The sequence below is a fragment of the Urocampus carinirostris genome, chromosome 7, assembly GCF_059441175.1.
Source record: "Urocampus carinirostris isolate Australia breed hairy pipefish chromosome 7, RoL_Ucar_1.0, whole genome shotgun sequence".
Taxonomy (NCBI): domain Eukaryota; kingdom Metazoa; phylum Chordata; class Actinopteri; order Syngnathiformes; family Syngnathidae; genus Urocampus; species Urocampus carinirostris.
The window spans coordinates 20,945,426-21,017,355 of record NC_142355.1 but is presented as its reverse complement, the minus strand read 5'-3'; the positions used below and the strand labels follow the sequence as shown (position 1 = coordinate 21,017,355).

Sequence of the window (71,930 nt, the reverse complement as noted above, 5' to 3'; positions counted from 1 at the left end):
TGGAAATTTGGGGTGAAAACGAAGAACTGAGAATGAGCAACGCTTGGACTGAGTACCAAAAGAGCAAGACTGAAATATATTAACTAAACAAAAAAAAACTAGATAATAATTTAAAACATTGATATTGAATCAGGAAGGAGCGTTCTCCTCTCAAGCCCTGATGCTGTGGAACGCTCTCTCCTCTGAGATAAGATTTGCAACCTCAGTGTTTGAATCTAGACTGAAGACACACTATGTTCTATGTCTTATCTTGTTGTAAACAATGTTGACTATGTTGTTATCAATAACAATAAAAGGGAACTTAATTCAAAACACATAATAAAAAAAGGATAAATAACTGGTTATGGATTTTAAATACTTTGTTAAATTCTCATTTAAATTTAAAAAAGGCATTGAAGTGGTTTAAAAAATGCTGTTGGACAAGAAAGTGGAACAGATGAAGCAAAATTGCAGAGAAATAAAAATGCAAATTACAAAAGCCAAGTTCATTCTTCTTTAGTGTTAGGAGCAAAGTGGCTGGTTATGATGAGAAATAGCTTGCAGCAGCTGCACTAAACAGCATATTGTTTTTTCAATAAGTACATATTTTAGCTTTTAATGGAGAAGACAATGGCAGTGACAATAAAATGAGGGTAGTATGGAAATGATGATGATGGTGCAGTATCTAGTTCCTCTGATAAAATATCAAAAACATTCTCAGAATAAAAATATATTATCTTGAAGACGGTAATATTGCACAGTTAAAGAAATATTATCTAACGACATTTGAAAAACAATATTTTTCGATGTCTTATATATATAAATAAGGGGATAACATAGAGTATGTTAAAATAAGAAATATCATTGGTAATATGGGCAACATTTTTACCATTGGGGTAAAATTACATATTTGCTGTTGAGTACAAAATATGCAGGATTGCAGTGTATTCAAAGTCAGAATTCCGTTTCGCAAAGTCAAAAAAATGATCAAACAATGTCAAGACATGTGAAGTGAATACTGTGTTTTAAGTCAATCACATAAATATTGTATCTGACTGATACTGGTAGAATGTGAGGTTAGGGAGGGGGGCGTTAGCTTGCATTTGCTCCTAAAATGTTGCTGTGACAAGTAAGAGGTGGTACATGCAAGGGCAGTCTGAATTTGGCCAGCCAGAAGGCAACAGGGTAGATCCTAACAAGAAGAACTGGACCAAAACCCTGGCCGGTCCTGCCCAAGTCTCAGCTCAACAAGCAGCCAGAGAACCTTGCCAAGTCAGCAGCCAAACTTGATCAAGCTAGCGGCCAAACCGGTAGGACAAAGCCAGCGACCTCAGAGAAGCCTCAAGCCACCAGCAGTCAACCCCTCCTTCAACACTTTGCATCCTGTTGTCCTCATCCCAACCGGCTCTTAAGCCTACACGGATTCCTTGTCGCTCTACAGCCGAGGACATAAAGACTGGTCCGTCATTGTCATTAAAGCAGAACTTCGCAGAACATATGTTGTTGCTAGGTACTGATGTGACGTAGAAGAGGGTACTATATCAAAATACAATAACGTAATTATCAAGCCAGCGTTGTTGTCTATTCAAATGGTGCCAGTTTAAGTTCTTAAATTTTAGTTGTCTTTGTTTTAGTTTCTTATTATTGATTTGTGTTCAATTCAAGTCTCTTCAGTAGATGATCAGTAAAATAAAAGTCCATAAATCCAAGAGCCTGTGTGTGTCTTGAATAAATTATACTAACTAATAACTCAACAAAACAGTAAAAAGAATTCACCTATAGTGTGTGTAGCCACCCTTCAGAATAACTATGCAAGGTTTTTCATGCGTTTTCCTAACATAATGGTCTAAAAACGTATAAGGTGCTCCAAAAACATGAGACGAGTTTTGAAAAGAATAAACTCGGCTCTTTGATTCATCCATATTTGCTACAGGACTATAAATCGCTCTAGTGTAGAAGTCGTAATTGACCAAATCATACTGAAATGGGTATTAGTCTCATCTATTTTATGCAAAGAAAAAGAAAAACGTTTTAGGCAAGAAGAAAAGATTGCTTGTATTGACAAAGACTCGTTTGTATTTGGTGGAAATAGAAATTGTAGTTTCCGGCAAAAAACATAGACAAGAAGCACACGTACATAATACTAGGAAATATTCTTAAATCTTTTTTTTTTTTATGAGCTCTGGCACAACAACATTTATGTTGTAGATTAAGGAAAAGGTTTACCCGAACGACTGGTTCAAAGAGTAACAAGCAAGGGAAAATGATTATTTATATTCATCTTATTATTAGTTATGGAGCACGTTTAATCGTATTTTATTTTTCTACAAAAATGTGTCACAAAACCAGTCTGGGGACATAGAATATTTTCTTTCCCGGGTAAAAGGTGCTGCAGAAAGTTCAACATTTCTTCTGCGGTTTGACGCAAAGTGTCAAGTAGACAATCAATTCACATGACTGGAGTGTGATGAGTTTGAAATGGATGACATTCTAAATTTGAAAACGTAGCTTTGGGCGTTGCCGTAAGATAATAGGAAGTTTAAGGAGGGTGGATACTCACTGTACGCTCATCAGTCTTTTCCTCAGGCGTAGTTGAAGCCTCCAAGTTATGCGGCGGTTATTTGTCGTTTTGACACTTCGACAGCTGCTCGTCTTCATATACACAACAGTGCACAATTTGATCCTTAACACTTTGACGCAAAGCCTACTGTATCAACCTGATGGCGGTAAATCAGCAATAAGTGCGTAGGCCGAGGGTTCAAATCCAGCTACTGTAGCCTCCCTGTGCGGAGTTTGCATGTTCTCCCCGTGCCTGTGTGGGTTTCCTCCAAGGACTCCATGTATCTATGTGATCTGTGACTGGCTGGCAACTAATTTAAGGTGTCTCCTGCCCATTGCCCAGATAGCTGGGATGGGCTCCGGCACCCAAGTGAGGATAACCAGCACAGAACATGGAAGGATGGGGAATTTCTTCACATTAAAATAGTGTGGGAAAAACAATTCGACAAGCTAAAAATTGTCTTCAATTTATTTGCAATATTGTAATACTGAAAATTATTTTTAAAAAATGCAGAAAACATAAATTCATGATAATCTAGCTACTGATATTTTCTGACACGGTACATGCCATAATAATGAATGCTTGATAATTTCCCAAGTAAAAGCAAATCACTGGATTCATCGACTTCCAAAAGAATGTTTATTAGAGAGATTCTCCAAAGTAAAAAAAAAAATTGTATTTTTTGGTTTTAAAATAATTAATTTATTATTTAATTTAAAGAACCTACTGGCGCTGATCAGCTCTAAGACATTTCATAAATATATACCTAATTTTGCACAAAACATCTTGGTAGCAGCGGTTAGCAAAATTTTTTAACAAGGTAATCTTTAATCATGGAACATTTAATGTTGAGAATTTGTTTTATTTTAAGTCAATAAACAACAAACTAAATTAATTAATTTGCAAATACAAATTCTTTGGTAATATTAAGGAACTCTTGGGTGGAAAAAAACGAAAATCACCTAATTGTGACAAATACATTTTAGTATTAAAATTCCACACAATTTCTCAATTTAACATAAAGATATTTATCTTTATCACGAAAAATGAATTTTAGAAAAAGAAGAGGATAGGAATGAGTGCAGAGGTGTTGTGAAAGGATAGTGGGATGTTTGGACGTGTTCTAAGGAATGGGCTGGGCACCTGTATGATACGGCAGGGGTAAACCAGTGAAAGTTGTCAGGCCCTGCGGTTGGACAGAAGAGTGTGTTGTGTCACCCTGACCCGAGTGACATGGCCGCTTTCTTGTGTCCCGTTTCACATGGAGGGACGAAAGCATGACCAACTTAGGTGCCGAGGTGCCTAACTTGTTTGGGTGTTTGGGCATTTGGGTTGGCCATAGTCCCCCAAAAAATTTCTGTGTGTTTTTTGCTACGTTTTCCATTTTTTTTTAATTTTCTCTGTTTTTGTATGTGTTTTACTTGCAGTCGGTCAACCCTCTCGAAGGATAGATAGATAGATAGAATATTTGTACCCAAAAAATACAAAATTAAAATTAAAATAGCACCTGCATGTATGTGCTGGTAAACATTAAGGAATTTGGAAGAAGAAAAAAACGTGAATAATTACTTAATAAGACCAATACATTTTAGCACTTTAAAGAAAATGTGTATTTTATCATGGAAAAGAAGTGTTGTTCAATGAATAGTTGATATTGATTAGATTAAACTGAATTTTTAATCAAAAAAGTATCTGAAAAATTGATTATTGAACAGTTGTTGATTATGTTTTGGATATAACTATTGATTATTCAAGCAGTTGTTGCACTTCTAGTTAGGAAATTCACTATGACGAAGAAAAATATGGAGTGGATCATTCTTCACAAATAAACGAAAACCAAGCATATGCATACCTGTCAACCTCCACGGCTCCATGCCCGTACAAACTGTCGTATTTTCCCGTACAAAATACAAAATAATCATACACCTTTTTTTTCTCGGAATGATGCATGATGGGGAATCCCCAGGTGGCAGACGTACTTGTCTTAAAATGTATATAAAACGTACTTTGTACGGCAAAACCGTACAGGTTGACAGGTATGCATATGTCTTAAAATACCTAACTTATTCAATGACGGGCGTTTCTCTCAAAAGCCAATTTTTGCCTTTTTTACCCATTTTTGAAGGCCTACAGAAAATTTAGTTCTGTAGCTTTTTAGGCATATATTATATATCAAAAGAAAAGATAAACCCCCATCTTTCATTAGAAAAGGATGTTTCTAACTTTTACCATTGTTTCGTAAACAACAGTTGAATATTGCTAAGTTTCTTGAAAACACTCGTTTTCAAGAAAACTGAGAAAAAACGTCTTTTTGTCAAAGCATGCATTTCACTCAGAACATTTAATTGAGTCCTTGGTTTCTATTAACACAAGGTACCTTTGCCTAAAAAATGTCATTGCAAGAACACTGAACATATGCATTAACGATGCAAGAACTTCGCAAGAGATTTTCAGCGCACGATGTATTCCAGTGACATGATCACTTGGGGGCACACACTCTCAATCGTTGGATAGAGGAAGCAAAGCAAGAAAAAGAGGAAGTAGGGTCTTCCCGATGTGTGGACAAAAATCTCATCAACGCCATTCTTGCCATCTAGTGCTGATTTATCGTACCGAATTCATTCCCAGAGGCTTGATACTAACTGATCATCAGTGCAAAAGCATTTAGAAAAGTTCTTTAAAATAGAACATAAACAACAACTATTTTTACATTTCGGTACTCAGGGGCAATGTATTTATATGTTACGGCACTGAACGAGTTAAACGCCAATACTATGGCCTTTACATACACAGCATAACTAAATTCTTAAGGGAACATGTTACAACGCTCAAGGTCAACAATGTTTTGGTTGCTATCGCAATGTCAACAAATCGCAAGTCGCTCTTTATACGTCAGTACCACACACAAATACAGAAGCTCGTCATTGACGCCGCCGTGTCACAATATGCCTTGAAACTGAATTCACACGCTCAGGTGTTGCGCGTTCACACTTGTTCTTTACAAGCAAACAACGAATGTGGCGTGTGCATGGCAAGACTCTCTGTGCCAATGTTGACATTGTGCTGGCCTCACTCCAGAATCACACCCATGCCGACAGCAATCAGGAAACTTCACACAACATTACAAGAGAAGGAAAAACATAATCAAGTTAAAAACAAGCTGCATTTACATAAAGTAGACCCTCAGGATATGGCGTCCCCACCTTAAGTTATTTTAACTCTTCGGTGTGGAATAAAGTGTGCCGTTCGCGGACAAAACAGCTCTATGATCCGGCTCTTTGAAGTAAACTACAAGAGCCAACTCCATTCGAAACATTATCTTGTTCTCTCTCTCTCTCTCTCTCTCTCGTTCTTTTGCTCCTCTTTTTTCCTCTACCTCTATATTTGTCACTTGATCCCTCTCTTTCACTCTCTCTCTTGTTATCTTTCTCTCTTTGTTTCTTTGTTTCTCTTTCTCTCAATCTTTTCCTTTTTCTTTCCCTCTCTTTTGCTCTTTATTTTGTGCTTTCTCTTTCTTCTTTTTCTCTTTATTTTGGGCCTTCCCTTTATTCTTTTTCTCTCTATTTTGTGCTTTCTTTCTCTCTTTTCTTTTCACTTTCTCTCTCCCTCTTTGTCTCGTATTCTCTCCCTTCTTATTGCATTCTCTCTTTTTCTCCCTCTCTCTCCCCTCTCTCTCTCTCTCACTCTCTCTCTGTCTCTCGAAGGTGCTCGTGACAGGTCAATATAGTTGCTGTCATCTCAGTGAGGTTTGCCTATTGTAAATAATTTAAAAGTTTCAATGAGGCAAAGGTTTACTGTACATTGAAACAATAAAGGATATAAAATATAATATAAGAAAACATTTTTAAAATTAATTAATTTGTTGTATTATGTTTTATTATCATTGGTAGCCAATCAGAATGCAGGACATAATGTGCGATACAAATCCATGAAATTGAGAAACCAAAAAAAGTAAGGCATTTTATAGGGAGGGGTTACTGTACTGTATTTTTGGACTGATTTTTTTTTCTCTATGGGTCCCAAGGCTTGGAGTGATGCTAATGGGAGATGTAAAAAAAATGATAACCATGGAAAGGAAGCTTTGATTATTAAGAAATAGTGCCTATTCACGCTTGGCTGCATGGCCATAAGTGACAGTCATGACTGTTCAAAATGAAAGGAGGCTATTGTGGCTAGGAAATCTAAAGGCATGGCTATCCTCACAAGTAGAGGTTTTAAAATCAATTTGATTCGTTGTCTCAACTACCTCAGCTTCCGCCCGCTACTCGACTTGACCAGTTCATGTCATGTCACACCAAAGGTAAATACAATTTCATTGTTTTCCTTTACATGTATATTTCTTATAACATTATTTAATCATATGCACGTATATTATACCGAAGTAGTACTTACTGTATACAATTTTGTTGTTTTAATGTTTTTATTTGGGGTACCAGGGTGTCAGAACTAAAACACTTACATTTAAGCCTACATCGCAGTAAGCCGACTTCCTAAAACTGCTTTAAAATAGTCACATACTAGAAAGAATCCGTAACCAGAATTTTCATAAAATATACTGTTAAATAAGATGAAAACCAAACATTTTTATACCATTTACCTTTCAGCAGTGGTTCAATGGCATGACATTCGTACACTGTTTTCATATTTTGAAATCATTACCTTATTCTGCTCGAACGTTGTTGTCAGTTTTCCACTTTACCTTACACTTCCCACTAACTTTCTTGGGACCCATTAAGATTGGCAAGAAGGCAATAAAACACACAAAATCACAATGGAATTAGATGTGATCCGTGTCAAACTAAATGAGATTGTGTCGATTTACCGGACAGAAGTCCAATTTGGGGAGGTGATCGCACGGCTATGCTAGCCTTACATATAAGTCGACAATAATAACAATAATTCTCATTGGTGTTCATGGTGACAAATGACTGCTATGTGGTGTGTGTTTTCCGTCATATCAGTATCTTTGAACCTGCTGCCCTATGGGGTCTGCCTCCAGGCAGCAGGACCACCATTCTTGAGTGTCCTGATCTTGGCATTAAAAACACAAGGTACGGGAGCTTGAGCCAGATACCTCCAGGATCAAAACTCCCACTTGTCTACCCTAACTAAGAAATGTGCACTAATGTCCGTTTTGTGTTCTTATTAAAAGTTATCTCTATGTGATTGTATCTCCATTTATTTAGTTTTCGTTTTGTTTTCACTATCATCGCCGATATATGTATTCACCTCATTGGTTTGTTTATAAATATACACCAGATTGTAATGACTTCATTTGATTCAATGTGGAATTTTTACTCTCTCAAAGATCCAACACTCAAATCATGAAAATAAGCAGCCCTAAAGATATGTGAAGCTCCGAGAATTTAAATGATGTCAGTTTAACCATAACCCATTTCTCCGGGGGACGCTTTGAATTATGTTTCTGATTAAAGGACTGTAAAAGTGTTTGTGTCAGAAAAGAAACCACATCTTGAGTCTAACGACTAATGTTTTTAGTCTTGTTAAACATTCAACTCAAAGCGATTGTCGCCACCAAAACCGCATGCTCAATCGCCTTGTAGAATTTGTATAAACAGTCCTGAAAAGTCCATTAAGAAAATATAAGCAAGCACATCTGTTTCATCAATCAAACGCCGCAAAGCTTAAAAAGGCGATAATTGTGTTCCTCTCATTTAAGTGAGCAATGACGACCTCGGCATCACGAGTTCACTTTTCATGTGTTGAGCCGCCACCGAGCAGGACGAGCCCCGGTCAACCGCAAGGCCCATTTTTAATGCACGCTCGATAAACTAAACACTGCCTGGGTTTCATCTGTGGGAAGACAAAAATATCAACTTGCTGGCTGTACTCCTCTTGGTTGTTTTATTAGCCTATTTGTCAACTCAGCAGAGGCAAATAAAAAAGGGTTTCTTTGACGACGATGTAGTTTTGGATTCGTTTCACTTTTCGTCTCTGACTCATGCTGCGTAAATTTTAGGGTGTTTTTTGTTAGCTTATCAATATATATCACTGCGTATCGTCATAACTGTGTGAGTTCTCAAGATTCAATCTGCAACCTCAGTGGAACTGTTTAAATCCAGGCCTAAAAACACTTATATTCTATAGTCAAGTCAAGTCAAGTCATTTTTATTTGTATAGCCCTTAATCACAAAGAGTCTCAAAGGGCTTCACAGGTTATTACACATAAGAAGTGTAGGTTATTCATATGCTATAGAGTAGAAGTGAGTTTTAAGCTTAGATTTAAACATTTCCACTGAGGTTGCAGATCAAATCTCAGGGGGAAGAGCATTCCACAACACCGGTGCCCGGATGGAGAACGCTCTCGAACCTGCGGAACACTTCTTGGCTCTTGGGATCACCAGAAGACCGGCTCTCTCAGGACGAAGGCTTCGGACCGGAACATAGGGGGAAATCAGATCTGAAAGATATGAGGGGGAAAGTCCATGTATGATTTTGTATAATACTAAGAGAACCTTGAAATCACATCTTAGGCTAACAGGGAGCCAATGCAGGTTAGCCAAAATTGGGGTGATGTGATCAGACTTTTTTGTCCTAGTTAAAAGCCTCGCTGCGGAATTTTGTACCAGCTGAAGACTCTTGAGTCTGGTCATTGGAAGACCGGAGAGTAGTGCATTACAGTAATCGAGACGGGAGGTAACAAACCATGAATTATAATCTCCGCATCCGACTGAGACAGTATAGGACGAATTTTAGCAATGTTACGAAGATGGAAGAAAGCGGTTCTGGTAATTTTCTTCACATGTGTTTTAAAGGACAGATCGGGGTCAAATGTGACACCTAAATTTTTAAGTGAGTCACTCTGTGTGATGTGACATTTGTCAATGTTCACAGCAGTTTTAGAGATTAAGTCGCGGCATTTAGATGGACCAATAACTAACATTTCGGTCTTTTCAGAGTTAAGACGCAAGAAATTGATTGATATATATATATATATATATATATATATATATATATATATATATATATATAGCTTATGAATGACCTATATTTCATGTTGATGATGTCTGTGTATTGTTTGTTAATGCGACATCCATTGCTACCTGGTCCTCCTTTTATTTTATATTATACTTCAATTCTTTTATTTATTATTTTTTGTTGTTGTTTGTCAATGCAACATCCAATGCAGCCTGGTCATCCTGGAAGAGGGATTACCTCATGTGCGGTCCCTTCTCAAGGATTCCTCATTTTGCTCTGTTGAGGTTCTTGTTTTTTTTTTCTTTTCCCTCATGTAGGTTTTAGATCAAAGGATGGTATAATCTGTGGTTACAATCATATGTGGTCTGCGCAGCCCTTTGAGACTCCTTGTGATTAAGGGCGTCACAAATAAACATGACTTGACTTAAGTGGTGTTCTGATTTACTGTTAGGAAGGAGGCTTGCATCTTATCAAACCACCTGCAGGATTCAGTCTGAAAGGACAGATGTGAAACCAGTGCGTTGGGAATTTTCCACTAACTTCTGTGTTCTTCCCTATTGGTATATAGGTGATTTTCAGCCATTATAAAGCGCACATGTGAAACCGTTACAGCAGTGTTCTGAATGCACAAGCCCAGAATATTCGGTTTTATTCATTTTATTGTAATAAAAATCTCAAATTGCTCACTCCAGCGCTTTTTTTTACTCGTCTTGTCTCACAACCCCATATTTTTATTTGATTACGTGGAGGACGAAATAGTTGGTCCTCCTTCAGAATCAAGTCACGGTATCAGTACTCTGTACCATTATCAATGGCCCACTAGTGAATGTTACATCATAAAGAACTATAAATGAGGAATTACAAAAACGTTCTTTAGTTTCTGGCAATTTAATAGAAAATACAGTACTGAAATGTATGAGTCGTTCTTCAAAATGACTAGTGATTTTTTTGGTAGAATTATTATTATTATTATTATTTTTTATGAAAGCGCAAATGGTATCAGTACTTTGTATGTGTAATGATAATTTTGTACTTTTACAAAGAGGCAAAATGAAAACATGTATTGGGACACCTGTCCACTTAAGTTAGAATTGGAAGAAAACAAATTGTAGTTAATACCATTTTAGCTAAAAATAATAATAATAGTAATAGTAAAAAAAATAAAAATTTAAAACTTTTCAAGTATTTTTTCTTGTCTAGCCGGATATAATTGTATTGATGTATTTTCATTTTGTGTTATTTATTAATTATAACATTTATTAAATTATTCTACAAATTATTTTAATAAAAATGTAAATCATTTAAAAATAAGAAAATTAGCAAAAATTATGTTATGCCAGATAGCATTTAATTTCCTATTTTCAATCATTGTTGTTTTCATTTTACTAGTAAATATGTTGAAAGAATAGAGAAATAAGAAATATGTCAAAGATTAACTTCATTTTTTGAGTAATAATGAAAAAAAACTTATTACTTACTAATTATATGTTGAGTCATGTGGCATACAATTCTGAAAATCTCATGGATTTTTTTTCTTTTTCAATTTTACGACAAAACTGGAGTAGAAATCTATGGAAATTAGAGGTACACTATATTGTAACAAGTATTTTCCTGTAAAATAAGAAAGAAAGACACCAAATCAATATCATCATCCTTCAGTGGAACATTTCTTATTTATTTATTTTTAAGATTTTCAGTGCCACGCTATTTTTGACCTGTAAGTACAAATGTCTATTTTGTTTGTTAGTGCATCTTTAGGATTGCAAACCTTATCAAAACTACTAGATCATAATACTAGATCATAGTGAGGTGAACACAACAAAAATTACATTAAAAACAATTATGTAGGATTGTACAATTGGAGGCTTTTCGCCTCTTTTATCACACATTTTTGCATCATTTTAAGTTCAAAGTCAAGAATTAAAGTTATTATCTTGAGAAATGTATGTTTGTCTTCTTCTTTTAAACCTTCTCCGCCAATTCTCTGCGGCCTATGTGAGCTAAATTGCCTTGCGAATAAGTGTCAGATCTTAAAATCAATAGTAAAATCTACACGACTCTAGTAGGGAAATAATACGGCTGCTAATGTGGCCCCATTTGCTCGTTAAAAGTATGGATGTTATTAACCTTATTACAAGCAAGTCATTTCATGGATTACATCACATTATTAAACCTGGCTATTTAAGGCTCACATCTGAGGAACTTTTAGGACTTGGCGAGACTGTGATTGGCATCTTGTTAGGAGTTTGACCTACGTGCGCACGGAAACAACTCGAAACAATGATAAGAAGCCGTTAAATTTAACGATTTGAAGCTTTGGTGTAGAACCCATGCTATTAGAAAAAGGGAACAAAAGCTACTGGACTAGTTCTAGGTTTGATGACCGGTAAGATTAAAAGAGGAAAGACCAGAGTCAAAATGAATTTGAACCATAGCCTGCGATTTAATGATCCCGTTTTATTTCTTTAATAGTTTAATGACCAGGCATCTACTCTAACTTCGGCTGACAAACCTAATATTAGTCGCAAAATGTATTTTTATGTGACCTGATAGGATTGTAGAATCAACCCAGAATTTAAACTCATACACTAATACACTTCAAATTTCAATAACAGTTTAAATGAATGACAAGAAGCTTCGTCAAATAAGCAAAGAAAACACAACTTTGATAGTCTCCAATTTAGGGACACCCAAAACATGGGTATCTGCTATATGCACATGCTAGTTTGTCAAAGTTCAAAAGGCCACCGTCAAGAATAAAGGAAAAATCCAATTCCTACCGTGACCTTGATGTGGAGCTCTATAATGAACAAGATCCTCGTTGGATTCCTGGTCTGGTTAGCTCCATGCTCAGAAATGCAAGATTTGTAATCGTCTAAGGAATTATGCAATGTAGTTTTTTAACTTACAAAAACAAAATTTGGGCTGTTTTTATTATCGTTATGAAGTAATTCAAGGGGGAGAAGTTCAATTATTCAAATCTCATGAGGTTTCTAGGCAAAAGGATTGGTATAGAACAGGGGTCGGGAACCTATGGCTCGCGAGCCATATATGGCTCTTTCTATGAATATCTGTGGCTCAGAGACAAATTTGATTGCATGCAAAATTTCTCCATCTTGTTCAAAACTTGAATTGTCTATCCTATTCAGGTTCACGCAAAGCCAAACCAAAGCTAAATAACATGGAATTACTTCGCAGTATATATAGGGCACGTTTTTCACTACAATTTATAGTCAAGGTGTCACACAAAAAAGGGGGGGGGGAAAAAAACTCGTTTTGGCTGTACAACGCTAAAGAATCCTTTATATAAAAGTTCACTATACAATCTGTGTTCAGTGTTCAGATACCTTATGATGAATCCACAGAACTGTAAATACGCCAAAACACCGGAAGAGAACTTAGTCATTTGATTGGGTGAGTGAGAGGAATGGGTGGAGCTATGCAAAAAGTGCAAGCACTCCCTCCCATCTCTCGCCCTACGCCGTCTGCGCCAAAAGTGAGCTCATCAGGCTCCCTATTTGCAGAATGTTGTGACGTTTTTACACAATAACTGCTTGCATCTGGTTTTGAAACCAATATGTATGAAAAAAGGGTCAAAAGGAGTTTAACCGATCTTGAGTAATTGCAAGAAAGAGACAAGTTTAAAGTGGTATGTTTGTTGATTTTGGGACAGGGGCTCTGGCATTATTCTCTTTTCATAATTTTTATCAAATCATCAAAAATAAATGTGCTGAAGACTAAGCTTTTGTCTGGGGCGCAGGTTTAGCAATTTAGTAAATTTGTCTCATAATATATGGTGTGGCTCTTTCCCAAAATAAAATTAATATTTTTTGATTTTATGGCTCTTTGAGTCAAAAAGGTTCCCGACCCCTGGTATAGAATAAGCATGCATCAAACCTATCTTGTATGTATGTACTGGCATCCGATCGATACCAAAAATCCCGTTATCTCCCACACCGACTGCTAATGGTTCCTGCTATGATGTCTATGATGGTCTTTATAACAAAACTTTATTAAAACAGTGAATATCTGCAGCTTTTTAGAAATTGTTGTTCTGGCTCACGTGCACACGGAGACGACCAAAAACAATAAATGGAAGCCGTGGAAATGAACAATTTAATGGCTGAGCTATTAGCAGGGCTTGGGTTGGCAATGTTAAAGATGGATCGCTTATCAGACTTTAATTGCTGGCACAGCAGCATTAGTGCTGAGCTGAAGCGAGGAGAAGAACAATACGGCACATTAGTGGGCCAGCCAGCACATGCCAGAAACTGCTCCAGACTCCTAATTAGCATTCATTAACAGTAAGGGAAGGAGCGATTATGCTCTTTAAGTAGTGCATTAGCTCATGCTGCTGTGTCAGCAGAATCGAATGGAGAGATTTGGCCGCCACATAAGGGAGATGACTTTGTGCTGACTGCGAGGCGATCGAGGCAGTTTGCGATGACCTTAAAATACGACGGCGTGCTTTGTTTACGCGGTTTATCACCGCTAACAAGGCCTGAGGCAGAGTCGCGCGGGGCCAGTTTCTGCAGCAATCAAAGGGAATTTACCTTAGTTGTCGCATTAGTGCTAGTGTGTATAAAAGTCGACACACCCATTTTCAAAGGCAAGGTTAATTAGATCAAATTGGATCCTTTTAAAACTTGTTTCAACATTAATTTGATTTACAGCCTTTATGGCGCAATCATGCCGTTCAAACATAATTTGGGGTTTTTATGGCGATTTATTTTCTTTTAATGCCACCAAAGGAACACCAACTGCCAAGGAAGGTTTTTGATGTATCATACTTAAAGATAAGCAGTGTACGAAAACTCAAAGTTCAGCTAGCTAGCCAAAAAGAAACAACAAAAAACATGTCAAGTTAAGCCCAGGAGAAGATTATTTCTGGGCAAAGCTAAATAGCTAAAAAAAAAAAAGGGGGGGGGGGTCAGGTCAGTTAATCGGTAGATAGGTAGTTAAGTAGGTTGGTGGGCAGAAATAGCAAGCTAGAAGAATGGATTAATGGAAGGATGAAAGACTTAGGATGGACGGTCGGCCGGAAGATGGACTAATAGGAAGGAGGAAATAGCTAGCTACAGTAGAAGGATGCACAGATGAAGGTTGGGCAAACAGATGGACAAATGGATAGAATATTAGATAACTAGTGTAAGGGAAATTGTAGTTTATATCCAGGTGCTGTTTGTATTCTTGCAACAATTGTATCCTCTTGGGGCCCACTAACTATTAATCAAGATGGCCTTCACTTTGGTGCTGGGATGTCAGGGGGAAGCACTTAGAATTGTATCCTCATGGGGCCCGCTAACTATTAATCGAAATGGCCTTCGCTTTGGTGCTGGGAAGTACGGGGAAGAGTTTGCCTCCCTTTGCTATTACCTTGAATTCTTAGTGACGCAATGTGCCTTTTATGTTACAAAGTTTCACTTTCCTTATTGCTTATTCATTATGCTCATAAGCCATCTCGTGACCAGGGTTACTCACTCCATTTAAACATGTGATTTCTGTCCAAACCAATCAGATTTGTTTGTTATGTATTTATGTGACCTCGCTTAAGCCAATTACGCATGTTGTTCTAAGCCTGAATTTTACAATAAAGGAGTCTCTAGCCATAGGGCAAGCGTGGATCCTTCCTGAGCCGATCTTGGAAGCAGATCTTAGAGGCATGTGCCTCTGATGAAAGGGCTATCAAAAACCTAATTTCTGACTCAGAGTGTGTTCTTTTCTTCATCCTAATACAATCTCCATCAATGGATGGTCAAAAGGACTCAGGATGGATGGATGGATGGATGAAGAGACAGATGGACGGATAGAATACTTAATAGCTAGCCATGTAACAAGAGATATACATATGAATGGATAGCTAGATGGATGGACAGACAGATGAAAGTACTCAGGATGGGTGCATTGATGACGGACAGACAGATGGACAGATAGATGGAATACTAGATAACTAGCCAGGTTACAAGACAACTAGATATGAACAGTTAGCTAGTAAGCTCAATAGATAGTTGGATTACTCGATAGCAAGCCTGCATATGAGAGCTGAATAAGAAGCTATCTAGCTGGCGAGCTGGATGCATGGATGGATGGAAGTATTTTTTTATGCCTCATGAAAACGGGAAGTTGCACATGAACAGTATATTAGAGAAGAAAATATTACCTTGATAAATATCACCATAAGTCACGAGAAGATAAACGTTGTCAACATGAAATCTACAAGCTGGCTCTTTGAGCGACGGGAGCCACAGAGTGACCACAAGGACACAATTACTTCCTCATGAAGCTTAACGGAGGGAAGAAAAGAGAAAAAACTGTCAAGAAGGAAGTTACAGAGGCAAACGTAAACAGGAATTGTCTAGCTTTCATTTTTATTATCTTTGTTGTTGTTACCGGAGCAGGCAGTCAAGGTTCACTAAAAGGGTGCCCTTAGCTGCCTTTGCTTTCTCTTTTTTTTTTGCTCTCACACACACTCTTACATTTTTAGCTCACAGCAACCATGTGTGCTCTGCTAATATTGACTCTGCTGAGTTACACTGCCTCTATTGAGTCAAACACACAAGTGTTTGGCTAGAATTAGAACATCATTGAGATAACAGCCGAGGAGCTGCCCAGGCCGAGGTGCTAATGGAAAGCAAAACGGGAGAGGCAGACACTAAGTCACTGTTTCATTGTTTCCGCAATTAATTGATTTTAGTTAGTTTTTTTTAAGTGCTCTTAAATGCTTTAATCGAGTTGTGGTTTCAATTGTTATTTTCCACAACCAGAGAAAACAATTTAAAAACAAATTCCACTGGCATTGTGCAGAGACATTTAATGGTAATGACAGTTAATTCAAAAGAGACGAGGAGGTAGCTAAGTAGTATGGTGATAGAGGACAAATTATGCTACATAGCTTCTAAGGATGTAACAAAAATGGCAATATTGTGAAATAGTGTTGTCAAAATTGCCCCAATATCACATTATAAAGTAGCACGGCTTTAAGAAAATAGGAAATCCTAATTCTGGATTTCTAGAACCCTTTTCTGGCTAGTTTAAGATGGAGGTTATTTTCATCTAGGACTGTTTGGTCACCGCAATGGTTAAGATCCCAAAACGCAATCATACCAGCAAGTACTCCTCATCAAATAGATCATAAACTAAATTTCTCTTGTTATGACTGAAAAAAAGCATTGAGAACAATATGGTTGCATAAAATTGGTGCCTTTTAGCCAATAGGATCACATCTTATTGCTGTTAAGTGAAGGCGAAGGACATTCTGATGTCTCGCCGCGTGTTCTTTTCTGAGACCCGACAGAGTATTTGGACTTCAAAAAATATAGGTGGATACCAGGTGTCCACGGACACTACATTGGGGACCTCTGGTCTAAGCCGTCCAATTTTTAAATTTTATTTTAACCTTACTAAAAATGATTTTATAAAGTCAACAGTCCAAGTAGAAAGAGTAATGATACAAAAACTCATTACCCTAACGATTAATTTCTGCACCTAAACATACTGATTGTCAGCAAAAACAGGTTGAAGGAAACTATAAAACCGGTAGTTGTGTTTCTGTGGTAAAAAACACTGAACAGTAGAAATCACCAACATGTGTATAAAAGCATAATTAATCTCATTGCTTGTGAAATTCTTATCTTGCTCACAACAGCTACGACGTTAACTGCCCCGGCCTAACACTAAACAAACAAAGAGAAAGCTCGTTTTTGCATATTTCCTCCCAGCAGGGGGCGGGTGTGGAGTTTATGGCGTTGCTTATAAATTTTCCACCAAAGCTTCTTTTCCTTTCTGTTTTGCTGCTGCTAATTGCGCCTGCAGTTGGTTTTCCTTTGACACTCGTCAGATTTTATAGGCTTGGCTCCTCCGGTGGGCTGTTTTGAAAAGTCCCAACTTCCTCATTTGAAAGCATAAATGTACAACATGAACTCGCCTTCCCTTTGGTTGGTTCAAGGGAAATGTTGTGGCTTGTGCTACTGCTGTGAAACGAAATACAAAGACCCCTCGCTGCTTTACGCTTCGGTTATTGCTGGTTCACACCTTTGAATTGAATTCATTTTGTCTTTTTTGTCATTGATATAATTGTATTGTGCATTGTGTCCTGGTAGACAGCACACCGCAGTGACAGTTAGGAAGGCCGCTCTGTGTTGGGTGGGTGTGAATGTCTGTGTGTGCCACTCTGAATGGCTGGTGTAAGCTGTCAGTCAAACATTGAACAGGCGCTCACTCTGTAAACAAACTCTGAAGCATAGCAACCGTTGGCTTTTAGCAGCTCAGTACATTGAAAATAAATTCCCCAGTGGGTGCTTTGTGGGATTATTATCAGGTTCCAGAAGCAACTCATGCGCCGTCTGGGAAAAGGCAAGAGCGGTGCTGCTGGTGCACACAGCTGCTAAAGGCTAGGCTAACAACTCTTTGAAGCTACCGCTCAGAACCCTGTATCTTGCCAACGCAAGGTCCATTAGCCATGTAATGGATGACTTGGAATAACAACTCGTGGGAAACCGCTACATTCAGGAAGGTTTTAATTCAACCATCACAGAGATCTGTCTCCATTCAAGGACACCTGATGCTAGTGTGCAGCCAGCCGGCTACTCTCTAAATTGCTTTCTTACACTGAAAGGAGAAGCCCTCTAATTGTATTTTACTTTTGTATAATGACAATAAAATTATTAGTTTGACTACAGGTATGCGTTGTGTGGTATTATTTGTAGATTTATAATTGTTAGTTTGTGACTGTCAGTAATGATGTAACGTCAAGGTATGTTGAACCCTTTCGGGGCTTTAATGAAGGGGTGAAGCTACTTTGCGGATTTTCACTTTGGTTCTGGTTCGCATTAACCGTGAAAACTGACGCATCTCTGTATAGAAAAACCAAATGAACAGAAGATTTGAATGCAAAGTTGTCACCCTCCAGATATGGACCATACCTTTTGCTTTGGTTATGTTGCGATCTGGTGGTGGACTCATATGCAAGCAGGAAGCAAGGTTGGCATGCTAGAAAAAAAAAGATCTTTAGTAACAAAACCCAGGTATAAATTAACAAACCCAAAAAATTTATTAACAAAAAAATGAGACACAAAAACTAAGCCATGATTGACCATAAAAACGAGATGACCTGACACCGGAGACTGTCAGGTACCGGCAATACAAAGACTAGGGATGATTGGAATCAGGTGTGGTAAGAATGGACACAGGTGTGCGCAGTTCCACCACAGCCCCCGATCGGCTGGCGTGCCAGATCCTGACAGCATATGTTTACTGTATATACAAATAATTGTCTGAATCACATTTGAGTCTAGGTTTTGGATCATTCCGAATAATCAGCTTACATGACTGCATAGACCTGTGAAGGACCCCAACCCTCTTAATAAAACTGTTAGCAGTCCGATTAAGTGCGTATTCGGATTACTGTAATGAGTTAACTGGGCTGTCGGTGAATTACTTAGTAAAATCCCCAAAAAAGAAATTCGGGAGGTAGGGGGGTTCTTAGCTTTGCCTTTTTTAGTCATTCCGGGTTGATAAGTATGGATTTATCCTGTCGAGCGAACCCTCCGAGGCAGGAAATGACCACATTTGAAAGGGCAACTGAGGAAGTGAAGGGCACAGTAAAAAGGATGGTGGCAGCACAGCTGTCTTTGCAGTTTAGGTGCTTTTAGTTTTATTCCTGCAGGCGCCCAGAATGTTTTGAATGGCCCTAGGTTATGTATTCACCGGGTCATGTAAGTTAAATGAGCCACGCGTGGTGTAAATAGAAAAGAGGCAGTAAGAGGGAGAGACAAGGATGCAAATGCAGTCTGCCGAGCTGTCGGGAGGGTTGACAAAGACGTGTCAGCATTTTCCCACATTTGACTTGCAAATAAACCTCAACTGACTGCAAAGGCCAGCCACCTTGTTTATTTAGTCAAAAATTCTATAAGCAGTAACTCTTAAAAGCCGAAGGATTTGCATATTTTTCCAAACACTTTTTGTTTCTGAAACTTTTTAATGCAAAAATAGGAAAAGCAATAATGTGATGGCGTCAATTGTCTCCAATGAGATTATGTTGTTATGAATGCATGATTTATTGCTGTCGAAGACCTGTATTCTCATTGAGAAAGATGGGCATATCAAACGGAATGAAAATGGTCGTTATGACAACCTCAGTTTGAGTAAAATGGTCAAATATAAAAGGAATTTCATTAGGGTAATCTTTTTTAATCCGAGACTACAATTATCCAAGAAGGTAATTTATAATAGCTGCTCTGCTTTGTTCTTTGAAAAATACACCACAAATCGTATAGAGTCATTGACGCCACCATCTAATACCATTAGTAGATACTTCCCTTCCTCCTGCAAACAGATATATTTTAGGCAATACCTGTCAAGACCAGAACAGAGACAGGACCCACTTGTGTACGTTTCTCTCAGTTTTATTGGGAAGAAGGGAAAGGATTGCACACACGATCCGCAGATCGCTGGTCGCAGGGAGTGGTATTTCCGTGGCGAGCAATGGCGGTGTCGGGAGCGGAAAAAACAGGTCAGTAGCCGGGACAGGAGAGCAAAAAAAGTGGTCGAAATCAGAAAATGGGTCGAAGCCAGGAAACAAACGGGGGCCCAAACAGGAGTGAGTCAGGGTCGAAAAGCTTGCCTAGCGTAAACTGAGGTTCGCAGACGGACTGACAACAGGTGACAGAAAGACGGGGGTTTACATAGTGACAAGGAGCCAAACAGAGTCCGAGGCAGTTGGCGCCAATACCTTTATAGTCACACATATTTTCTTTAGTATTCCCTTTGTTTAATGTAAATTATCAGGTTCATGATTCTTAAGTAATATTGGTATTGGCTGTTATCATGAGTACTGATACCTGGTATTGATTGATTGATAAAAAAATTCTGTGTGTCTTACTTTATACCTTGAAACCTAGGAGAATTGAAATAAATTGCTACTGAAATGTGTGACCAAACATTTGTAGAGTCTATGTGCAGAGTATGAGTCATGTTACAGTGGTTTGTAATATGACAAACAGTGTTACCTTGTTATATTGCCCCTGGGGTTTTGCTGGATTTCATTTCTACACAGAATTGTATTCATTGTGGGTTTTCTTGCTATTTTGTTGGTTTTGATGGTTTAGTTTTTTTTATTTGTTTTATTTCTTGGATAAAATGGTTTGCCAAAAATCGAGACATTAAACAAAAGTACTCAAAACACACAGGTTTTCGAGTTCCTTATTGTGGTTGTGTTCGGAAATACGCTCTGGGCTTAGTTGGCTTGCAAACTCGGAAAGTTGTTCAAATATGTTTTTTTTTTCGGAGTGTAGTGGTACCTCTACTTGCAATTGTTTCTACAGAAGAACATTTCAGGTTACGAAGTACCTTAATGGGAAAATGTTGCTTCTAATTACAAAGGAGTTTTAGGATATAATCTGAACAAACTGGTTATTGCTTAAACGCTGCCTTGCAACCCAGTGTGCATGCATGCTCCAAGTATGCTCTTTGTGTCACCGTCACAGTTCAAAGTTCCTTGATGACGAGGAGGAGGAGTGATAACTGGGAGGAAGACGCAGCCATCATCCAATCAGCCCAAATTAAAGACATTTTGGCAAAACTCAAGTCAAAAGCTGGCAAAAGCAGAAGTTATTGGATCCGTTTTTCAAGAAACTTGAGGTAAAAAGGTAAATTAATATTTTTATTATTTACCTTATTCTTTGTTTGCTTACATTTATGTGCCTCACATTTTATATTTATCGTGCAGTGATCCAATTTTACAAGTACTTGTTCGGTGTTCTGATGCTCCATTATAATTTGTTAAAAAAATATCATAATGCACTTTTGTGAAGCTCCGAACGGATGAGTGAATTTACATTCAAAATGTGTCTCTACTTACAAAGTTTTTAGGTTACAAAGCTACTCCTCGAACTAATTAAATACGTAAGTAGAGGTAGACACAACAAGTAAGCTGATGCCGATGCTTTTAGATAATCATGTGACTTGAGCAATTTCTGAATTTCTGCATGCCACAAATGAAATGTCTGTTTAATAACTACGTCAAAGTATCCGTTATCAATTAGGGTTTTCTATTATATTATAGCTAGAGTCAGACTAACACACACATACATATATACATATGTATACATACATATATATATACATCATGGATGTGTAAGTTTCTGCGTCTTTTTATTTTACTTTAAACGGTTTTTAAATGGTTTGTTCCAGCAAAGTGGCAGTGTCAAGTTTATTTTATTTTTTTGACTACACAAAAGCCCCCCAAACATCCCATAAAAGGTCTTCCTTTCACTTCGACCTTGATGGCAATCGAGTACTTTCCTTTTAAAATCAAAACGCTTTTGCAAGCTATCTCGACACCACATGTAACCCATCAAATTTCAATCGGAACTCGTTTGTGTTCTCAGCGAGGAATGTTGGTTGTAGCTGCTTCTATAGTGTTGCAGCCAATTTGATCTTAAATATTTGAAGTGGCACACAATCAAGCAGTCGGATGAAGAATGGGGACGGGGGTGCAGGGGGCAGGGAGGGAGCTGGCAGAGCGCACGTTTGTCTGCTTATAGTACTGAAAAAGAAAGGAAGGAGTGCCGTTGCCTGTCTCCATTTGAATACACTCGGTTCCTGTTCAAACAGCGAGGATGCTAGCAAACAAGCTTATTGGAAGGGCTTGTGTGTGGACCGTGTTAGCTCAGCAAATCCAGCTCCACAAACACGCTTCAAAGGATTCCTCCATTTTCGTGCAGTGCTTCACGCGTGCATTGATCAGGCAGCGGCCTGGGAAAAACATATTCGCTCTGGTTCTAGCTCAAACCGAGAAGATGATTGCTGAAATGAGCTGTCTGGAAATTGATTCTAAACTTATATTCCACGAATATATTATTCATGAATATCGTGTTGTAGGGTGATGCCCCTGCTACTGGGAAAGCATAACTACCGATTTGATGCTACAGATTAAATGCTTCAAACACGCGATAGACCATCTCTGCCTATTTATTTCATTCGCTATTGTCATTTTCCACAACAAACCCACCGCCTTTTTCTAAATCCCATGAAAAAAATCCATCCCATTACAAATCTCGTCCTGTTGAAATGTTTTATTATTGCCTTAAGTTTTAAGAAATTGAATTGTGTTTTATCAATCAATGTGTGTTAGATTTTGACCAAATTAGTCATTCATCGTCAAATTAGTGAACGGAATTAATAAATGCAAGTGTAGCTCTTTTAAAATGATGAGACTGATCGTCGGACATTTGACATCCTTTGGTAATTGCCTGACATTATTCAAAATTTCTATAATTATATTCGGGATTTTTTCACGTGGTGATTTGTATCAGTAGTATTTATCCTTGGAAAAGAACAACCTTTGTGTTCCTCATAAGACAATTGTGTTTATTTAATACATTTAATAAATGTGTTTAGAAAAGGCTAAAGAAAATTGAACTTTATTCGAGAAGTAAATATATGTCATAAATTTTATTTTTTTATCTGAGCTGGTGCTTAAAAAATTATAGCGAAATGATATTACTTCTGGTGTTCCCGTGCAACATCCAGTGTGCTCAATGTAAACAAGAAACACGCTCTGGTTGGCTGGATGGTTATAATAATAATAATGATAACAATAATAATAATTAATACACATTTTACTTCAAAGCTCTTTTTAGGACACCAAAAGCCGCTGTACACAAGTCAAGTCAAGTCATGTTTATTTGTATAGCCCTTAATCACAAAGAGTCTCGAAGGGCTGCACAGACCACAGATTATTGCAAACCGCAGACTATTATTACACCATCACCTGATCCAAAACCTACATGAGGGCAAGGAAAAACTAAAAAAATGAAGAAACCTTGAGAAAGGACCGCACATGAAGTCATCCCCCTTCCAGGATGACCAGGATGCAATGGATGTTGCCATAACAAATTATAAACAAATATTCTCACCATAAAATATAGGTTATTCATATGCTATAGAATAGAAGTGTGTTTTAAGCCTAAATTTAAACATATCCACTGAGGTTGCAGATCGAATCTCAGGGGGGAGAGCATTCCACAGCACCGGGGCCCGAATGGAGAACGCTCTCGAACCTGCGGATATCTTCTTGGCTCTTGGGATAACTAGTAAACCAGCATTTTTATAGCGAAGTCTCCAGTCCGGAACATAGGGGGAAATTAAATCCCTATTAATAAAGTAATAAATACCAAACAAAACAAAGAACAGTTAAAAAAAGGGTTGGTATAAATATGAATAGGAAAGTCTAAAAAGAAGGGTTTTGAGTCCGGATTTGAATGTGGACACGGTGGTCAGGTGGTAATGACCTCCAGAGCTGGGGGGCAGAGCTTTTAGCCTAGATGGAAGGTGGAGGAGTATCTAAGGGTGCAGGATGATGCGGGAATGTAAAGGAGGTTGGAGAGGTAGGGAGGCAAGCGCAAGGTTATGGTTGGCCTTGTCGGTGTGCAGAAGGATTTCGTAGGTGATTCTTTGGGTGATCGAGAGCCAGAGGAGTTGCTGAAGGACAGGGGGATGAGATGGAAAGGGCAGCAGGGTTATGATCCAGTAGAGGTTATGGATGGACTTTTGAGGTAGATTGTAGAGGAGACAGTTGCAGTAGTCAAGGCATGAGGTGACAAGGCTATGGACGAGGATGGCGGTGGTGTGGAAGGTGAGGGAGGGGCGTAGACAGTTGATGGAGTACAGGTGAAAATAAGCAGACCAAGTCATGTTATCTATATGAGAGTTGAAGGAAAGTGTTCTGTCAAGGATGACACCCAGCTCTTGACCTGAAGGGAGGGAAAACTAAGGAACTGTCAATGGCAAGAGAGAAAGTGTCAACTTTAGAGAGGGCGGATTCGGTGGCAATGAAAACTAATTCAGTTTTATTGTTGTTTAATTTTAAGAAAATTGACAGTTTTATTTCAGATAGGCAGGGGGCAAGGTAGGGTGGTGGGAGTGTAGAGTTGGGTTTGAGAAGGACTTGAGTTGTATGAACACGAAAGAGTCAAATCTGTACCCATCCACCTTGAACTATTAAGGAGGCAATGCCGTAAGTTGTGCCAAGTGTTTCTTTGGTGTTTAGGTAGCTATATTATGTAGTAGTGTGGAGCGATGAAAAGTTTATGCACTTTATTTAACAAATATACTGTAATTGCTTATGTTGTCAGTACACTTTATTGTATTTTTTGCAGATTTAATCAGGAGAACAGAATGAGAAGAGTCCCTAAAATGTTATTGTCAATGTCCTCCAGACTGGGCAGAGTGTAGCCAATTATTTTTTTGGGCTCCGCTGATGACTTTCTGTATGGTTGTTCTGTCTGCTATTGTACTCCCAGCATACCAAACCCTGACACCGTATGCAGGAATGCTCTCAACTGTGGCTTCTAATGGAATCCAAAATAATTTTTGTATCTTTTCATTATTGTAGTTTTCTACATTTAATGAAGTTCACTGATATGTGGATATTTTATATTGATAACTATTAAAACTTCCATCCCTCTCGGTGATCTACAACAGTGCTCCTCTCTCATGCTAAAACAATACGTTACAATAGTTTCTTTGCCAGCTGTTCTAATGTTTTCCTTAAACTGGCTTCACAGGCAGTTTTAGCCTCCAGTCATTTTTTTTCGCTACATTCTAATCTGTCATTGCCAACCAGGAAGCCGGATCCAGATTTAGGTGGTGTTTGGATGTAAATGCTCAATGGTCATTTAACAAGTGGATAAACACAGCGTGAAAATAACACTGTCAGTGAATTAGGCGACATTCTGGAGTCGGCATTCAGTGTTTTCACTCCGCTCCCGTTTGCCAGAACCGTAATTGGATGCTGTAATCTCAGCCACTCGCATACCTGCTCTCGTGCGATAAAAAGGTACTGCCTTATTAGACCCACCGCTTTTAACATCTTGGCCACGTTTAATGAATTAAGTAACAACTCCTTAATGCACCGCCAATTATTGCCGACCAATTACAAGTGCAATGTGCAAAGTAGCGGATAAAGGCAGCAGTCTGGAACACCTTTATTTTAAAAAGATGAGCCGCTAATGTGTGTATTCAAAGCCCGAGCCTGACTTACACACCACACAGTTAATATCGTTTTAGACTGAATGCATGACGTGGTTTCATCTTGTAGGCAGAGTGGAAATAAAATGTCTACACTGCCTTGTTTTAATACCAGACTTTTTCATACCGTGAGCCAATTTCATTACATTTTCATTCACCCAGAAATAATGGTGATTTGAAAACTAAAAATTGGAAGGAAATATATATATATATATATATATATATATATATATATATACATATATATACATAAGGGCAGCACGACGGCAGTGGTTAGCGCGTGTGCGGCACAGTTCTAAGGTCTTGGGAACCTCCCGTGTGGGTTCAAATCCAGCTACCGGACTTACTGTGTGGAGTTTGTATGTTCTCCCCGTGCTTGCGTGGATTACCCCCGGGCACCCATGCACATTCCAAAGACATGCATTTCAGGTGGATTGCCCGGTCCAAATCGTCCCTACGTGTGAATGAACGAGCGAGTTGTCTGTCCCTGTGTGCCCTGCGATTGGCTGCCAACCAGTTCAGGGTGTCCCCTGCCCACTGATTGTTGGGATGGGCTCCAGCACCCCCGCGACCCTACTGAGGATAAGCGGTGCAGCTAATGAAATGAGATGAGATATATGTACTTTATATATATATAAATACACACACGCACACACGCGCACACACACACACAAACACACACACACACACACAGAGCTCGGTAGCCTTGGGGGTAGGGCGCTCGCTCCAAGACTGGAAGTTTGCTGGTTCAAGCTTCGGCCGAGTCATACCTAAGACTTACAACATTGGTACTCGTTCCCTGCTTGGTGCTCGGCATTAGGTGTTGGAATTGGGGGGTTTGGTCACCTAATGACTCCCAACACATCAGTTGGGTTGAGCGAGGGGGCTGGGAATCCCCTCCTCTGTATCAATCTCCCAGAAAGAGTCAGGAATGTGTTCTTGACTCTAACCACCTCCCACTGGGAAGATATATATATATATATATATATATATATATATATATATATATATATATAGAGTCAAGAACAAATTCACATTTCTGACTCTTTCTGGGAGATTGATACAGAGGAGGGGATTCCCAGCCCCCTCGCTCAGCCCAACTGATGTGTTGGTCATCATTAAGTGACCAAAACCTCCAATTCCAGACAACGAATACCAATGTTATAAGTCTTAGGTATGACTCAGCCAATTCTTGAACCTGCAACCTCTCAGTCTCGGGTTGGGGGCCCTACCCCAAAGACCACCGAGCTGGTACTGGAAATGTAAATTTACAAAGAAAAAAAAACATTAAAACCTGGCTATAATAAAGGGGATTAAAAAAGACCATTTTCTTTTACAAATAGGCACATAATTTGTAGAAACCAAAGATAAGATAATAATAAGATGATAGCAAGCTATAACTGAATGGGCGAATGGTAGACAGCTAACAAAGTAGTTACCACAAAACCCTGGATTTTGACCAGGGGTGTGTAAACTTTGATTCAGCTGCAGATGTTTTTTTTTGCTCATTCAGTCTTCTATGCTTTGTGGGAAAGAAGCTGACACGACGCGATAAAGTCAACTTCTGTCACACGGAGACATGATTTAGTCATCATCCATTGGGCAGCTTCGTACAAACGTGTGTGCAGCCTCCCCCCTCGTTTCGTCAGCAGACTCCTTTCAGGGCCGCTTAAATCATCTGCCAAGTGCACGCAAAGCTGCAGCTTTAACTGGATGACATCAAGCACTTGTGATTTTTTTTCTTCCCCCTCCTTCCGAGGGACCCATTGCGGTTACAATGAAAGCGAGTCGACGGAAATCCGTCATGGCACACTGTCACCGCAGGAAGGACACCGCCAGCTAAAAGTGCAGCCAGTGTACACTCGGCTGACAACTGCCAGCACTTAGTCGACTGCTGAGAACAAAGAGGGCGAGAGCTGGGAGAAAATAGCCTGCTAAAATTTGCTGCTTTGTGATAGCGGCTTCCAACGTTTCCACCAGGAAACTCACTGTTGCATTCAAAGGTCATCTCATTCAGAGCAGAAACATATATTCTAATCCAATGGCGGCCAAGAAAACATTGGAATATTGCGACATTATACTCATCAATACAATTTTTAACAAGAATGAATATGTGCCATTAGAGTATCACCGGCATTGAGCCGTGCAACCGTTTTTAGGTGACATTTCCCTTTTTGACAAATCCTTCACCTAAACTCAGGGTGACATACTGATAGCTTTTAAAAGATTATAATCCTGGCCAAACTTGTTCGAGTTTTAAGAGAGTAGAATGTCTTTCTGGAGTCAGCAAAACAAAAATGCTGAATCGTCCTTTTTTGGGCAGTTTTCACATTTGGGGTAACCTGTCTGCCTGCCTGTAAAATATGGTGTTGACATTTAATTTTATTCTGGCCTGGGAGAGTGGAATGTCGTTCTGAAAAAAACAAGCATGCTAAGGTGACTTTTTTGGGTATTCTTTCACATTTAAGTCAAAAGATCCAAACGTGTGCAATAAATTGTGTTAAAATTGAATATTGTTCTGTCAGTGAAAAGTGAAATCCTTTTTTGGGGGAAAAACTGCTTAATCAGCAATACCAAAAGTTTTCAGGGTGGAGTATATTCACCTCTAGCGAACAACATATATACAGTACTGTACATACTTAGATCCCACACAAAAACATCATTACCACCTTTGCGTTATTGGCAGGTGAAAAAAAAGTTTGGCCCTAACATATGACCATTTCATTGCTGTGGATTGTGCTCGCCCTTTTGATATTTCCTCGTTGCCCAGAAGGGGGCAGTAGAATATTGTCATGCAGACCCAAGCAAGTAATGGGCACTGCCTGTTATAATGGGCATAAAAGGTTCAAATGCGGAAGTTGACCGTTTTTAATAGGGTAAAGGGAAGTGACAATAGGCTCTCCGTAGAGGAAGTTGAATCCAAGTTTGCAGTCAAATTGGCTGACCATCACTTTTATGTTAGGAGGTCGAGCTGCGACAAAGACAAAACGTTACAGGTTGTGGAAAAATCTTTACACTTGGCATGTTGTCTGGCAAGCATTGATAAAATTTAGGATAACAAAGAGTGCCACGATGATAAAATTTACCAAAGCAATTAACATATCTCTTTGATTGCTCTGATGACTGGACTGAAGTCTGGGAAACATCGTCAATCTTTATCTTGAAATCATCCTTTATCAAAATCATTTTCGAAAATCTTATTTTGTGGGATTTAGATCAAATATTTGTCACGGCTGTTTATGCTTTCTGAAAAATTTGCGTGTTACACATAGCGTCGACTCAATTTTGAGACAAAATACCATTCATCCTGTGTAGTAATCTTCAAAAAAGCGTTAGCATGCTCAAAGTCAGAGGAGTGTGAGTTGAGGAAATGGCAAAAAAGAATTCCAAGGACACCTTAAGGTTGGCTGAATGATGACAACCGCCTGTCAGTGAGTCCTCATCTCCTGAAAAATTCATCTGGCAAACATCCACACTTTTGATGCTATTCGCAAACATGCCTCTAATGGACTTTTATTGGCGTGGTTTCTCATTTCTGCCATTGATAGAAAGTATCAACATGACTTTGAGTGCGGTTGAAGTTCTCTCTCCAAGCCTTAAATCAGCATTGATTAAGTTGGTCTAATAGTTTTGAAACACAAATGCAATGAAATGAAATGATCTGCATTTATATAGCCTTTTCAAGTCAAGACTTCCCAAAGCGCTTTACATTGTGCTTCACATTTCCCAATAGCGGCCGTGCAGCCATGTAAGGCGCTAACCTGCTTATTGGGGGTATTAGGGGTTCAGTGTCTTACCCAAGGACACTTCGACATGTAACACGGAGGTGCCGGGATTCGAACTACGATCTCTTGATCCCAAGACCTCCTGAGCCACTGCCGCCCATAAGCCACATCTCTGGATAGCTAAATTGTCAAGTCCATCAAATTTAATTTCCGCCTATGTTCCTGTCTGGAGCCTTCGCTCTGAAAACACTAGTCTACTAGTGATCCCAAGAGCCAAGAAGAGATCCACAGGTTCGAGAGCTTTCTCTATTCAGGCCCTGGTGCTGTGGAATGGTCTGCCCTCTAAAATACGGTCTACAACCTCAGTGGAACTGCTCAAATCCAGGCCTAAAACAAAATTATAGTCTGTAGTTTATGAATGACCTATACTTCATTGACTTGAAAAGCGCTATATAAATGCAGACCATTTACCATTTACTATGTCTGTGTGTTGTTTGTTAATGCTACATCCATTGCAACCTGGTCATCCTACATGCTAACAAGTAATGCTAACTGCTACATGCTAACAACTTATGCTAAGAGATACATGCTGATGAGTTACGCTAAATGCTAAAGGCTATATGCTAACAACAACATGCTAATGGAGACTGCTAACAAATTATGCTAACGTGTCATGCAAACACTTACATGCTAACAAATCATTCACTCGTTATCATACACCACTTTCCCCTTGGTTAAATTAGAAGTGGAAAGATGACCCACTTGGGCCACCCCTCAATACTTCCCTGGGTACAATGGTGTCCCATTGAAATAAATGGGCCCCATGCATTTGAATGGGAGCTTTCAAAATGTTATGACAGTGTAACAACAGTGTTATTACTAGAACCAGGTTCAAAATAAAATAGACATCTCATTGAGTTAAAAACTGTATGCTAACAACTCGATGCTACCTGTTTTCTACCAGCAACATCCAGATCCAGCACAAACTCTCACAAATGCCTCGGGAATTGTCTAGTTTCATATTATACATTATTTTCAGTTTTGTATGTTAATGCAACATCCATTGCAGCCTGATCATCCTGGAAGGGGGATTAACTCATGTGCGGCCCCTTCTCAAGGTTTCTCCATTTTCCTCATGTTGGGGTTTTTGAGTTTTTCCTTGCCCCCATGCAGGTTTTAGATCGGGGGATGGTGCAATAATAGTCTGGAGTTTGCAATAGTCTGTGCAGTCATTTGAGACTCCTTGTGATTATACAAATAAAAAAAGACTTGACTGAATTCAACTCTAAGATGAAAAACAGCTGAATAATTTACAAATCCTTTAACTACCCGGGTCGATGTGGAACCACTTCCTGTGATGTATCTTGGGCAAGTACAGCCCGACAGCGCCCATCCCCGTTCAATGTCGTGAACAATAGTATTCAAGCTTAAATGTCTGCGGATTTTCAATGCAGTAGAGCCATAAATTGCAGTAGATCAGGGAATTTATTACTGATTGATATGTCATAGGAATACAATTTGTCAATGAAACATGTATAATGCACAGTAAAATCAACTGCCATTCTGAAGTGTACAATGAATTAAAAATTTTTTTTTAAAATATATTTCACAACAGTAGCATGCTTTTATCAGAGCTTTTCTTGTGAAAACCCAATTTGACCCACCCTTATCCAGACCCTTTTGTTAAAAGCCCACATATAAAAATACAACTGAAATAATTTTATTCTATCGGTTAAATTAGAATATTTCCCAAAAAATGTTTTAGTTGACAGCCATTGTCCATTGCAGACCTCTTGTTTCAGCCCCCACCTCTTCTTCTCTCGAGAGCCTCTTTCAAAACCTGTAATGTTGATTAGAGACTCAGACGTAATAGCATTTCTATGATGCTCGTGCCACTCTGCATTGAGGGTTTGCAGACCATAATAGTGTGGTGCAAGGCTGGTCAAAAAGCGAAGCACTCGGAGTGAATTTAATGGCCGCTAGTTGCTCCGGGCTCTTGACCTTCTCCGAGAGGTTCCGCGTTAGTCACTCTTCATCGCTTTCCAATTGAAACTCAGCCAGATGAGATTTCAGCAGCCTATAATGCTGGGATCTGAATCTGCTCCAGTCAGGAAAAGTCCGCTTTACGACGATACATATTTTGTTTCTTTTTTTTTTTTTTTGAACATGCATATGGCCACCACTGTTGTGCAAGGTTACCACTTCAAACTGAAACAATCCTGGCAGTAATGGTGTGAATCACAGGTCAGAAACCCTCAGCTCACGGGCCAGTTATAGGTTTTAATCAGCATATCCGTCTCACAGAAAACAAAACCCATAGCTATCTTCCATGGGACTTTTGAATTTTAGCTAATGCAAAGCCTAAGCAACATAAAATAATTTAAGCATTGGTCAAAAAATATATATGTGGCAAAATTGTAACTACCGTAGTTGATATCCACAGTGTTACACCAACAGACCCCGCTTTTGTCTGTACATCTCTAAGGAATCCTTTACACGGAAGCTCATTAAACAATCCATGTTCACCGTTGATACTATGATTAAAACCCACAGAACAAGCTGTAAACACCCCAAAACAACAGCCAAGCACCCCGAGCAATTTCATTGGGTGAATGGTAGGGGTGCGCAAATAGCGCACTCGCCTAAAAATCATCTTGACGTTTTTTTTAACAAAACCCCTTCTCACACCGTTTTAAAAGCATTATTTACAGCAAAAATGTTTGTCAAAATGAGCCTCAATTATCTTAAGTAACTGCCGGAGAAAGACATTTTAATTGATATGCGAATAAACAACAAGTATTTTTATTATTTCATAGATTTTATGAATAGATCAAGCGTCTCACAGGAAAAACAAAAAGTGCTGACAAATTAACTTCTGTCTGGAGAGCATGTTTGTGGGTTTTGTTGAATTTTGTCTTAAAATATATGGTGTGGCTCTTAAAATTATAAAACGGTTCCGAGTCAAAAAAAGGCTCCCAAACCTTGACGTGAATGAACCGCTTTTGAATCCTGGCTACAACGGACCGTTGTCCTGTACTGCCGCTCAGTGGTTACTAGTTGTATTGCAGTAGGACTCTAGAATAGTTTGGTGCTTTGGAATTTTATTATTGCGATATTTGCGAGATCATTCTGGGGACCCCTCCGGTCAAACACATGCGCCATACTTCATTGAAAAAGATACAACATAGTTACAACACACACCAAAACTGACGTAGGTAACACTTTTTTTAATACAAAAAACTTTGGAAGTGTGCACTTGCGTATAAAGTGTAAAACGTTAAATATACGAATAAGAAAATATACAAAGTGTTGACTATTGCACAAACAGAAAGGAGCAGAGTGATAGTCATTGGAGGGACTTGTTGCATTCAAGGTTTTCTACGCCTGTAAATTCAAAAGATTGCTTAAATGAGTCCTGTTGTTGTATTATTTAGAGAGTCAAAACACGGCATCTTACTTGGTGATGCATTGATGTTTAACACCAGGTCCCATGGAGGAGCCAGCCTTCATCTCCATAGCTGCAGCACACTGCGGAGTAATCGGTATTTGAAAAACCTCTTCTCGTGGATTATGTTTAATTGAGCAGCCCTTCTGCCTCAACAAATCTGCCCTCCCGGGTTTGGGTACAAATTACAAAAAGGAGCTCTTGCAAGAAATGTGTTCCCATTAAGAAAAGTTTCCTCACTTTGTCAACACAGCAGATAGGTCTGCTCATGATACTGACAAAGATCAACTCATTGTATAGCACAACTAAACCTTTTGGGGCAGTGCCAATTACACACAAGGTTTGTATTTATAACCTTCTATTATGTCCTCCCACAAAATGTTTTGTGCTCATTTGTTTGTTTTGGTATACATTTGATTATTTTATTGTCAAAATGATCTTACCCGCTTCTCCACTTCTGTGGAAGGTGCAACATTTTGGTCTCCCCCATCTCCTTCTGAAGATTTTCTTTTACGGCTTTGGAGAGAGGAAATAAATTGCGACAATTGATAATGAAGCTCAGCGCTTCCTCACATTCAATGAGTCATTACGTTTCGATTGTGGTGAGTTGCTGTTTCAACGTCTCGATGTCCGTGAATTGAACAGCTTGACCACCTCCTCTCGTCTTCATCACATCTCCCTGGAAAATTCACAAACACAAAGGAACGAGTGGCCTGTGCGTTCTATGTTGGCAACCATTATTCCAATACTAGCTAGGTTCACACTAAAGGGAAATCAGGCTTTTGTTGCACGGACACGACCTGTATCCGAATTGTTTAAGTCCACCTGAACAGCACAAATCCGCTTTTTTCACATCAGACCAAGACTTTTATACAGGTATGTGGTCCGAAATCCGATACACTATCTGCTGTGTTAACAGCAGATGTCGCATTCATGTGACTTGCACATCACTATTCTGCGTTCGACGAGGCGGGAGGGAAGAAATCAACAACCATGGCGGAGGAAAACATGTAGCGCATTATATGAAGGCAAAAGGAGGTTTCGGTATTAACTAATGTTTGGGAGGTCAACTCTTTTCAGCCTATGGTAGCTTTCAAATTGACAAATGCGCTCAGTCATTAGCATCCATGGGTACTTCCGTAAACACTGAGCGCATTCTGTGTGACGTCACATGTTTGACATGGTAGCGTTCACACAGGAGATTGCATACAAGTCACAGTTAGTTCGTAATCGAAACAATCTTAAAAAAAAAAAAAAAAAACAGCGCATTTGACCAAAAATTTAAATTAAGCATGAAGCTCAGCAGTGCGAATCTAGCCTTAATGAGCCAGAGCCATCTTCAAGCTATTTTACCTTAATGAGTTGAGTCTGTATCTCGCCATCAGAAGCAACTTCCTGGTGCGTCAGCACATATCGATCGCACTTAGACAGCACCTTCTCGTTAGGAGCAGATACTTTGATGGCGTTAGGGATGATGGGCTGCAAAACTGTTCCCAGGTCCAGGTTGGATGCAGGCTTGTGGTCCACCCATTTCTCTCCACCTGCCGAGCGGGACCGTCGGTGCAGGGGCCGAACCGGCGTTGACGTCTTTTTTGAGCAGACAGAGGAAAGGAACATTAAGTGCTTATTTTTTAACCCATATTAAGACGGGAATTCATTTGTGTGACTTGGATCGGACTTTGATCGACCAGAGTTCCATCTCTGACGAGGTACTTGTGCAAAACCCTGTTGGTGCGGGTCAAACACTTCATTGAAAAATCTATGCTAATTTACTTAATTAGCCAATTTTTACTTTACACAATACACCCAACAACTTTTTCCCCATCACTTCCAAATTCACATCCTGTTGAAATGTTTGACCTCTTAATGTTCCGATCGTGGTGACTACTTCACGATGTCACCAGATACTGAAGAGTCATTCGCAGGAATGCTTTAGGATGGCATATACTTCTCTCATTTGAAGGCCCCCCTCCTGGTCCTTTCTGCAAGTTCAAAATCAATTGATGTCTTCTCTCCATTTTAAAGGTCTACTAAAGTTGAAACTTAACAGTAAGCCCCCTCTTTCCTCCCTTTTGGCCATAAAATGCATCAGAATAAATAAATGAGGGTTACCTGGTAGAATATTCTCGATTTTTTGAGCCACTATTTGATTGAAATCTGCATTGATTACAGGTGAAAAAGACACCCTTAAGTACTGATGCTATGTGCATCAGGGATTAAGAGAATGATTGATCATACATCGATTAACAATATATATGGACATCATCTTTCAATTTCTAGTTTTTATAGGCAGTTCGAAAGTCACCATTAACTTTTCAAGACATATTCCGCAAGGCATTTTAGTTCTTAAGAGGGAAGAAGTTATCCATCCTCTTCTGTACCCAACCTTTACTCAGAGCAGCTAGATGATAGATTGATAATTGACGACAGATTAGACAAAGACATGTGCATTCACAATCCATTTTACCATCGGTGAGGGTGAAGCAGATCTTTTGGCAGGCAGCGGGGCTCGCTCCTCCCTGGAGGTTGGCTTTGGTTGTGTCTGACGAGGCGGAGGATCAGGGCGACTCACAGTCTTGCCATCGATCACAATGGCTTTCAGTTGCTTCAGCTTCTCGTCCTTGACCCACAGTTTGTTTTGCATCTCCTGTTGCATGGCATTTACGCGCCGCTCCTGTTCACCAGACATAGAATTTAAGCTTTTGAAACATGAAAATGACATTTAGTTTCAGAAGACTCACACATTCTTTTTCCCATTTGTGTTGTGTGTCGGAGACTGCGCCGTGCATGCGCTGCTCCATGCGCCTCTTCTCAGACAACTCCCTCTGCAGCCTTTGCGCCCCCGTTTCCAACTCTTGCTGAAGGGAACGCTTGTCATCTTCATAGATTTTGGTTGTTTTCTGGAGGATGTCAATCTGTAACAGGGACGCGGGCATTCAGAAACAACAGAGAACTGCTCATAATTACTTGAGCCTAGGACATAAACGTACCTTATGTTCAAGCATCCTTGATTTTTTTTCAAGCCGCTCTATTTCTGACTTGTTGTTTTGGATGACTTTGTCCTTCTCCAAAAGCTTAGTGTTCTGTTCGTGAATGTGCTTTTCTTTGTAATCTATATTTCCGTCAAGCTGTTTGAGGAGAGATGTGATTGTGCTGGCTAAAACACCAAAAAGAAGGTGATAATTAAGCACTGAAACTTGAAGACAAACAAATGCCATCTAAAAAAAAGGAGCTACCTGTTTTATTGTAGTCTTCTAGCAAGTTCTGTCTAACCCTTTGTCTGTTTTGCAGTGCTTCAATCAGCCTTGGCAGGGTGATGTCATCGTGTGAGTCTGTTACCTCTGCGGTGGGAAGAGGAGGGAGGCTGTGGATCGCCATGTTCACAACTGAAGATAAGTCTGCAAGAAAACACGAAGCGATCCAAGTCACATGTTCAATATCATATTGAAAACATTCAGTTATCACACCCGGTAGTGCCAGCCACAGATGGGGCTTCATGGCCTTTTAAACAACTTTACCTCCATTTACTGGGCCGCCGCGCCCCTCCAACTTGCGCGAAAGCTCCTCTTTGAAAGCAACGTTCCGATTACGGCGGCCTGGCGTGAAGCCGTAGATGGGCCTGTCAACGGGCCGCGCGACTTCCACTTCCTGCGTCATTTCCGCAAAGCGCATCACCAGCTGGACAAAGTCAAATGGTGTTAGACACTGAGCAACTTGCTCAGTCATAAAAACTGTGATAATATGTAATACGAGCTGACCAAGGTTTCGTCATAGTCATCCGCCTTCGGGTTAACGCAGACGATCATTTTGACTTTCCCTTCGCCGTCAAAATAGTTTTTGAAAAGATGGGTGACTTTGGAGTCTCTGTAGGGAACCATCTAGTGCAAAAATAAATTATATTACTCCCACTATGGACCAACACAAATTTACTTCAATCAAACACTGACCCTGTCCACACCACACATCTGGTTTTCTCGCAGGATCTCGATACACGTCCGAAGAGTCAGTAAAGACTGATTAATGTTTCCTGCAACAAAATGCATGCAGTTGAATATCTCCTAGTCGATAAAAGTCAAATAAGCAAATAAATATCCTTGAATCCCACCTGCTTCACGTACACGAGTGCCCTCTGCGCCCGTTCTGCCAGTTCGCTCACTTCCAGCCAAGTCTACCAAGCACAGCTGACTGATGACCACCTGGCTCTTTTCGTTCAAACAAAATAAGTCATTAAAGAACGACTTAAGTCCAAGAGGGGTTTCAAAGGGCACAAAGGAAAAAAGGGTTGATTAAATTGGATATGGCGTCCATTTTCAATATTTTATTTACCATCGTGAAAACCAAACTCTCGTGTATCCCCAGATAGCGAAAGACATTAAGAACAAGAACATTATCCAAAAGTACAGACCTCAGCAAAAAAATAAAAAAAATCTGTAAACATTATATTCGCCAGTAGCACAAAGCTCAGGCAGTTCTCGGGAAGCTAACATGAAGCCAACTCATACATTGGACAGCGCTTGTTTTTAGCCAATCAGAAGGTGAGGCAGACAACAGCCGGTGACTGCAGATTTAGGTCTTCCATCTTTGTATCATAAACAATGCACATGTTATCCACACGATTGTAGCGTTTTGTATCAAAAATAGTTCGACCATGTGTGTGGGGCATTTTTAATGTATATCAGAGGTATCCAGACAATTGGTAGGAGTGAGGATCGTCCCTTTTCCTTAGCCAGAAACAAAAATGTGGCCTATGATTGACAGGCTGTTGCATTATCGTATAAAGTCTTAGAAATGACCGGCTCATTACTGCTATATGTAAAATCATTCACAGTAACATGTTGAGGAAATCAGATGGTTAATATGTCAAGTACTGTAATACCTCATAAAACAGCCCCCTATCAGCCTCACAGCATGACGTGTAGCTGCTCACGGTCATGTTAGTTTGGTGTATAGAAGAAACCTGGACACGCCTTAAAAATGTCCGGAATGGGTTTGTTATGTTATTGGTTATGAACTTAGTTGTTTGAAAAGACATCCTAAAGAAACCTGCCTCTTTTATCGCATTAGATGCATTCAAGAAATAAGAGGTGATAATTCTAAAACTCATGGAGGTCTGTTAGAAGGGAAAACAATGAAGTGTACACACCCTACTTTACAGTTGCAGTAAGTCAGTCAGAGCTGATAAATCTGAATCCATTTCTATATGTAGTTGGTACAGGGCTTGACTTCCTCATAGATCGCCAACATTTTTCATCCACCCTTACAAGGTTAGCATCTTTTGACACCTTGATGCCAACATATAATAATTAAGACTCGTTTTGACGGACTTGAGAAATTTGCTGCCATATTTGCTCCGCTTGTGATACAAGGATACCATAACTATGGTGGGCGTGGCTTATCGCTCGCTGTCAAATGTATTAAATAAACAAGGCAAATTAAGATAGTGTATTAAAGAAAAAAAGAAAAACACAAACAAAAGCAGAACATTTGGATGCACTTTTCAGTTTTCTCCCATAACACATGACGGAGTATCAGCAGACACTCAAAATCAGGTAGCTTAGATAAAAATTAATACTTAATCCAGAAATCCTTACATCTCACTCCAAATATTTACAAGGGTCAGCCCCCTTTCATAGTCTAGCCACAAAAAATATAGCTTTAGCTCCAGCTCACCTGCAGGATGCTATCACCGTCTGCGTCCAGGGGGGCCTGCGCCAGTTTGATGATGAACACGCTGTGGGAGCGACTGGACTCACGATTTAGACGTGTATTTGCCACTTTCCTCTTCTTCTGACCTAGCATTGACACAGCGCAGCAGATTTGATCAACACACTACCCGAAGGCGATAACTTGTCAAAAATCCATATTGAAACTCTTGTGAAGAATGCTCAGAGAGAAGATTAAATGGAGGTCATTTCCTGGTCAGAGTCGACCCAAAATGAAGGCCAACAATACCAAGTCAGACAAATCTAAGATCATCAGTGCAGATATGCCAAACGTTTAGATTCATGTACCTTTGCTCATTCTTGTTCGAAACTCACCTTTCCAGAACACTTGAAACGCCTCTTCAGCAGATTTGACTTCAATCTCCATACAACCGGCAACATACATGTTGTGATTCTGGTCCTCTCTGAGAATTTTAGACTGAGGTGGTCTATGACATGAAAATGGAAAGAGGAAGGATGAGACGTTTAGTCATTAACACAATAGATTGCGCAGAAATTCAAGCTAGGGAGGAGAGTGGAGATGGACAAAGTAAGGTCATTCAGGAGCTATGCCATGACAAAGACAACAAGAAGCAGGGAAGGAACATCAGAGGGTGCGATTACTGCATGCACAGCTTTGGTGAATTGTTCTGCAATGGCTACTGGATTCGGTCATAAAATAATATAAACACAATCTGTAATACAAAGCATTCCAAGACAAATACAAGTCTTCTGATTTATTTATCATTATGTTATCGTGGAATTTCATAAAAGCATCATGACACTTTTTATGTCTTGGAAGCAAGGCATTGCATTAGATTTCGGAAGCGCACTGAATAAAAAAGGAAATGTTTTGCACCAGCTCATACTTTCTCCTGACAAGAGTACTGGTAATCACCAGCATTTGCAAGTTCCCTAATGAGCATCTGCAATGCCAACACTAATGGAAAACTTAATACAGTATACACTGTATTGAGTTTTCTATCAGGGAGTGACTATTGGATGTATTGTGTGTTCACTGGACACATACATGAACTCAGTGTTCTGACGCTGAGGTGTGCCACCATTCCACCTGGTAAGAAAAAACACCATAACTTGACATTCAGCCACTTTTTTTGCTCTTTAAGCATATGGGTGGATTGCAAGTTTTTGTTTAAATCCAACCATTTGATTCCATTGAACGTACTTTGGTCTGAATGCCTCCTCCTGGTTTTCCTCAAGAAGATCATAGATGTAGTTGTTGTAGATTTCGATGTAAGACACAAAGACGCTGTAGCTGCTGTCTTCATCCACATCATCTGCTTTGCAAGCCTCCTCCAATTTAATCATGTCAGCAATTTCTGGATCGAGTTTCTGTCTACAGGCCAAGCAGTCAAGTTTGTGTTAAACACCAGATACTGAGAGCAGATTTTATAGCCATTGAGGTTGGCAAACCTGGATGAGGCCAATTTGGGAAGATAATTATTTTCTCGTCTTTGTCTCTCCAATAGAGCATTGACATCATTCTGGACTTCAATTCCATTTTTATCATCCGACTTAAAGACCTGCACAAGAACATCAGTCAACTTGAGTAAATGGGTCATAAAGATGAATGTACGAAAGTGCTCATTACGCTTACATATCTTTTAGCCTGGAAGGGCCCAATGCTGTTAAAGAGCATGTCAAGAGATCGAGGAAGAAGTCCCCCCAGGCCAGGAGAGCCAGTCATGGTAAACGTTTTGCCGCTTCCAGTTACGCCATACGTAAAGAGTAGGCCTGTGGTGAGCAAGGAAAACGGAGTGGAGAGGTGTGAAACCAGCTGCAGCAACACTATTTGGATATTATAACCATGGTTTGTGCTCTTACCATTTTTGCCATGGATCAGATCATCCACGAGGGGTTTGGCAACACTCTCAAACAGTTCAGGCTGGGATACCAAAACTCCAAAAACTTTTTTGAAGGAATACTGGGTCTGTCAAATGAAGATGGTCAAAAGGTTTATGTTTATTTCAACAGGATCAAATTTTAGATGATACTGGTTCATTTATGACTGCCGAAATATTAGTAACTCTTCAAAAGAAGCTACTTTAAGTAGGGTTATATACCACTTCTCTAATTTGAATCCATTTAGCAGCCAAGAAATTGCAAATACAGTATAGTAAATTGTCAAAAATGTGACTAGTTGACAGTTTGCAGCTGTGAAGTTTAGCGGAATCAGTGCACGTCTGTGAGAATGGATAACCATATTTATTAGATGAGAGAGGAAAAAAAATAAGTTGGAAGGTGGGATGTTAAAGTTTTAGTCACTCAGGGTTGAGGGGTATTCATACATGCCAACCTTTTGGCATCAGAAAGCGGAACACAAGTTGTCTGCAGAATATATAAAAAAAAACAAAAAAACAATCACGCTTATTTAAAGGCGGACGTGGCATACTTTTACCAAAACAGAAATCTAATACGACCGTTGGAGCTGTTTATTCACGCACATACTTTGTCTAGCTTTAAAATAAGCAAATGTAGATATAAATAATTGTCCCAAGTGAAACTTTGTTTTTGTTTAAACTTTAAAAAGCGAAACACTCAAGATACCAAAAAAACGGTAGGCATTTTTAACCCCATAAACAAAATTGTGCCATCACTATGTCACCAGTCACGGAAATAGTCATGCCACATATCATTGTAAAGCATAAACTCTTGGTATTCAAGACATGAGGACCATTTAGAAATATGCTCATCATAGAAACATAACTATCATTCTGAGACAAGATCCCCGAAAACTATAAAAATGGGAAAGCTCACCCAAAAGTGCTGGGTTCTTCTACTCATAACACGATTCCACGTAAATATGGTGTGGTTACAGTCACAAAAGTCCCGTGACTCCAACAGTGTAAAATATTTACTCCAAAACACAAGATAATGCTGACAGAAAAAAAAAATCTTCCCTAAAAAGCGTTCCTGCATTGTTTGAAGATCTTTTTTTAAATCTGTCTGTGTGGCTTCATTACTTATCTTTAGAAATAAACAGACTTGTCATATTATTTTCAATACTTTAGTTAGCCCCTGACCTTTTGATTGACACCACTTTCGGCCAATTGCAAATTGTGACAAGCTATAAGGGCCGGTTTTGAAAAAATAAATAATGTCACGACCAACTCGAATACAAAAATCTTAAGCCAATAGTTGTCATTTATTTATTCTGAGTATGCATCACAAGCAGTGCAAGGCTTCTTGATCATTGTCAAAAAGATTTGGTGAATGAAACCATCTAAAAATGGAAAAAAGAAAAATCAGGTAGCTGCATAAACCACAAAACAAAGTAATAGAAAACAAAAGACATTTTGAAAGGAGTGAGAAGTGGAGTGACCGATTCAAACGCGGATTGACACATTGGTTATCCAATGAAATCCGATCGTAAATATGAACACTGTGTATTCAAATCAGGGCCGAAAGTAAACTTGCGCAAAACCAATCGTGATTTATTTTGGAATTTAAAAAAATAGAAGAAAAAACAAGAAAAGGTTTGTTGCAACTAAAATAATTTCCAATTATACCTAGTCAATCTTGTTGCCAACATTGTACTTCCACTAAAAAAATTGATTAAATACAGTTGTGTATCGTGCAATAAGCCCCCAAAAATGTTGGTATTATGCGACAAAAGATACCAGGGAAAAAAAGAAATGGAAATCTTGTGAAAGAATTGTTGTAAAAACAAGTAACGTTTGTAGGCCGTACAACCTTTGCAATAATACATTAGTCAATTCATTCAAAAATGAAAAATATTTTTGCATTGCCGGAAACTCAGCAAAATGTAACGTAATGTCAAGTTTTGGACATGTTTGATAATGACTTAGTTGCCACACTTGGGATTGCTGTTGCTCACTGTTGTTTCAAGCGTTGCTCACCGACTTTGTTTGATTGCTCAGACCCGTGGAAAATTACAGGGAACATTGCTTGCAGGGATCATTTCAGTAGGAGACAAAACTTTGGTGTGTTAATATAAAAAAAAAGATCAAAACTGTCCACATTCTCCAAATGGTTCATGAGCAACATTTACCGGTAAATGATTTTGGGAACGTATTGGATTGGAATTTTAGGTTAATTTGGCAGGAACTGTAAGGGGTTAAAGCGGTAGTATGACGCTTAAAGCTGTAGTGTTTGCAGGTCTGTGTATGTAACGTTGCAACAGGAATGGTTGCAAGATTTACCTCTTTGTATTCGCCATTGCGGTTTGTTTTGAAGCCTTCGGGTGCATGCAGTTGGATAGTGCTACTGCTGATCACCTCGATGCAACTTTCTTCATCTTCTCCGCAAAGCGGTCGCACACGACAGTAGACCTGAATAGGGTAATACCATGAAAACAAATCTACGGCGCATTTCGACACAGTTAATAGAAGGAATGCTTGTAGCTCACCCCGACTGGGTCTTTCTGATTACTTGTCGTTTTGGGAGGCGGTCGACGGGGAGTTTTGCCTTTACTAAGGGGGAAAACGGCATTACTGCTTATTCACACATTCTCATTATGCAGTAAGAACTAATTGGCAGGAAGCCCGGATAGCTAGAATTTAATTCGGTGTATAAACGAAGCTAGTGAAAGTTCAGAAAACCTCATGAAACAAACATTTTATGTACCACTTTTAAATATTGCTACAATAAAACACATTGCTTATTTCTTGTTTACTTACGCCGGTTTGGTCATCCTCTTGTTGCTTGCCACCTCTTCTCGTCCTTGTTGATTTTCACTCGCTCCCTCTTCTTTGTTCAAACGATAAAACGCATTCAAACCCAGTTGGTCCTAGCCAATCAGATTTATCGTTTCTGATCGGGTGCTTCCGCTTCCGGTTTGCTGCATTCGCGTTCCTAAGGAAAGCGGAGATGATGAAGTTCTCTATTTTTAATTTTACAAAGATAAACCTGCCAGCACTTATTATTGATGGGATTAATATTTTCAATGTTGTCTTGAAATTCACGTCGGTTAGAATTATTGTTCAAGTAAAGTAATTGCTTAACAGACAAAAACGGATTCCTTTGCGTCATAAAGGAGTGGCTGAAACACCACCACCTAGAGTAGGAGGACGTCCTCACAAGTTACAAAACAGCCATGTTTTGATCTCACGTGTGTTATGCCAAACGCCGTTGACATCTTACTAAACTAATTTCCGAATCAAATTCTAACATTCCTGGTGAGTTGTCAATAATGGTACATGTTAGATATTTTGGCTTACGCTGTCTCTGTTTTGAAGGGTTTACGATGAAACGCAAACCCTCCGAGTCAGATGGCACTGGGTCCAAAAAAGCTCAGGTGAAGAAGAAGGACATTGGGGAGAAGTCCAGTGCATCTTCGTCTGCCAAACTACGGGGCAAAAGGGATACAGTGTCGTGCAATAAAGGTGTGTCAAATAGTTTGTAATGTGCTTTTTCACTACTTCTTTCATATCGTCTTTTGGCGTCTGTGGTCTTGCAGGGTCCCCCCTCGAATCTGAAAGCGGGGCTCAGAAGAAAATCGTAAATGGAAGTATACTTCACTACATTTACAAGCACACTTTGGGTCAAAGTGTTCATAATCAAATGAGACAGGTGAGGATTAAGGAAGCAATAATCTATGTGTTATAAAAAGTCAAAAGATGTGCCTGTATGTTACTTAACACGAATTGATAACTACTGCAATCCCTCGTTTTTCGCGGTTTATGGGGACCAGAACCCCCTGCTATGTGTGTAGTCTCTGTTTTGCCCAAAAAAATGTCCTCCTTAGTTCAAACGTTACTAAAACGACGTTGTATCGAATTTTGGGAGGGGTATGATAGATCAGTAAAGCATGGAGATTTTTCACCTTGTATACATTGTATAAAAAAATCTTTTGAACAGTTGAAAATATTGACTTAGGCTCGGCCTAGGGTGTGTTTTTGACAATCCTTTTTACGTTCATCTCCTGTTTTTATTAAAGAATTTGATGTGTTCATTTCGGTGTAGTAAGCTTTATGCTACAGCACATAGCAGGTTTCAATACATGGGATATTCGGAAGATTCGTGTTTTGAATAGCTGGTTAATCGCAATAACAGCAACTTGATTAATCAATTGGTAAGAGTTATTTTGGTGACGTTTAGGTTAGGGGAACATTTCATGCAGGGCAATATTATTTCGCCAAAGTCAATATTTTCAACTTGCTCCAAGATGATTTCTACAAGGTATACAAGCTGCAATTGCTCCGAAAGTTTACTCTTCCATTCCCCCAAAAATTAAATACAAAGTCGTTTTAGTGACGTCTGCCCGAGGCGGCGATATATCATCCCGGGGGGCGACGATTTTTAGCACAACACGCCCGCCACCCAACCCTGAATAAGCGAAGAGAATGGATAGATGGTGGCCGTGAAACTAATTTTCTTCTCGCGACAGTCTGAAATGCAAACAGAAAAAATGTTAACCATTGATTCCGACGTGCTTCACTCCCTTCGAAAAGGCTGTTTTAAAAAATGTACCCGTCTTTTTATACAGCGTTTTCAAGGATATCACAAGCACTAATTCTGAAAACGAGAACACCGAAAAAATAACAGACCAGCAATTTTTCTTTGAGTGTAACGATGGTCTGCATCTTCTCTTCGTTCTGTGTGCAAGGTTACAAAGAATGACAATGAAAGTAAATTCTGTTCTATTCTATTACCGCCCCCTATTGTAATGGATATATTAAAAAAATGGTAAAATGGTCTGCATTTACATAGCGCTTTTCAAGTCAATGAAGACCTCCCAAAGCACTTTAGAATGTGCTTCACACTTACCCATTCACACACAGACTCACACCCATAGCAGCCATGCAAGGCACCGACCTGCTTATTGGGGGCATTAGGGATTCAGTGTCTTGCCCAAGGACACTTTGACATAGATCAAATCAAAAAAATTTTCGGGCAACAAATAGCTAACACAAAGTGCTTTATGAAAACATTCAGTGTTCAGTGTAAAAACATAAAAAAAAGTCCTGTACTCCTTTAAAATTGTAAAGTAATACTTTGTTGAGCCCTATTATTTAAGTCCAACAATCCATTTAGTGATATTCTTTTACTCCACCTATCATCCCCTCCTTCATCTTCTCCCTCTTCATTTCATACCACCTGCATTCTATTACTACATTGTCTGCTGATAACAAAGCAGCACTCTTAAATGTGTGTCAGAGTTGAATAGGCATGCTTGGTATGTTTGAGATTTGTAATAGCGGATGGCTGGATGGTCAGAGACATGGAATCTAGGATTTCTGTCCCGTATGAACTCTGAGTTTTGTGTCTCGTATCATGCCTTCAGCTGATGCACACGCATCTTTCGCTGGAGGCGACAAAATTAACCTGCGCAGCAATTTTTTGCTTTTAATCGAATATTTTTCAATCTAGATGCTCTAAGGCCAGAAAGTCCGAAGCACAAAGTAACAAGGGATTTCAGTAGTTTCCTTTTCTTTAATTGCGACTCAGATCAATTACCGTATTTTCCGCACTATAAGGCGCACCTAAAAGTCTAAAAATTTTTCAAAAGCTGACCATGCGCCTTATAACACAGTGCGCCTTATATCTGGCTCAATATTAAATTCGCAAGGTCTCGCAACTACGAGAAACAGCCGCCGACTCCATTTTTCGCGCTGTGCATACTGGGAAATATTAAACAACGATTCTCTTTCATACGTGCGGGGAGACAGCGCCGGGCGACATACGCCACCATCTGTCAGTGGATCGTAAATGCATGGGCTGATATATCAGTCTCATCTGTGGTCCGAGCTTTCAAGAAGACGGGAATTGTCCCTGAACAGCCAGACAACATCAGCGACACTGACTCAATTAATGACGACCTTGATGAAACGGAGCCGGACGTGTTGGATGGCCCATTCACTGAGATGGTCAATTCGAACACTGCAGAAGAAGAATTCGAGGGATTCGTCGATGAGGAGCTTATAGAGTGATCTTTGTTTTTCTTTTGTGTGTTTACGTTTTACATTTTACAGTTATTATGTTATTGCTTTATTGTTATTGTTTTGCACTTGTTGTTTTTGCACATTACGAGTGTCACTTTATTGCGATTGCACTAACGTTTCATTTAAAATAACAGTATCAGACGGTTTTTTTTTTGCGTGTTGACTAAATGGAGGAAAATTAAAATTATATGCCTTGATGTTGTTCAAAGATGTTAAAGATGTGTCACGAAAATGCTTTACCTCAGAGAAAATAATAAAACGGCTGTTTATTTATTTTGGGAGTGAATGGAGTTGTGGAAAGCTTGTTTGTTAACAATAAAGTTTGACCATTTTGATTGTTTTGTTGACATTCCCTTTAGCGTGGCAACCTCTAGAGGTTGCATAACGTAACTACATTCTCTACTGTAGTCAAGTCAAGTCACATTTATTTACCGTAAATAGCCCTTAATCACAAAAATGTCTCGAAGGACTGCACAGGATTACAATTACAAAATTGCACAATTACCTGATCTTAAACCAGCATGCACTTATAGCGCCTTATAATGGGGTGCGTCTTATGTATGGCAAAAGTTTTAAAATATATCATTCATTGAAGGTGCGCCTTATAACACGGTGCGCCATATAGTGCGGAAAATACGGTACACATTATCCAAATTTCTAAGAGGCTTGTGCAATGCTAATTAATGTTTTTTTATTCCAGTGTCTCCAAAAGCCCTTTGTCCGCTCTCTGGCTTTGTATCACTACCACGCTTCAAACCTTCCCTTTGACCGGCGAGTCACTTGCCTGGAGTGGCATCCCACTAATCCCACCACCCTGGCAGTGGGTTCAAAAGGCGGTGACATCGAACTGTGGGACTATAAACTCCGTAGTCAGAAGGTGTTCATCGGCGGGGTGAGCTTAATGAACAGAACTATATATTGATATTTAAACCCGGCTAACCTTGACGGCCCACTGCTGGTTTTCTGTTTAGATGGGTGCCGGCGACTCGGTTACAGATATGAAGTTTAACCCTTTGAACCCAACTCAGTTGTTCACGTCATCGATGGGGGGGACAACATCTCTTCGAGATTTCAATGGGACCACCCTCAAAGTGTTTGCCTACACAGATGCGTTAGAGTAAGATAGCAGTTTTAGGTCTGATCAATGACTCATCAGTCTTCTTCGAGGGTGTTCCTTTTTCTATTGGACCACATCCGTCTTTAAAGAGACAATATATTTCGCCTCCACAACAAAGTTTATCATGGTGCAGCAGTTTTCAGGTAAACAAATATTATTCTAGTAATCAGAAGCGAATGTTAACTATGACACCGACAGGTATTTGATAGAAAACCATGGGTAGGGTACCCCTGTCCCTGAGAAAACCAATCACAATTCACCTTATTTATGAGTCTACGTCATGATTGGTCACTAGCTAACACCTGAGCAACTGTGATGTCATTGTCAGTGGACACAATGTTGCAAATTAGCTGCTGCTTAAAATTGATAATTTACCGTAAATTCTGTACTACAGACTGCTATTTTTCTCTACATTTTAAACACTGGCTTACAATATCCATCCATCCACAATCCGTGCTGATTATCCCCAGTAGGGTCCCGGGTGTGCTGGAACCCATCCCATTTATCTCCAAGCACTGGGCAGGGGACACCCTAAACTGGTTGGGCTTAAGATATATTGCAGCTTATTCCTGTTTTTGTTTTTTTTAACAAGGCGAATGGAAGTATGTCTTTATACATGCTGACATTCGTTACCAACTCACGCAAGGTACACGGTTACTATTGGGCTGACAGTTGTCAGACTTGTAACAGCTTAATATGACATCACAGTTTTCAGCCCAATAGGAAAAATATCCTTGATAATTTGTCTCACGCTGCCAAACTTAAATAATATTAAATCAGCCAACCCCACTCATTTGAAAGATTCAGAGTATTTATGTCTAAAAAAAAATTATGTAGTAGTAGCACTTTTATGTGCGCAAGGGATGGGAGAGCTTAAGATCAGTTGCATGGCTCTGCATGGTTACAGGCTTTTGTGATTGTACGGGCTCCTGTGTTTGAGTGAGAACAGTACTTTGAGTTTTGTTTTGAGTGTTTTTGTTGAATATGCCAATGCAAATTTAATAATAACTGCTGCTCTATTTGATTAAGATTGACAGCTGAGGCGGCTACAGTCCGCAAAAGAGTGTCTTAATCGCGACACAATGTGTTACTTTTCTGTACTAGACATTTTCCTGCTGATTTTTTTTCCCTTAAATGTAAGAAACGGATGTAACGGTTCAATTTTTATGTTTAATCTTGGCTGGAAAAAATCCGGTGCGGATTGTATTAATTACTTTTTTTTTTCTTAACTTTTGGCATACGGCTTTCAACCAGGTGCGCTCTGTAGTCCGGAATTTACAATAGGCCGATTTTGCTGTTTAATTAGTTTACATGATAAAAAATAATTAGACAAATGCAGCAGCATTTAGACTAGTGATCAGGCATACAGTAGATCTTAATATTGCAAGCATAAATATTTGGGTTAACATCAGCTTTTTAACAGTAATTGATTCTAATACTTTCACTTTTTTGGGTGACACGTCCCAATTCTTTGGAGTTGAGTGGCACCACGCACCAACTTGATACTGATGTTGCAGTTCCACTTCAGCACAAAGATGGCAGGCAATAGTAAAAATGTGACAATTGGTTAAAAGCACCCTTAAACAATGGAGAAGATTTGTAAAACGTGTAGTATACAGTTTTGTTATCCTGGATTCCAGCTAACGCAATATTTTCTTGATTGAACAGCTATGTTAAAGTTTCAACTATTCATAGACAACCAATTAAAAGGAAAACCTTCCGCGGACTGTCCCCTTTAATGAAAAGCGCCCAATGAAAGGCCTGCGTTTGTGTTTGTGCACGTAGAATGGCGCCGGGGACTTCATCGGAGGGATGAAGTTTTGTCCCTCGGATGTCTCCAGAGTATACGTGGCCTCTGGTGAAGGCAGACTGACCGCGCAGAGCTTTGAGGGCCACCCACACATCATTCTATCCAAAACGGATGATTGCGGCCACCAACACCACAACGTATGGTGAGGCAAGCACGGGGAAGACTGATGAAACATAGCGCCCCTTATTTTTATTTGAAAGGATGTAATATAACTTTTTAAATGGCTGATGTTTCCAGTTTCTGGTACTGCTGTGTTGACGTATCAATCAGCCGGAAGATGTTAGCGACAGGAGACAATACTGGAAATCTTCTTCTGCTGGGTTTAGATGGGCAGAAGGTGCGCCATTTCAGCCACCCACCTTTTTTCTATTTATTAGCACTTTCACAATAATGATTTAAACTTTGTGTGTTTTAATGTTTTAGATTTTCAGTAATAAATTACATAAAAGCAAAGTGACTCATGCCGAGTTCAACCCTCGTTGCGATTGGCTGCTTGCTACGGCGTCGGTGGACCACACAGTCAAGCTCTGGGATCTGAGAAACATGAAGGACAAGAAGAGCTTCCTTTATGACATGCCTCATGAGAAGGCCGTCAATTCAGGTGCGTTGGAAGTAGGGCTGCAACAACGATTCAATAAAAATGATTATTAAAAGCGTTTGTAATTAATGTTATCATTGATTCGGTGAGTTGCGTAGTATGTAAATTGAATCCAAATAGAACTTGCATTGAATTTCCTCTTAATCCGGTGACAAACTTTGTCCTACAGAGGATGCTTCAAGACCGGATTTAAATGAACGAGGTCATCTTTATCCACATCTATATTTGTTTATTTTCATGTAGCACTTTTTAGCACAGAAATGTATCTCTAAGTGCTGTATGAAAACTTTCAATGTACAATGATATGGCATCCAACAAATTATTTTTATTCCCCTTAAACATTGCTTTTTTTTGTATAGCATATATTTGTATTTTTGATTGTGGTTAAGCCATGTGACAAACACTTGGATTTTTTTATTGTTTTATATTATAGAATATTTTGTTGTTTTGATCACAAATGTTCTATCTGTCCAAAATTTCAATATTTGAATAGAGGAGGAAGTTAAAACATTTGTTGTTTTTAATCAGATTCATCAATTACTAAAAAAAATAATCATCCAATTTATTGATTATTAAAATTGTTTGTAGCATCCCTAGTTGAAAGTTAACTTGAACGCCTTCTTAGGTCAATTCAGGGCTACACCAACTTGAGGGCGTTGTGGTTCAGGGTCGAAACGCCCAGTGACATTTTGACATTGCCTGACATCTTCTACTGGTTGAAGGCTACAGTCACTCTTTGAGTGACTGGAAAGATAGCCTCATTAGTAGTGCATTTAATAGTGTAATAATCAGCACCAACTGTTAAATTATTTTGATTTAGCAAATTTTAATGTATTACCATATTTTCTGGACTATAACATTTTGGCCAGAGGTGCGACCTATACTCCAGTGGGACATATATATGGTTTATCCTTCTTGATTATGCAGATTTTGACTGGTGGGATTTATAATCCAGAGCGATTTAGAGTAAATATGGTTTATTTCAAATGGTAAATCTGATTAATCTTGATTTTATTTCCCCAAGAGAGTAATGTATGAGTTTTCGCAATATCCTCATATTTTTTTGTATCTTTGTAGCCTATTTCCATCCCTTGGACAGCTCCAAATTGCTAACAACTGATCAGTATGACGAGATCCGTGTATACTGCTCCTCTGATTGGTCCAAGCCCCAACAGATCATCCAGCATCCTCACAGACAATTTCAACATATCACATCCATCAAGGTTGGTTGTCTGCTTGCTAATTTCCTGTACGTATCCGGCATTTTTTATTTTATTTTGAGATCTATTGTCGCTACAGGCTTCGTGGCATCCCATATATGACCTCATCGTAGTGGGTCGTTACCCCGACGACAGAGTTTGCAAGGGCGACGAAAGGACCATCGACATCTTTGATTCCAACACAGCGGAGCTTGTATGTCAGTTGTACGACCCTAATGTGGCAGGAATCAAATCTGTGAGTAAAACCAAAAACATCAGCAAAAAAGTTTGGATACTTTGCAATAATATTTCTGCTCACTTAATGCTACCACATTTGGAAATCTGCATTGTTAAGTTAATGGGCAGAATATTTCTGTGTGACTGATTATAGATTTTATTTGTGCTGCCCCCTAGTGGCTAAGACTGGAACACTAAAAGGAGCAGCACAACACGTAAAATAAAATGATAATGCAAAAAATAATTGTATACTGATTTCACGGGGCACTTTTTTACGCGGATTATTTTAAAAAAAAGTTGTGGGACAAGCTTTAGTCTAGCCAAATCCCCCAATGTTGAAAGCTTTTCCTCTCCCTCTCTAATTATGATGACCCCAGGCACGGTTTCATATGAATTTCTTTTTTTGCTTTTTTTCCCCCCACCCCCAAAATTCCTCCCTTTCCAAAATAATGTACCTACAGTGAAAAATGAATTCTTTTTTTTTTTAATTTCAAATACTTGGCTACATTCAGATCAAATCCTGGTTTCCAGCCAAAACCCTACTTTGAAACCCCTGTTGGAAACCCTACCAGCACTTTAAAACATTAGTTTCAGGCCAAAACCCTACTTTGGAACCCTATTGGAAACACTACCAGTGCTCTGAAAACATCATTTTGGAACCTTAATTGGCTTTTTCTACCTTAACCATTTCACCCTATGTTCCGGTCCGGAGCCTTCGCTCTGAAAATACTGGTCTGCTAGTTATCACAAGAGCCAAGAAGAGATCCGCAGGTTTGAGAGCGTTCTCCATTCGGGCCCCGGTACTGTGGAATGCTCGTCCCCCTGATATTCGACCTGCAACCTCAGTGGAAATGTTTAAATCCAAGCTTTAAACACACTACTATTCTATAGCATATGAATAACCTATATTTTATGTTGACAATATCTGTGTATTATTTGCCCTCATGTAGGTTTTAGATCAGGGGATGGTGTCGTAATAGTCTGTGGTTTGCAATAAAGTGGTCTGTGCAGCCCCATGAGACTCTTTGTGATTAAGGGCTACACAAATAAACACGACTTGATTTAACTCTGCGCCATATTTTCCTTACACCTTGTAAAAAAAATGTGTAAATATGTTTTTCAGATCAATAAATTCAGTCCAATGGGAGATGTGATTGGATCCGGAATGGGTACGATATCAAATGAACGAAGTTTAAAGTATTTTATTTGCGCTGGAAAAAAAGAAACCTCACCCTGTCTTCGTCACAGGTGTCACGGTGGTAGTTTGGGATGAAGACGAGTCACGATTTGGAAATGAGCTCAGGCCGCCCGAGGAAACGACCACCTCGACCGGGCGAACACAAAGGGGACGGGGTCGTCAACATCGGGCGCCTGGGGGCCGGAAAACCAGCTTGGATCAAAGCAAACTTAAGAAAAAACTGCTGTCCATGCAAGAATTGGAAACCGAGACAAAGACAACGTGCACAAAGCGTACAAGAAAGCACTGATGGGGGGAAAATTGTCAAGCTTTGTTTTTGTTACCCACTGTTAATATGTTAATGTCTTCATTCAGGGCGTTTTTGCTAATTAGTGTTAATATATTTTATTGAGGTTCTTATGAAAAATGTATCTGTTGTTTTTTTACTGAAGTCTAATAAAGAGTTATTGTATAGAAGTCTGATTTCCACGTTTTATAAAAATCTTTTTTTTAATCTTAGTATCTAAAGTATTTAACCTTTAAAATGAAAGAGAATTCAGTTCGCCTGCCTTTCACTTGTAATTCCCAGATAACAGATACAAAGTTGGAGGTTCAAGAGGTCCACATACTGAAAAATTGAAAGGCGCCAGTGCCGCTTGAACTAATTTAAAACAGGAAAAATAAATGTCCATTTAAGAAGTCTGTTTGACAAAATGCTAATTTGATTTTTCTGGTGTTTAGTTGTATTATGTAAGGATTTTGTTTTGTAAAATAAAAATACTAAATGGGCATATCTTCCCTATTGGTCGTTCTTTTAGAAGGGAAATTGTTTTAAAGATATAGCGAACAATTGTAAAAAAATATATAGAAAGTAAAATATTAATTGACCACTAAATGTCGCTGTATTGCATACTGCAACCAAAAAGGAGAGCTAAAAATCACAAGAGTACAAACTACGAAGCTTCAAAGTGACTAAACCGCACCATTTTACCTCTTAATTTTCTGCCTGGCCTTTTTGATGTTTTGGGGTACCTGTAGCAGCAAGACAGCAAACAACATAGTCAGTTTTAGGTGAGGCTCACGTTGGATAAAATAAATACAAACCCTGCCAAAAAGTATGGAATTGCCAGTCTTGGGCAATCCCTCACTTAGATATTTTATGCTGTAGAAAAAACATAAAAAAATCGTAGGTTTGTTCCAAACTGCAACATATTGGCATTCAGAAACACTCAAATAAATTGATAAAAAACATTGCAATGGTCAGTAAATGTAACTTATAGGGCAAGTGCAGGGAAGAAAATATAGAATCACTCACTTCTGAGGAAAACAGTTTGGAATCAGTGCTTTTTGAGTAGAAAATAAGGACACACCCATTCAATTTACTTTCTTTAATTGGGCACCTAGCTTAAAGTAAGTCTGCTCGTTAGACAGCGGTTAAATACAGTGCAGTTAGCACACCTTGGAGGGCTCCTGGATGATGTGGATTGGCAAGAATCATGGCTCCAACAAGAGAGATGTCTCTTGAGACCAAAGACAGAATCGTCAAACTTCCTCAAGCAGGTAACTCTACTCGTATAGTTGCCAAAGATGTGGGCTGTTCATAGTCAGCTGTATCAAAATTTGGACCAAGTACAAACAGCATGGGAAGGTTGGTAGAGTCAAGCGTAGTGGTAGGCCAAGGAAAACATGTAGGCGTCAAGATAAACGAGGGCCATTAGTCTTGAAAACAGAAAATGCACAACAGGACAGGTTAGGAGGAAATTGGAGGAAGTTGGAGTCAAAATTTGTGACAGATTTGTGCAAAATCGAATAAATGAAATGGGATCGTTGACAGCTTTTATACCTTCAATTGAAAAAATATTTCAAGATGATGAACTCATTTTCCAAGATGACAATGCATCGTGCCACAGAGCAAAGACTGTATAAGCATTCCTTGGAGAAAGACTCATTCCGTCAATGTCATGGCCTGCAAATAACCCAGATCTCAACCCAAGTGAAAAAAGGTGATGCAAAAATAATCTGGTAACTGCAATCAAAGAGAGTTTGCACCAGATTTATGAAGAATAGTGTTTATCACTCATCAAGTTCATGCTTCAAGGACTGCAAGCTGTCATAGAAGCTAAAGGTGGTGCAACTAAATTCTAGTGATATGTTTTAATCGTTATTCCTTTGTCCGTTTTTCATGATTCCGTATTTTTTTCCTCAGAATTGAGTCTTTCCATTTATATTTCCCTTCACTAGCTTTACTGATCAATGTTTTTTATTAATTCATTTTTGCGATTGTTTCATGTTCGTGATCTAAGCTTTTTTCTACAGAATAAAAAGTCTCAGTGAGGGCTTGCCCAAGATTTCATACCTTTTTACTAGTGGTTGTACAAATTTCTCAACCTACAAGTATTTTAACTCCTTCAGTGCCATAATGTTTACATATGTATATGTATATATGTATTCTAATGGCTTTGGTGCTACCGATCAGTATAAAGCCTCTGGGAATTATTTCAGTATGATAAATCACCACCAGCAAGTGAGAGTGTGTTGGCGGCCCCCCGGGTAACAGAAATCGTGTGATCACATCACTGGAAACATTGGTCTAACAAAAAACATAATTTTTACTAATGAAAGATGAGGGTTCAAGCTTTTTTTAATGCCCTATGCCTCTATAACAGCAGAGATGCATTTCTGTAGGTCAGTGTTCTCGTTTGCCTGCGTCCTAGACGCATCATTTTTGCTGGGGACGCATTGTGTCAAATCAACGTGTGTCCCCGGGACGCAACTTTTTTGACACCATATTGTCATTATTACCCGATTACTTTTTTTTTTAACAAAGATTTACCGCACTCCAAACTTTTCCTCAGGCAGATCCGCCATTGTTGTTTTGGTTTCACGCAGATCTCGGCAAACGAGATCTCGTTTCTTCGAGATGACGTCATTGTTGTGGTGGTTGTCGAGTGAAAGAGAAGTATGCCTCCGTAAAACAGTTGGTATTGGGTGCAAATTAACAAAAAAAAATGGAAATTTCTTCAGTGTCTGTAATAAGTCGAAACATAATACAGAAAGTGGTAACAACGGCAATAATTCCGGCACAAAAAAACGGAGAAATTCTTCGGAAGACCGCAAAGGCAAGGAAGACAGGTGTTTTGAAGCGAACGATTCGATGAAAGATAAACAAAAGAATACTCCTAGCAAGAAAAGGACTTTTCTGCCAAAATTGACTCAATTATATTCCTGGTTACGCTATGAGGAGGATGATAATAGAGGCTACATGTTCTGTGATGCGTGCACCCAGAGTGACAAAAAAACGGAATTGCATAAATCATTTCGCGATACGAACTTTCAGAAAAGCACATTGGATCGGCTCAAGGACAATGAAAACCACAAATTAGCTATGGAAATTCCGTTGCTGCAAATGGACCTTGAGAAGGCATTACAACTGTGGCAGGAAAGCTACAGTTGTAACGCCTATATATTTTTGTGAACTGAAAAATCTGAAGTGATAACTGCTTTGTATTACCAATTAAGTGTGATGATTAAAACTGAATGAATATATAGATTTATATATTTATTTATATATTTGTCACCAATCTACAATTTCAACCCCGATAACACAAAATTTGGGGGACCCATAGATCTCTGTTGGGACCCATAGATTTTTGAGCATGTGAGTCCCCGGGACCTATCACTTCTCAGAGGTAAAATGAACACTGGTAGGCCTTCAAAAATGAGTCAAAATGGCAAAAAAATGACTGGCACACACATTTTCTAAAGTTAAAAATTGCATGTTTACCCAAAGGTGCATGATTTATTGCTTGTTATTTAAATGTTTGTTTGTTTTTGATGAATTACATTTTTTAACCCCAAAGAGGTGCTAAATAGCACACATTGTCCCCTTTAAAATAACCAAAATGTATACGAATACGTTATAAAAATGTGGTAACCGGAGTGGCACACAAGCACGGGGAGAACATGCAAACTCCACACAGGAAGTGTGACACACAGACGCTAACCACTGCGCCGCCCAGTTTCAATATACGTTGCAAAGTAAATCTTGAAAATACAATTTTAAAGCAACAACAAAAATAAACATTTCTTTCCGTTAACTAATTCAGGGCAGGATTTGTCGACACCTTGTCATCGTTCCAGTATGACTTCTTAGTTATACTGTACTTTGAACTGCGTGGGAAAGAACACGTCATAACCTGGGGATTTTTACTCTACTAAACAGACAAAAATTTGGGCGAGAGGCCTTTTGGAATTTTTATACGTGACAAATTTAAATCAATAAACCACAATTCTTAACTAACCTTTCTGTCTGATCCCTACTCACCAAGACAAACAACCTAGAAATCATTTTTAAAATGAATATAAAATATAATCTTCACTTTACATCTTGTTACTTATGACAGTTGTAGTCTGAGTTCTGGTAAATTCCCAGCGAATTACCCACAAAAAAATTCCATTTCTATTCATGCTAGTTTTGATTGACAGAGGTGCTTATTTGCTGGCTAATTATAACTTGAAGTTTGCCAGACGAAGAAAGACGCTCGTGTTTGCGGTTTCATTTTAAATCTGTGCTCATTGTTTTGTCTCGATTGACCTTTTTGACTCGGCCGTTTTGAGACTATTGAATTCTGTGTGTATTTTTACTTTATTGTATTGTATTATCTATTTTTTGATATTTGACTGCTGTCGCTCTATTGTGTAGTGCAACCCAAAACAAGTGCTAGGAATCACAAGAAAGTACACAAACTATGGAGACTCAAAGTGACCGAACCACAATCTTTTTTTGCCCAGTTTTTCACAAGGTTTTGGGTTTTTGGGGTACCTATGACAGAAAAATGGCAGACCATCATGGCAGGACCCTCTAAAGTGAGCTCACTTAAATTTCTCCATCTGTGAATATTTAAATACCTACACAGGATAGTTCATGTATTTTTGCTTATTATACAAAATCCATCCATCCATCCATTATCTGTACCGCTTATCCTCAGTAGGGTCGCGGGCGTGCTGGAGCCCATCCCAGCCATCTTTGGGCAGTGGCCAGGGGACACCCTGAACTGGTTGCCAGCCAGTCGCAGGGCACACAGGGACAGACAATTCGCTCGCCCATTCACACCTAGGGACAATTTGGACCGGCCAATTAACCTGACATGCATGTTTTTGGAATGTGGGAGGAAACCGGAGTGCCCGGAAGAAACCCACGCAAGCACGGGGAGAACATGCAAACTCTGCACAGGAAGGTTGGTAGCTGGATTTGAACCCATGACCTCAGAACTGTGCCGCACACGCGCTAACCAACGCGCCGCCGTGCTGCTATTATACAAAATGATATATCTATTTTTAGCTAATTACGTTTTTTTGTTGTTGTTTTTAACCACTAAGAGGCACTGAATGATACACAAAGTCCCTTTAGAGCAGGGGTGTCAAATTGATTTCTACTGAGGGCCACATCAGCGTAATGGCTCTCCGCAAAAGGCCTGATAAAACTTATAAATGTTACTACTCCTTAATGTAGAATAGCTCTTAATTTAGTAATGCAGGTGTAGTATTTATTAGTGTCAGAACCAGAACAAATTGTAGACCCACTCGCGTAACGTTACTCACAAGTTTATTGAAATTTAGAGGAAAGGCAGCGCCAGCGATCCGGTGTTCGCTGGGCGCGGGAAGCAAGCTGCTCACGGAATGAAATTGTGTTCCGAATGCGGAAGTGGATTTTCCGGAGCAGGAGATCGTAGCATAGTTAGACGGAAAAACAGGTCGTTAGCTGGGACGGAAGATCAAAACGTGGTCGGGGTCAAAAAACAGGTCGTAGCAGGTGACAAAAGGGGAAATCAGGAACGGACGAGTGGAAAATGGGTGACAAAACGGGACAGACGGGAGTCCGAGTCAAAAATGCTTGCCTTGTGAAAACAGAGGTTCGCTGACGGACTGACAACCGGCGAGTGAAAGGACTGAGCTTAAGTAGGACGGGGAATCAATCAGGTAGCCAGCAGCTGGGTCAAACGAGTGGGCACAGGTGAATGTAATGAGGAATCATGACAATTAGGGTAACAAACATTTTAGTTGTATTGAAAATATAATATATATATATATATATATATATATATATATATATATATATATATATACATATACATATACATATATCTATTAATGTAATTGACTAAATATAGCAAAGAAAATCGCATTTTTAAGACAAATTGTCACTTCCACTCGGTGGTATTAAAAATAAATAGTAATGCATTGTAATTCGAAGAGCCTTTCAAGATACCCAAGGTCGCTGTACATATGAGTAGGACACAACGATAAACGAAAAGTAAGAGTAAAACAAGCAAGTAATAAATAGCTAATAAAACACATTGTAGTTAAAAGGGGCGGTTTGTGAGGCAGATGGTCAAGAATAGTCAAGTCTGAAGAGGTGAGTTTTGAGTCCTGATTTGAAGGTGGACAGGGTCGCAGAATTTCAGAGGTCAGGTGACAATGAGTTCCAGAGCTGGGGACAGAGCGGCTGAAAGCTCCTCTCCCCATGGACCTGAGGCGGGTAGGGGTTATAGTGAGATAGAGGGAGGAAGATGATCTGAGGGTGCGGGATGGCGTGGCAGTGTGAAGGAGGTTGGAGTGGTAGGGAGGGGAAAGGTTGTGAATGGCCATGTGGGTGTAGAGCAGGATTTTGTAATTGATTCTATGGTAGATTGGAGGCCAGTGAAGTTGCTGAAGGACAGGGGTGATGTGATAGCAAAAGGTTTTTTTGTGATGATGCGTGCAGCAGGGGTATGGACCAGGTTATAGACGGACTTTTAAGGTAAACCGTAGAGAAGGGAATCACAGTAATCAAGGCGTGAGGTGACAAGGCTATGGACGAGGATGCTGTGTGTGGGGCTAGGGAGGGGTGGAGACGGTTGATGGAGCGCAGGTGGAAGTAGGCTGACCGGGTGATGTTATTGATATGAGAGTTAGAGGAAATAGGCACTGAGCTGTGAGTTAGCAGGTTTAGTAGTCGACAGGCATTGTGGGAAATGTATTTTTAGGTCAAAACAGTCTGTTTAGCATTGAAGGGACAATAATGTCAGATCAAACCACTAGGCTGGGACTACTGAACCTAAAAAACAATACTGCACAATATTGTCTTTAACATGAAACCAGACTGAATGTCAGCTGTATTACACCTTTGTTGCCCTCTAGCGGCGGGGAAATTTGGTTTGTATTTATTTAAAAAAACATCACAACTTTTGATAGGAATAAGCTAGAGACGTGCTTTTTTGACATATTCAGAGATTTAATGCACGCCGGAATAAATATATAAATAATTTCTGTATTTTGGCTCATTATTCAAAACCGTTCTGTTTATTTTTATAATGAAATACATTTTTTACCCTTAGCTTAGTAATAACCAAGGTCAACTAAACACTGAATGCTTTGGTTCCATTACAAAATGTAAGGGATTCTTTCTCCAAGTCATTCACTGCTTGGAATTTTGACATCATTCGTCGTCACTGGCGCTGAACTAGTTAATGGACGTCTTTTGTAAGCAACCTGTCTCACGTGCAGTACTCAAGCATGCATAGCCAAAAACGGAACTCACATCGAACCAGTTATACAAGCCTGCCCTTGCTGACGGCGGTAGCGTTTTCTGGAATGAAATATGAGCGACTCGTGCACATGAGAAGCAGAACCGAAATCGATTCGTATGAATGATCAGCTTGAAGATAATGGCCACACACAGTGTCATCTCCAGAGAGGACCTCATCTGTCCTCAGTGTACTGGCATCTACTGCTTCCCCGTTGTCCTCCAGTGCGGACATAACGTTTGCAAAGTTTGCCTGCAGCAGTTCTGGGAATGGAAAGGATGTCAAGAGTGTCCTGTTTGTCAGGTGGTGTCCATACCCAAAAGGCCGCCCATCAATCTGACCTTGAAGAAAGCGGTGGACGAGTACCACAAAATGAGCCCGGATCGTTGCAGGCTCCACGAAGAGAAGCTCAATGTTTATTGCCAGAACGATGAGGAGCCCATTTGTCTCGTGTGCCAGATGTCAAAACGACACAAAATACACGAGTGCTGTCCGCTGACTGAAGCCGCCAAGATGAAGAAGGTACCAAATTTAAACTTTACAAAGATTTAAATCATTCACTAATAACAGATATATCAAACATAAGGCCTGTGGACTGGATTCTGGCCTTTCGGATAATTTAACACGGTACACCATAATATTACGAGTATGCAAAAAAATAAGCGAGTCTCTAGATCATTTTCAATTAAAAGTTATGTTTTAAAATAAATACAAAACGAATGCTCTTTCCGGCTAGAGAGCAGTGTTGAGTCTGTGTAGCGTGGTAAGTTGGTTCAGGTGCAAAACGGCATTAACTTAACTGTTAAAATAAACCACTTAACACATTCAATACTAAACATAAAAATCTGTTTTCCCTATTGTTTGTGAATACATGTGGTGAATTTAGAAAAGATCCCTCGTCATCCAGGATAATAAAATGTAGGATAGGTTCCTAATGTAGGCGGAATGGTAAAGCATAAAACTGAAAAACAAAACAAAAAATTTGGGGTTAACATTCTTTTACTGATTTGGTCTGCCTCAGAACACAAAGGTCTCGATACTGCCCCAGGGGCTAACTGAGTTTGACACTCGCAGCTCTTTAAAACCCTAGTTTTAAGCAAAAGAAACCCCACTTTGAAACCTAGCACCGCTTTAAAATATTAGTTTTAGGCAAAAATTGTACTTTGAAACCATAGTTCTGAACCTTATCAGCGCTTCGAAACACTAGTTTCAGGCCAGAATCCTACTTTGGAACCCGGCAAAAAAACTACTTTGGAACCCTAGTTGAAACCCTTATCTGCACTTAAAAACCCTAGTTTCAGGACAAAACCCTACTTTGGAACCCTAGATGGAAACCCTAGCACCGAATAACAAGAGGTGAATTTTGCTTCTTAATTTATATTTTCAAATAAAATAAAGCCGCATTTAGTTTAGTGGTGGTCCATGAAACATTATTACTGTAGCCTTCTTTGTCACGGTCGCCTTGGTGACCAGTCTGCCCCGCCCCCTGGGCAGCAGCTGAAAGCAGTTCCACTAATGGTGGGTGGGTCTGTATTTAAGGCTGCATGGTGGGCTCTGCGGTTGCGGGTTCATTAATACTCATTCTTCACAATCCCGGTCTGTTATGCCTTGTCCTGTTTAGTCTGTTATGCCTTGTCCTGTTTTAGTCTGTTATGCCATGTCCCGTTGAGTTCGTGCCGGAGGAACTCTGTATTGTTCTGTTTTGCCCCGGAGTATTGGGCGACTTTTATTTTATTAAATAAAACCTATGGATCGTCAACGCATTTGAGTTCTCCCTTCATGCCTCCTGCCTCCGTTCTGGTCCGGTCACCTTCCACGCCACCACGTCTCGTGACATTCTTGAGAAATACAGTGGCTTGCAAAACTATTTGCCCCCCTTGAACTTTGTGACCTTTTGCTTCATTTCAGACTTCAAACATAAAGATATAAAACTGTAATTTCTTGTGAAGAATCCACAATAAGTGGGACACACTCATGAAGTGGAACGCACTTTATTGGATGTATTAAAAAAATTAACAGATAAAAAACGAAAAAGTGGGTGTGCAAAATTATTCAGCCCCATCACGTTAATAATTTGTAGCCCCACCTTTTTTTGTGATTACAGCTGCAAGTCGCTTGAGGTATATCTCTTTCAGTTTTGCACATCGAAAAACTGATACTCTCAATTGGATTTAGGTCTGGACTTCGCCTTGGCCAACACCTTCATATGGTTTTTGGATATCCATTCAATTATAGCTTTTGCTTTACGTTTTGGATCATTGTCTTGTTGGAAGACAAATCACCGTCCCAGTCTCAGGTCTTTTGCGGACTCCATCAGGTTTTCTTCCAGAATGGTCCTGTATTTGGCTCCATCCATCTTCCCATTAATTTTAACCATCTTCCCTGTCTCTGCTGAAGCAGGCCCAAACCATGAAGCTGCCACCACCATGTTTGACCGTGGGGATGGTGTGTTGAGGGTGATGAGCTGTGCTGCTTTTACGCCAAACATAACGTCTCTTGTTGTTGCCAAAAAGTTCGATTTTCTCATCTGACCAGAGCACCTTCTTCCACAGGTTTGGCGGGTCTCCCTGGTGACTTATGGCAAACTCTAAACAACACTTTTTATGGATAACTTTAAGAAATGGCTTCCTTCTTGCCACTCTTCCATAAAGGCCAGATTTGTGCAGTATGCGACTGATTGTTGTCCGATGACAGATTCTCCCACCTCAACTGTAGTCTTCTGCAGTTCATCCAGAGTGATCATGGGCCTCTTGGCTGCATCTCTTATCAGTTTTCTCCTTGTATGAGCTAGAAGTGTAAGGGGACGGCCTAATCTTGGTAGATTTGCAGTGGTGTTATACTCTCTCCATTTCAATATTATTGCTTGCACAGAGCTCCTTGGGTTGTTTAAAGCTTGGGAAATCTTTTTGTATTTAAATCCAGCTTTAATCTTCTCCTCAACAGTATCTTGGACCTGCTTGGTGTGTTCTTTGTTCTTCATGATGCTCTCTGCGCTTTTAACAGACCTCTGAGACTATCACAGAGCAGGTGCATTTATACGGAGGCTTGATTACACACAAGAGGATTCCATTTATCATTGTTAGTCATTTAGATCAACATTGAATAGTTCAGAGAGCCTCACTGAACCTCTGGACAGAGTTTGCTGCACTGAAAGTAAAGGGGCTAAATCATTTTGCACATCCACTTTTTCATATTTTATTTATTAAAAAAGGTTAAAATATCCGATAAAGTGTGTTCCACTTCATGACTGTGTCTTACTTATTGTTGATGCTTCACAAGAAATTACAGTTTTATATCTCTATGTTTGAAGTCTTAAATGTGGCAAAATGAAATGAAATGAAATGAAATGATCTGCATTTATATAGCGCTTTTCAAGTCAAAACTTCCCAAAGCGCTTTACAATGTGCTCCACATTTCCCAATAGCGGCCTCATAATGTTCAAGGGGGCCAAATACTTTCGCAAGCGACTGTATTTTGGGCTGATCTACAGTTTAAGAAATTAAACCCGTATTAATTGTATTAAAATGTAACACAATTTGGGGAAACGTTTTTTTTGTTTGTTTACAAACACAATAACCTTTGTGTTATTTTGTTTGTTTGATTTTTAGTTTATTTCGTTGCCAAATAATGACATAGGAAAAAGAAGATTGAAACTGTACTTTGACATGCAGTATTTACAAATGAAATGCTAAGAGAATCGTAAAAATGATCCATGATGTGGTTGAGACAGTTTGAGCCCCTGTAAGCTGTCAGATGACATTTTCATTTTATGTGACCATGTCAGGAAGATATTGCAAGCAGGCTGGAGTCGCTGAAAAAGAAGATGCAGACTTTGAACAAGACGAGAGAGAGCTGGGAAAAAACCAGGACGTATATTCAGGTAGCAATCACAAAATATGGAAATCCTGCTATATGTAAAAATGAATGTCTAAACAAATACTGTATCAAAAAATATGCCATATAAATAAATGAACACATAGACAAATTATCTCATCTCATCTCATCTCATTAGCCGTACCGCTTATCCTCATTAGGGTCGCGGGGGGGCTGGAGCCTATCCCAGCCATCTCCGGGCAGTGGGCAGGGGACACCCTGAACTGGTTGCCAGCCAATCGCAGGGCACACGGGGACAGACAACTCACTCGCGCATTCACACCTAGGGACAATTTGGACCGGCCAATTCACCTGAAATGCATGTTTTTGGAATGTGGGAGGAAACCGGAGTGCCCGGAGGAAACCCACGCAAGCACGGGGAGAACATACAAACTCCGCACAGGAAGTCTGGAGCTGGATTTGATCCCACGCAGGAGGTTCCCATGACATGAACTGTGCCGCACAAGCGCTAACCACTGCGCCGCCGTGCTGCCCTAGACAAATTATGTTGTACTTAAATGTCAAGTCAAGTCATGTTTATTTGTATAACGCTTAGTCGGAAAATAGGGGGAAATTGAATCTGAAAGATATGAGAGAGCAAATCCAGGAATTATTTTGTATATATGATATGAATGCAATTTATTCATTTGTGTATGCATTTCTGTCATTTATTTTTTGTATTTTGTCGTAACAAAGTGTTTATTCAACCTTTTCACCTATAGTCGATTCATTCGAATGTGATCAACCGATTGGTGAAAAGCCGCCTCCTCATTTGAAAAACATTTTGTTGTGACAAAATAAACAAAAAATAAACAACAAAATACAGTACCCAAAATGATATTTACATAATACCTGAATATGTGACATACATGTAATGTATTTATTTTTTATGCATTTTTTGTCGTCAGTGAATCAAGGAAGCAATGTTTTGGGTGCTCTGAGGAGAGTTATGAGCAACAAGAGTATGAGTATGATAGATAGATAGATACTTTATTTATCCCCGCAGGGAAATTCACATTTCCAGCAGCATCCCTGTGCTGAAAAACAATACAATAATAAGGCAAAAAGAATACAATATACAAATACCCAATGGACGTTAAGAGGGGACTGTATGAGAGTGGGATTGTGCTGACTGTGTTGTATGGTGCAAAGACTTGGAGCCTGAATGCAGATTTGAGAAAAAAATAAAATGTTTTTGAGATGAAGTGTTTGAGGAGTGACCTTCGGAGTGACAAAATTGGATGGATTGAGAAGTGGAATTGTGAGAGACAGAACTGGAATAGTACTGAGCAAGTGTGTGGATAAGAGAGTACTTGGTTGGTTTGGACACATGGAGTGAATGGATGAGGAGCGAATGTTGAAGAGGATCTACAGAGCAGAATGAAATGGAAGGAGACCAAGAGGAAGGCCGTGTTTGACGTGGATGGATGGTGTTATGAGTGCACTGCAGGAAAGAGGTCTAAATATAGTGGAAGCAAGAGTTCTTGTTGGTGATAGGAATGAGTGGAGAGGTGTTGTAAAAGGATAGTGGGATGTTTAGACGTGTTCTAAGGGATGGGCAGGGCATCCGTATGATGCGGCAGGGGTAAACCAGTGAAAGCTGTCGGGCCCTGCTGTTGAACAGAAGAGTGTGTTATGTCACCCTGACCCGAGTGACATGGCCGCTTTCTTGTGTCCTGTTTCATCTGGAGGGACGAAAGCATGACCAATTTTGGTGCCGAGGTGCTTAACTCGTTTGGGTGTTTGGGCACTTGAGTTGGCCATGGTCCAAAACATTTTGTGTGTATTTTTTCTGCTATTTTTTTCCCTTTTATTTTCTTGTTATTGTATGTTTGTCTTGCTGTCGGTCACCCCTCTTGAGGGATATGACCAAGGTAGATGGATAGATAGATAGCTAGATAGTATTTTCCCATTTAACTATTTCTGTATTTATTCTGTCGTGTATTTTCTCGTGTATTTTGTCATTGTAATTAAGGGCTATACAAATAAACATGACCTGTGTTTTATTGTGTATTTTGTCATATAATTCTACTGTGCATTGTATTATATATTTTGTTATATAATTTGTTGTGTATTTTGATATGTCGTTTTATTTTACTGCACATTTTGTGCTATATTTTGTCATTTCATTTTGTCGTGTATTTTGTTGTGTACTATGTCAACAGAAAATGTTATCCAAACGAAGGGGGCAGGTCAAACTTGCTACGCTTTTCACCTATTGCTTGATTGACGAGTGTGCCAATTGTTCATCAGTGATCAACCAATAGGTGAAAAGCTCAGCCAGGATGACCCGCCCCTTTTGTCTGAATAACATTTTCTGGTGACATATTACACCACAAAATACATGACAAAATGAAATGCCAAATACTCTTCAAAATGCGCAATCAAATACATTTTAAAATAAATGACTAAATAAAATGACAAAATGCACAAGCAAATACACAACAAAATACATCCATACAAGATGTCACATTTAAAAATATTAATATGGCATATACTTTTTAGGTATCTATTTATCTATACTTCTATTGCTACATATATCAGGATCGGTCATCAATAATAAACAACAAACACACCCCCACCAGTGTTCAAAGAGTTGATTTAGAAGCCACCGTCACTTTACAGAGGCAGGCAGACGAAAACAACCGAAGCATCAGGGAAGAGTTCCAGAAGTTGCACGCGTTCCTGTTCGAAGAGGAAAGCTCTCGACTTGAGGTTCTGGAGCAGGAAGTGGAAGTGAAGGTCAAAGTGATGAGCCTCAAACTGGATTCAATTAAGAATCAGATCGACGACCTTGCCTCCGTCATCAGGGACTCGGAGACCAGAATGAAAAGAGACGATTTATCCTTCCTTTTGGTAGGTACAAAGTACCTCACTATCCTTTTTACAAACATGTAATCAAAAATTGAAAAACTTTCGTCTTTGCTCTCTAGGACTACAAAGACACCAAAAAGAAGTAAGTTGGCAGAAAAGCTCAATATTTTTTCAATAACGGTGCTTACAATTGTGTTTTTTATTAATTTGATAAAGACTCAAATGCAAAATTGGAGAACCGGAAATAATAAGAGACATCCTGATCAACTCAGCCACACATCAAGCGTCACTTAAATATCACGTTTGGAAGAAGATGGAGAGGCTGGTGCAATATGGTAAGTCAAAAAAACCCTGGGATTTCTAGTAACATTTAAGTAGGGGTCTGAAACTCAACTTTACTGGGGGCAAATGAGCTTCTAATTAAGTAAAGTTGCTGCCACCTTACTGGATAATTTACTGTAAATTTCAGACTCAAAGTCAAGATTTTTTAGCTACATTTTAAACACTGCGGCAGCTGCTCTTTTAAACAATGCATGGACTCTAAATACAAAATGCAGCAATGACCTCTAAAAACATTTATGACGCCCTTCTAGAGGGAAAATATGTCAATGTTTTTTCTAACATCATTTATATATTATATAACAAGAGACGGGAGGTTTGTCAATACTTATATATATATATATATATATATATATATATATATATATATATATATATATATATATATATATATATATATATATATATATATATATATAATATTCAATATTTCAAACATACTCACCCACAAATCAAGCTCTCAACTTATACATCTAAATTGAGCAGCAGTGGAAGTTATCTATCATTATCACTACACTTCTCTTTTTGTGTCATTGACGTAAATGTCAGGTCACTTGAGTTTCCTTTAATCCATGAGGATGATGACAATCAAATGTAGTTTTGGTCCGTCGCTGCTGCAACCACCAATGTAAACAACTCTAAAAGACATGTCTGTGTTGCAATCTGGCTATATGCTACACAGTATGGTTTCCCTGCCGGTGTCATCAAGAAATACATGGCTCACATTTTAATCAATGCAGCCCTCATTTGGGCTTTCTTTTGGCGCAATAGTAAATATGAGATTTACATTTTAAAGGGCCACATGATCGGAAAACACCTGACAACAACTTGCACTACAGCTGAAAACAGCTTTGGGTGTGCGGGGGCACGGTCCCTTTCTGCAACCAAAGGTAGCATTGACGACAAATTCACCACATTGTGGCCACCAGGTGTGCGCTCGGCATAACATTTTGATAATGGACGTAACTGAGTTCAATCTTATGTCTGTTTAAGCCTGCAGTGTAAAATCTGGTGCGGCTTGTACGTAGACAAAGTTGAGTTTCTTTTTTAAATTTGCACATGTGGCTTTTAATCTGGTATGCTGCGGTAAAATGTGAAATTGTTGAAATTTCCTTTGACAACTCTAGTTCCCATCACGCTGGACCCAAATACGGCTCAAGCCAACTTGGAGCTGACAGAGGAGCTGACGTGCGTGCAGTACAGCAGCCAACGGATGCTCCCAGACAACCCTGAACGATGCACGGGCGGTGTCTGCGTTCTGGGGAAAGGCGGTTTCGTTTCGGGCAAGCACAGCTGGACGGTGGATGTGGGCCGGGCCAAAGACTGGTACATTGGGGTGGTACGGGAGTCCGTTCAAAGGAAAGGGGCCATGTCCCTTAAGCCGTCCACTGGGGTTTGGGTCATCGGAGGAGTTATCGGGGATGTTCTGTGGGCTCAGACTTCGCCACGCACCAGACTGGAATGGAAGCAAAAACCTGACAGGATTACGGTGGAATTAGACTACGAAAAGGGCAAGGTGACGTTCATCAATCCTGTAGACTCGAAGACCATTTTTGCATTTAAGGACAAGTTCACTGAGAGAATTTTCCCTTACTTCTCTCCTGGGATTCATGACGAGGGAAACGGCTCCTTTCCCCTTTCTATATGCCCCAAGACCATCAGAGTTTTCATATCAGACAAGTGAAAACCTGCCATTTGCTTTTGATTCATCCACTGATTTCCACTAGTGTCACTTTAGTGAGATATTTCGTTAGTAAATGCTAAAAAAGTTTAATCGAATCAGCCAATTTGTTTAAATTTACAGTCCTTGCCATGGGTCGTACCAGGAAGTAGCTAGCCAATCATCTTCCGGGAAGTCAGTCTTTGTTTTACAAAAATTGGCGTGTGAATTTTGGGTCCAGTTTGGCTGACCTTAAACTGAAACGCATTTATTCTAGCACCTCCCCCGGTGAAATCATTGGGGTCTGAAATGTTTAATTTTATAGCTGGTAATAGATTGACAATGAGTTCAAAATATTGAATTGTGCGTTATTTTTCTAACTTTTGTTCATTTTCACATACCGACCCTTTATGGTAAACGTAATGCCGGGGAGGAGGGAGGTGACTGGGTGAAAATAGATGAACGGGTGTGAGTTATGGTGAGTCTGTATTCGGCGCTATCGCTGACTGATGACGCCACACACTGCTTGCTGTTGCTCTGCCAACAAGAGAGACATAATTACAGCAGTGGGGGCATTGCAATGGCGGTATGGACAGTTTAATTTGAAAAACTCACTAAACAGGGAATTTAAGCAGCATGATCAAACACCAGGGGAGCCCTTTTGCTGCCTTTGCGCATGAGATTGAAAGCCTGGGTGGGCGCGCATATACCAGGATGCACTACACAGTCTGAAATTAACTTCTACTGACTACTCGCAATTGTCCTAGTGGTATGTCATCTCGAATACTACTTGTGCAGTGTGCACTTTACCATCAGGACAGACCATGGAGCACTGCAGTGGTTGCTGCTGTTCAAAGAACCAGAATGGGCGGTGGCTAGAGGAAATACAAATGTCATAACTAAAAGAACTATCCAGCAGGGAGGTGGCATCAATATCAAACTTGCGTCGCATTAATATGAATTTCATATTAAGGCGGGATCCACAGGCCGCAAGTTTGAAATGCCCTGACATAAGGTCAATGTGACAATCACTAACTTAGTATTAATACGCAAAAAAATGGCAATGGCAGAAAGTTGCCTCAGGTCCTGAGAAATAACAACCCAGCCAAGATTAGCAATTGTATGCATACACACAAGGAAAACTGCCAATACACTTGTCATTAATGTCACAAACTCAATTCCCCCTGAAATAATGACGAAATGTGCAATGCTCCTCCAACTGGGCTCCCCGACAAATCAATTAAGAGATTGAAAAAGTAATGTTATTATTATGAACTGGCATTCGCTGCAATGTCAAAATACGGGTCTGCATGTTCCAGGAAAAAAGCTTTTCCGTTCCCAGACGTTCATCAAGTCACTGCAACTATCACAATGCTGTAAATCGTGCCAGACTTGTTCCACTGCCATCTCTACGGTATTATCATACTTACGGGATTTTGTGGTTGTCTTTTCATGTTAAGAATGCACACCAACAATGCAATGCAACCAATTAAAAATGCTATTCACGTCTTAGCTCAAAAATAACCTCTGACTTTTATCTTCTTTTGTGAAACTGCTGTACATATTATTTAAGAATAGATTTGTTTTTAACTAAGGTATGTATTCATTTCAATGATGACCAAACTGATAATAAGGCAGTATGCGAGGATATGATGTTACCCTCCTTGTCATTATTAGGTCAAAAAAATATATATATAATGAATCTTCAGTGTCCTGTGAAGGGTTAAAACAGGGTTGGGCAAATTATGGCCTACGGGGCACCTGCCTGTTCGGCATTTTAAGCCTGCCCGCCAAACGGCAATGGTAAAAATATATTGTTAATACACATAATGGTAAATAAAGTACAGACGCTGCCCGACCAGGGAACGATTTAGGTTCCGGACGATCGTTCGTAAGATTAATTTGTTCGTAAGTTGCTTTTGTGCTATATTTTGTATGTTTATGGTTTATATGAGTATGTTTAAGGCTTGTATAAGTTGCCTGTATTGTTTTGTACTAAAAAAATAAACATTTAATAAAATAATATGCTCTAGAAAGATAAATAAAGTTCAGCTTAACTTACTTTTGGAAGAAGCACTTCAAGAGGTAAAAAGTGGCCGAAAAAAGCATCTTGACCATTTTCTCAACCACGTCAAGCTTTCTTATTCCACTTTCGTTTAAAAAAAGGCCCGCCTCTTCTTTACACTTTACACCAACCATATTGAATGGATGCACGAGATATTAAACAATAAAAACGTCAAAGTTCTTAGCGCGCTAAAGATACAGTACAGTATACACACAAAGTAAGAAGTAGAAGCCGGATTTGTTCTTTGGGGTGGATGCTGGGTGACCTCTCACAGCGCCACCTAACTTACAGCAATGTCCGGATATTTTTCGACATCCCGAAAAAAATGTTCGTATCTACTGTTTATCGTAAGTCGAATCGTCGTAAGTAGGGGGGGTGTCTGTACCCCAACTTCAGCGAGTAGCTTCAATCTGATTTCTCTTGACAAAATGGCGGTGCCCATGGACAAAGACACGGTGAATGGTAAATTATAGTTTACACGATTTCTGTAGTGAAGCGGTTAGCATATTTTCCCAACACGGAAAAGGTCCCTGGTTTGAAACCGGGTGGAAACACGGAGAGGAATGGGCGCCACCTGACTGTATTTGCCCAAAACACACCAAAGGAGATGGTGCCCCTACAACCCTAGTGGTTAAGGGATCCACCCATAACGCGTGCAAGAAGGTAGGTTTGCTGGAGGCCCAAATATCTTTTAATGAGAAAAATAAAGAACAAAATTCACGCTATCAGCCATCTTTGCTTATTCTTTTAACTTGGGACACTTTGAAGTCGGATCAGGTACCACCCGAGTGGGAGAAATCCGACGTTCCACTTTTCTGCAAGTCTTCGTGCGTGATTAAACCGCTCGAACGATTGCATTGGATTTCCGTTGTGGTTTAAGTTTGCCACTTTTGGTTTAAACAACGACATATTGTTTGTTTATTTATTAATATTCTAGATATGCATGGGCAGCACGGCGGCACACTGGTTAGCAAGTGTACAGGGAGCTGTGTGGACGCGGCACAGTTCTGAGGTCATGAGATCGAACCTCCTGTGTGGAGTTTGCATGTTCTCCCCGTGCTTGCGTGGGTTTCCCCCAGGCACTCCGGTTTCCTCCCACATCCCAAAAACATGCATGTCAGGTGAATTGGCCGGTTCAAATTGTCCCTCGGCGTGAATGAACGAGTGAATTG

At 39.5% G+C, this 71,930-nt stretch overlaps 3 protein-coding genes and 1 non-coding gene across 5 annotated transcripts; 2 read left to right on the top strand and 2 right to left on the bottom strand.

Annotated features, from left to right (window-relative positions):
• Nucleotides 1-32,439: 32,439 nt before the first annotated feature.
• On the bottom strand, nt 32,440-44,016 carry kif23 (kinesin family member 23). Its single transcript, XM_088340126.1, has 23 exons — nt 43,041-44,016; nt 42,770-42,833; nt 42,564-42,692; nt 40,225-40,330; nt 39,998-40,134; nt 39,814-39,923; nt 39,566-39,736; nt 39,410-39,451; nt 38,716-38,828; nt 38,348-38,469; nt 36,783-36,879; nt 36,625-36,704; nt 36,436-36,555; nt 36,196-36,355; nt 35,914-36,075; nt 35,668-35,834; nt 35,419-35,592; nt 35,145-35,351; nt 34,031-34,264; nt 33,268-33,356; nt 33,121-33,193; nt 32,690-32,760; nt 32,440-32,616 (listed from the first exon to the last, which is right to left on the bottom strand). The coding sequence occupies exons 1-23, from the start codon at nt 43,052-43,054 to the stop codon at nt 32,601-32,603; spliced, it is 2,658 nt and encodes an 885-aa protein (XP_088196252.1). The 5' UTR covers nt 43,055-44,016; the 3' UTR covers nt 32,440-32,600.
• Nucleotides 38,559-38,661, bottom strand: LOC148362642 (Z30 small nucleolar RNA). The gene has a single exon (XR_015851045.1). It is a non-coding gene; the product is annotated as a Z30 small nucleolar RNA (small nucleolar RNA).
• ddb2 (damage-specific DNA binding protein 2) lies at nt 43,269-52,919 on the top strand. 2 transcript variants are annotated; one of them, XM_088340124.1, is made up of 11 exons: nt 43,269-43,538; nt 43,599-43,745; nt 43,820-43,932; nt 47,005-47,196; nt 49,207-49,373; nt 49,469-49,568; nt 49,655-49,832; nt 50,907-51,052; nt 51,129-51,284; nt 52,389-52,434; nt 52,514-52,919. In XM_088340124.1, exons 2-11 carry the CDS (start codon nt 43,607-43,609, stop codon nt 52,750-52,752), a joined length of 1,476 nt encoding a protein of 491 aa, XP_088196250.1. In that variant the 5' UTR covers nt 43,269-43,538; nt 43,599-43,606; the 3' UTR covers nt 52,753-52,919. The 2 variants fall into 2 exon arrangements, with proteins under 2 accessions (XP_088196250.1, XP_088196251.1); XM_088340125.1 differs by lacking the exon at nt 49,207-49,373 and adding an exon at nt 47,276-47,421 and having other exon boundaries at nt 43,270-43,538.
• Nucleotides 52,920-60,064: 7,145 nt separating this feature from the next.
• On the top strand, nt 60,065-70,212 carry LOC148362639 (zinc-binding protein A33-like). Its single transcript, XM_088340122.1, has 6 exons — nt 60,065-60,529; nt 63,792-63,887; nt 66,506-66,736; nt 66,814-66,836; nt 66,911-67,029; nt 68,161-70,212. Exons 1-6 carry the CDS (start codon nt 60,131-60,133, stop codon nt 68,715-68,717), a joined length of 1,425 nt encoding a protein of 474 aa, XP_088196248.1. The 5' UTR covers nt 60,065-60,130; the 3' UTR covers nt 68,718-70,212.
• Nucleotides 70,213-71,930: the final 1,718 nt, after the last annotated feature.

Excerpts from the sequence above, each read along its gene's own strand:
- kif23 (XM_088340126.1), bottom strand. Across the intron at positions 38,829-39,409 it reads CGTCAGAACACTGAGTTCAT|ACCACCTCAGTCTAAAATTC; the intron begins GTATGTGTCCAG and ends TTCATGTCATAG. Across the intron at positions 36,556-36,624 it reads AGATGTGTGGTGTGGACAGG|ATGGTTCCCTACAGAGACTC; the intron begins GTCAGTGTTTGA and ends TTTTTGCACTAG.
- ddb2 (XM_088340124.1), top strand. The coding sequence starts at position 43,607 with ATGAAACGCAAACCCTCCGAGTCAGATGGCACTGGGTCCAAAAAAGCT. Across the intron at positions 43,933-47,004 it reads TTCATAATCAAATGAGACAG|TGTCTCCAAAAGCCCTTTGT; the intron begins GTGAGGATTAAG and ends TTTTTATTCCAG. Across the intron at positions 52,435-52,513 it reads TGTGATTGGATCCGGAATGG|GTGTCACGGTGGTAGTTTGG; the intron begins GTACGATATCAA and ends TCTTCGTCACAG.
- LOC148362639 (XM_088340122.1), top strand. The coding sequence starts at position 60,131 with ATGATCAGCTTGAAGATAATGGCCACACACAGTGTCATCTCCAGAGAG. Across the intron at positions 60,530-63,791 it reads AAGCCGCCAAGATGAAGAAG|GAAGATATTGCAAGCAGGCT; the intron begins GTACCAAATTTA and ends TGACCATGTCAG. Across the intron at positions 66,737-66,813 it reads ACGATTTATCCTTCCTTTTG|GACTACAAAGACACCAAAAA; the intron begins GTAGGTACAAAG and ends TTTGCTCTCTAG.